The following is a 60948-nucleotide window of genomic DNA, read 5'->3' on the forward strand; positions in this document are numbered from 1 at the left end:
GCCTAGAGATTGGCTAAAAGCTGAAGGAAAGAGTAGAGAAAAGTCGCATAGGCACATTTACAAGGTCAGAGTCGTACAAGCTGCGTGATAAAAGGTAGCAACAGTTACGAGATTGGAAAGATTCCGACAACGAGTCGTAGTGTGCGAAAGAGGCCTAAAGGGGGGGAATGCCCTAGCCTTTGAATTTATTCACAGAACAGTTGCCTAGATGGCAAGGAGAGTACTAAAGTATTCACAAGAGCTATAGGTTATGATAATGATAAGTGCATCAGTCAACATTCGAGGACGAATGTTCCAAAATGGGGAATGATGTTACACCCCATATTTTCGTATGCGAAAGTACGCCATAAGTAAATTGATGAAATCTCGAAAATGAGATGTTACATCCCGCATTTTCGTACGTTAAAGTTTCGTCGTAAGTTAATCGACGTAAGTTCGGGAATGAGATTATTTTGGGATTATAAGTATTACGCTATTTCAAACAAGTGATAAGTAAGTTCGTGAAGGTGAGAGGGTAAGAGAATCAAAAAAATGAGTTTCGCTGAAGGTTGTCATTTTGATATAAAATACGGTCCAAGCTACAATACCCCGTATTTATGAACTAGTGCCATACAAAGGTATCACATGACCATGATAGTAAGATGTATAAAGTGTGTTAAAAGTGAGTAGTGTTTTAAGTAATTTGAGATAATTTTTAATTATATGGATAGTTGGGTAATTAATAATTTTTGATGGGAGATTAGTTAATTAATCACAATTTTTGGATAAGTCAACCCCCCCCCCCCCCCAAACGTGGCATCCCACCATTCGAGTTAGTGACTCTTCAATTAAATTGCAAGATGGCACATTTGGGATAGTTTGGTGGCTAGTCCATCACCTAGTGGGCCCCAAACCCACCAAGGTTTAAAAAAATCCCTCTAAATCAATTACGGAGATTTGATGTCTCTACAATATGAGGGATTAAAGCTTCAGTCAATTCATACAAGGATTCATATGGTTGTGACGTGATTCTCTTGAAACAAAAATTCAAAAAGATTTCTTAGCATTTTAGCAACGTGAGATTTTTACAATTTTAAGGGAGTACAGTATAATTTTTCTCAAGAATATCATACAGATTTTCCCCTACTTCGATCCACCATTACGTGTTGTCGCAATTGACGTGTGTTATAGGGATTGTCAAGAGAATCGGCTCAGGTATGTTAAGGCTATCCCTTCTTTCTTTTGGCATGATCCATATGATACAAACGAAACGAGTAAATGCACAACTTCCATAAATGATACTATTCATAGAAATGCTAGAGATGCCTATGTTCTTAATTCCCCGTGTGTCCTATTATTCTATCATATGTTCATGGGTCTCAGAAAATACGTAAGTTGATAAAGTTTACTTTATGACATTAATCAAAGACATAATGGTCTTATGACATTCCGAAAGATTTTATTGACGTACTTCTCAGGCATTGCATTCATTTATACATGTACATTAACCCGTGACCAGATGGCGTTATATACGCGTATATATGTATATATATATATATATATATATATATATATATATATATATATATAGGATATGAAAAAAGGTTACGGCATTATATATGCACCACCACCTGATTAGCTGGTATACGTTGATGATTTGCCCACAGTGGCCGAGATGATATGATGGGATGCCCTCAGAGGCATGATGATGTTATGAACGCATATACCTATGCATGATATGACATTTATACGCATATGCATGACATTATAAGTATTAAATGGTTCATAGAGCTATTCAGACTTACATGTCAAGTCTTTTACTACATGTTTCTCTCATGTCTTTTATTTACTGAATTTCATTCCTTACATACTCGATACATTATTTGTACTGACGTCCATTTTGCCTGGGGACGCTGCATTTCATGCCCGCATGTCTCGATAGACATGTTGAGAGTCCTCCAAGTAGGCTATCATCTCAATTGAAGGTGTTGGTGCGTTCCATTTGCCCCGAAGTTTCTTATTTGGTCAGTATAATTAGGACATATATTGATTAGTATGGCGGGGCCCAATCCCAACCTTTATGATACTTATATACTCTTAGAGGCTTGTAGACAGATGTCATGTATATGAATACTTGTATGGCCTTGTCGGCCTATGTTTTGAATTTACAAATGATCATGTTGGCCTTATAGGCCCGTATGCCAAGTTTCTATATCAGGTTGGGTCATTCTATGTCGAGTATTCTCTAATGTTTATTCTAGTTATCTCATGACAACCTTTCTGATTCATTTACCAATGATAGCATGATACGAAAAGATATGTAACGGTGGTACTCGATTGAGTAAAGCACCGGGTGCCCGTCGCGGCCCATTAGTTTAGGTCGTGACAGTCCCAGCTGATATGACTCTCTCAGATGATATTCCAGGCTGTAAAATACAATGAATTAGTAAAAACAGAACAATTTCAGCCCACAAAACTGCATTACCATAAATTATACACCCTTACATTAAGGATAGTAGTTCCAGTCATAGTGTTAGTAAAAATCTGAAAACCAGTATGCCTTGGCCTTTTATGTCCAATGGTTGTTGCATTAGTCGAGCCTCATCATAGTGTAGTTCCTCTTTATTTTCCCCTGCCTAGTCCAGGGCCTCCTGTAGATTGAGATGTTGAAGGTTGTGTGGTAGTAGAGCTTCCTGTAGCAGATGTGAATACACCCCTACCAATGCCAAGTTTAGTTCCTCTTCTTTTTCCTCTTCCGCTACCAAGTCCAGTTGATTGATTGTTGCTTTGTCTTTTTATAACACGTGTATCCTCACATATAGATGATGGAATGCTTTGTTGAGATGGTATATCCTGAGATGATCTTGGTGGAGGTGGTGGCATATTTTGACTTTGTTGAGTAGCACTTCTTGAAAAATGCTGACATAAGTAAAAGAAAAGAATATCTTAATTGTAAAAAAAAGAATGTAAAAGACAAAATTACAAAGATGAGAACTTACCATATTCTTGCATCCAGATTTGTTGTGGCCTGTTTGTTGGCAGTTTGAACAAAATATCTTTACCCATTTCTTTGATAGTTTACCATGCTTTTTCCTTGGGTTCATCCTTAGCTTTTCTCCTACATCTCTTTGGTCTACCTGGCATAGGTTTAGGTTCTGGAGGCTCTATACATGGATTTGTTGAATCTGGCCATATCTTCATGTTGAAAATTGGTTGAATGAAATGTTGGTAAGCTTTAAGGAAAGTTTTCTTCCTATACCGGTGGGAAACATAATCATCTGGGTCCATTTCTCTATCAAAGAATGCACATACTGCATGTTGACATGGAATGCCCCTCAACATCCATGATCTACAAGTACATGTCATGGTCTTAAAATCAACAATGAATATGTACACACCTTCATCAACTTCAAACCCATGTTCTGCATTCCACATAATCTTACACCTCCTAGAGAGGCCTTTGTTCTCTTCCAATATCATCCTAGCCATTGGTGCAATGTCAGTAACCCAAGTCTCAACAAACTTCCTCATTTCAATGGTCCTATTCATGATTTTGTGTCTAATTCCTTCCAACATAACTATAACAAACTTGTGCCTAGGACCTACTATCCAAGATCTGAATGTTTCACACATGTTATTCTCAATGACATCACACTTTGAATCTTCTCTAAAGTATGCCCTACACCAATACTCTTTATCATACTTCAACAAGTCTTCACATATCTTATAACCAAGCTTATTCATTACTTCAAGTTCTTCCTTGAATTTCACTTCATAAGATGATTTGGCACATCTCCAGAATTGTTTCCTCCTTTCTTCACCTCTCTAGTTCTTGGACTAGTTAGACCAAATGTGTCTAGCACACATTCTGTGTTCTACCATTGATAGTAATTCTCTTATAGTTGGTACTAGTCCCTACAAAAAATAGTAATAATTGTTAGTGGACATAACTGGAAAAAGAAAAATTAAAAGTTGATTGTAACTTTACCTTTTGCATATCTGACATAACAGTTAAGCCAACACCATCTCCTAACTATAAATTGGCAATCAAATATGTGATGAACCAGCTCCAAAAGTGTTTTGTCTCTTGATCAACTACAACTCATGCAATAGAAAATATTTGATTGTTCCCATTTCTACCAACTGCAACAAATAACTCACCCTTGCAGATTCCTTTTAGAAAACAACCATCAAATCCTATGATCCTTCTGCACCCTTCTAACCATCCTCTTTTCAAAGCATCTAAATATAGATAGAAATAGACAAACAGATTCTTTCCAGGAAGAGTCTCACTATCTGTTCTGATCCACCATGAACTCCCAGGATTTGTTTGCTTAATAATATCAGTATAATCAGCAAGTCTGTTAAATTCTATCCTCCAATCACCCATGAATTGACTTATCACCCTACACTTAGCCATGTAACAAACAGTCCTTCCAATATACGAACCTAACTTATCCTTGACCAAATCCCGAATCTCCCATAACTTAATATTTGGTTGGGAAATAATCCTATCTTTATACTTATTGGCGATGTACTTAGAAGTACATAATTTGTTCTTATTTTTGGTGTTGCACTTATGAGCTGGATGGTACTTCTTCACAGTAAAGTCACATGAATCCCCATAATTGCTTGCATACAATTTCCAGTTACACTTGGCTCCTTTACACTTAACTCTAACCCTATCCTTTTCATTAAGCCTAATTTTTAGTTGCACTTTGTTCTCCACATCATATGAGGTTACTGCTTTTTTAAACTCTATCGCATTTTTAAATACCATACCAAGCTCAAAAATAACAAGGTAACAGTCAAGGTCAAACCTTACCTTTTTACTTCTCCTTCTAGGAGGTAAGTCAATACCCCTTTCAGCTAAAACATCTAAGTCATTTGTGTTATCATCACTTTCAATATCAGAACTAGTATAGTAGTCTTCATCCCCTTCCTAATTTTCCAGTAAACCTGTCCTCCTTAGCTGGCCTACCAATATCCTCAAAGCCTTTATCTATTCCACCTTCTCCCAGAATAATCTCTTCAATTGGAGTAGGTTTTTTTCTCTGTTTCTTCTGTTTTTTCTTGTTTCTTATTTCATGCCTTAATGAAGTGATCTCTTCATTCACATCACTATCATTTTCATTAGGAATATTATCTAATTCAGACTCACTACTTGAAAGATCTGATGCCAAACCAACATCTATTTTGTTGTTTCTTTAGCCATAAATGTGTTATCTGCAGTACTTTCTTGGACATTTATATCCTCTGGAATAGTAGATGTTGCCCTACCCTCTTTATTTAATATATTTTCACTTGGTTCAATAACTTCTGGCCCATATAAAATGCCACATGGGACAGTCTCATCAACCAATAAAGGCTCACTAACTACATGCTTAATAAATAAATTTAAATAATCAAGATGATTAAGGTGACAAACTATATTATACAGTTGTTCATCATTTTTAATCAAGACAAATTTATTAGATTTCGGATTAATTATATAGAAATCCTCTACCTCGGCATACCTCATATCCTTTGTGTAGGACAGAAGCTCAAAAAGAGAAAAATGGTCTTTGTCTATCATGTGACCATCCTCACCCATCTCTCCTATATATCTCAGGTCAGGATCCTTGATAATATGTCCATCATGGTGAAAATCGACAAGAATATATTTGTCTGCAAACATGTCTAGATTTACCACTGTATTGAAAAACCAAAAAGTGAAACAGGGGATGTCAGTAGATTCCCCGACCCAAAATTATAAAAAAAAACCTAATTTTCCCAAACTCCAATCAAACTAAATTACAGGAACCAAAAACAACTATGTTTTCGGTAAATAAAAGCTTACCACAAAGGAAAACTTCGATTGAAATATCATAAACCGCGAAACTCCAGTCACGACTAGCTTCAGTTACGACCAACTCCACTCACCACCACGGTCGAAATAAGCAAATGATTACCCGTATTAGTAATATAACCGACCAAGATATTGACGGACAGTTGAATCTAACTCAAAATCGATGAAGATTCCACCGAGAATCGGTCTCAATGTAGTTCATTAGGGTTTATTAGGCTAAAGAACGGAAATTTTGGGTGGAAGATCAATTAACTGAGGCGAGGTAAAATGTGGGTAAGGTAAAAATAAAATAAAATAAAAAGGAGAGGGGGGGAGGGGGGTTATCCGACCTGGATAAATAAACACGTGTCAGACTATTCTTGGTATGTTATTTCACGTGGGAAGCATTTAAAAACACGAGCTTAAGTTTTTACAGCCCGGTCATGCGTTGTGTTTAAATGGTATAGACCAAAATAGAGTTAAAGTGTTCAATAGGAAACGCGCTAAGTTAAGGTGTCAAAATGGAAATTAGAGCCAAGTTTAGGAGACCGTACACCAATTTGGCCTTTATAATTGTGATGTCTGAAATATTTTGTATATTAACTCATTTGACACGGTATTTGTTATCTCTCATCGGTATAGATACCAAGTAACTCAATTCACTAAATCTTGGACAGATGAAAGAAATCACTAATTAGTAGTAGTTTTATTTTTGCTTTTTCTAAATTTTTTTATTTTTGATTAAATATTTACTTTTCATTGATCACTAATCACACACCCTTTGTAATTATGTTAATATTGAATTGGCATTTGTCGTGGTCGTGTGTGTGCCTGTATATATTTACGTAATCTGATGCCATACCAAATTGAGGATTTTAAATAAAAAAATGACTTATTTATATTTGGAATCTCCATCTAAATAAGAACAAATAAAAAAATGAATATTGGGAGTAGGCATATGTTGAACCGTGGTGACGTGTGTGTTTTGTTGGTAAGAAACGTTGCTTAAAAGGCTATTTCTGCCATATTCTCTTTTTGGTTTTCCATTCCTTAACTCTATTGGAAATCAACTAAATTTGAATTAGCGCAGGGAAATCCCATATTGAGGATAAAATGTTCCCTAACAAATACGACTTCATACCCAAGATTCGAACCCGAAACCTTTAATTAAGAATAGAGGAGCATTTAACACTTCATCACAATCCTTATCGGTATTTCTGGCATAATCTATTCTTTGCTTGTTACATTTTCGCCTTTCTTTTTGGTCTAATTAAGGGGTGAGATGAGGAACGATTTTGAATTATGACCGTATCTTTTATATAACGAAAAAGTTAATTTATTGGTCTTAGAGCTAGTTTTTTTCACACTTATTGGGATCATACTAGGTTTGTTGTTGTTGTTGTAAAGCTAGTTTTTATAGAACGCATATCTAAAATAGCCTTCTCCTTTTCCTAAATATGCTTTTAACCTTTTTGTTTGGCGTAAGGGTAGTTGGAAGGGGCTTCGGTAACATGAGTAGTACATTTCTCAATTCTGATACTTATCATTGAGTTTAAATTATGTGCATAGTGTATAAATTTTTATACATTAGGTTAAATTAACTAACAACAATATAAGTGAATTTTCGTAATAAATCTGATATAGTAAGCTTCTTATAACTGACTTGAAGTTACAGATTTCTCTCTGTACAACTAGTCGTTATTACTCAAACGGTAACTTCTTCCCCCATCCATTGGGCGCTTGGTGCTCACGCATTGTCTAATGGGACGCCGGCGGATCCCAATCCGGCGCGTATCTCAGAGAGAGACTATGCAGCCCACAACTGGGAAGATAACTTTGGAAGAAGAAATCCCCACCAATTCCAAATATGCGATGGCTTTGAAAGCTCCTTAACAGCAAACCCAAGTTCATCACCCTATGGTGACCCAACGGTTAAAGCTCGATTCTCGACTCATAATGGGATGCCAGCGATTATATTTAAAGGTAGCGATTACTATGGTGTTATGGCGGAAGAATGCAAACTGACAATCGCGGGCAAATTTCTCAGAACCAGGCCTCAAATTGAAAAAATTCGAACCAAATTTGCTGAGAAAATCTCTGTCAAAGGTAATGTAAAAATTGGAGTATATGATTATCGTACTATTTTTCTTGATTTCACCAACGAACATGACTTTAATCAGTATGGTATAGGAGATCTATTGAAATTGAGGGGCAAGTTATGAGGTTAGAAAAATGGACTCCCGACTTTAAGTCGGATGTAGTTTGTCACGCCCCGACCTCGGGGAGCGCAACCGGCGCTCAATCAAGATAACTCGGTCAAGCAAGCCTGCTAGATTCTCTTCTATCCAACTCACTCATAAATAAAGAGAATATAAACTTCATTTATTAACACCAAGAGGGTTCATGAACAACACTAATTCCATCACCATTAGTCACTTCATTTATAAAGTCTCAAAATACACACACTTTCATAGTTTAAAGTGGAAGATGTAACACACATACAACATTACTATCTTGACTTTTTCAATACCAATACACAATCCACCCATGTCTATGGAACCTTTAATAGATGTAAAAGAGTACAATGATAGTGTCGGCAACAAGGTTCCGACTATACTTCAAAACATAATACACACGGAACAAAAGATGCACAACCCCGGAAGGAAGTGGGGCTCGCCAAGTCAACTGGGAAGAGAGTGTACCGCTGTCACTGGTTAATGTCTTCGGCTGTGGAACCACCTGCATCCATTAAAGATGCAGCGCCCCCGGCAAAAGGGATGTTAGTACATGTCGAATAGTACTAGTATGAAACCAAACACCTATTCAAGGACTTGAAAATACAGCATGAATTATGATGAATTATGCTAACAATAAAAGGCTTAGTTGGCCGTTAAAACCACAGTAAATTTATTAAGAGCTTTCAATAACAATTATCAAGTCGGGGATCCTCTACAAGTATCTTTACACAAAGCGGTCTTGCCGCCTTACCCCAATGTATGCGGGTGGAAGTGCAATCATAATACCAGCAACTCTACATCAAGTGGCTTCGCTGCCTCACCCCAATGTATGCGAGTGGAGGTATGCTCACAATACCATAACACTACACAAACCGGCCCCACCGCCTCACTCCAATATATGCGGATGGAGGTGTATTCACAATACCACAACACTACACGAAACGGCCTCGCCTCATCCCAATATATGCGAGTGGAGATATATTCACAATACGACAATTTAGGGTCCCAAGACGATAATAGTTTGTACAAAAGAGTTCCCTTTCAAATCAACCATTTGGCACATTTGCCCTTAGCAGTGTAAGTTAATAAGGTTTCATCATATGAGGAATAAGTGTTTAATCACATTGATTTTATACAATACCTTCTTCCCACAAAGGGTATAACATAATTAAGTCGCAATAGACAACCTTTAACACATGAGGGTCTGAACACGTTATGCAATTTGAGAATCAATTTACTAGATTGAACACCCCACATCAATAGCGTTTCAAGTTCAACTACACATGATAGAATTTTACAAGGATTCGGGAATTCCGATACTAGAAGAACAGTTTAGCCTTCATACCTCGCTTTGAGCTTCCCTTAATTCACTACACAATTCCAAAAATTCTAGCAATTTCGATCTATTTAGAGACATAGCAAAATTGAATACAAATTAGGAATATATTCATAGTATCAGCTCATTGGAGCATTTTATCAAACACTAGGTGTGCAAATTTGATTACAAGGTTCTACCACAAGATTTCCTTCGCTCCACAACCCAATCTTTACCCATTTGAACTCAACAATCCTCCCACAAACCTTATGGTACATGCATGTATAAATTATAGCTCCCATACCCATAAATCATACTCCCAAATTATCCATTTTATACCCAAACTCGAATTGAAGACTAGGGTTTGAACCTTACCTCTTGGATGAATACCTTGTGAGTTTTCCTTATAAATTCTCCAAGTCTTGAGCAAGGATTGATGAACAATTAGCATAGGGCTCCCCCTCTCTCTACTCTCACTTCTCTCTAAAATATCAGATTTTTGTTTCAAAATAGTGCCTCTACTTAAATATATCGAAATAGGATCGGATCAAAAATTAAAAAAATTAAAGCTCTGACGCAGGTCTGCGGTCGCATATGCGACTGCATAATGCTTCTGCGGTTCGCAAAATGGACCGCACAATTGCCCTCCGAAACTGGGCGATTCTGCCTCATTCTGCGATTGGTTTGCGGTCCGCAGACCTATTATGCGATCGCATAATGGACCGCAGAACCTTCTTCGAAAATTTCTCATGTTGGTTCTGCGATGGGATTTGCAACCCGCAAAACGGTTATGCGGCCGCATAATGGACCGCACAATGGTCCTAAAATTTAACTCAAGTTTCTGCTTCACTTTGCGGCAGGTCTACGGCCCGCGGAGTGATTCTGCGGCCGCAAAAATGAATCACATAAAAGCCCTACACTTCCAAGATTTTCTTTAACTCCCTAACGCACTGTTCAACCCAAAAAATCCAAGCCGCAGCGAGCTTGCGAGCCGCAAAAAATTTCTACAATCGTCAGCACATAAGTCTACTTCGGCACCACGAAACCCTGGGTTTTCGGTAAGATTTTACGGGGCCTTACATCTTCCCCCACTTAGGATCATTCGTTCTCGAATGAAAGTCAAAGTTCATCATTAGCACCCAATGTGGCTCAAATGCTATAACACACAAACTTCAATGGAGACAGTATTGTTGGTCCAAATGGATACAATGGGACCTTTTTTCTATAGTTGTTGGGATATCATAAAAGAGGATATAATATCCTTTGTTGAGGAGTTTTTCAAAGGGAAAAACCTTACAAAATTTTATTCTCATATATGTTTAGTTTTCATACCTAAAATTGAAATTCCTTCTTGTTTTTAAGATTTTAGACTTATAAGTTTGTCAAATTTTACAAACAAAATTATTTCAAAAATTATTTCAATGAGACTCAACCCCTACTCCCTTTTATTATCTCGGAAAATCAAAGTAGCTTTGTTAAAGATAGACTAATAACTAAAAATGTTCAATTGGCATAGGAGATTATTCAATCTATCTCACATATCAATAAAGGAGGAAATATCATTATGAAATTAGATATGGTAAAGGCCTATGATAGAATGTCATGGACCTTTGTTACTGTTGTTTAAAAAAATAGTTTTTCAGACCTATGGACTGACATGGTGTTTAGACTAATTTCAGGAGTCTGGTATTCAGTCATCATTAATGGCTCTAGAAGTAGTTTCTTCACCTCTTTACAAAGACTCAAACGGGGAGACCCTTTGTCGTCAACTCTTTTTATTATTGCAGCAGAAGTGCTAACAAGATCTCTAAATAATTTGCATGCTAACAAAAATTTATATCTTTCTCTATGCCTACTAATGGTCCACTAATTAATCACTTGGCTTATGCAGATGATATTCTCATTTTCAGCAGTGGCAATAATAGATCCATGAGGTTGATCATAAAACAAATAAGAAGATATGAGCAAAGCTTTGGACAACAAATCAATAGCAACAAGAGTTACTTTCTCACTGCTCCAAAGACTGCAGCTACAAGAATCAATAGAATGATGGCTTGTACCGGATTCATAGAGAAGGAATTCTCATTCACATACTTGGGATGTCCAGTCTATGTAGGAAGAAAAAAGATAGAATATTTTGACAATATGGTAAGCAATGCGATGCAAAGGCTAAATAGTTGGCAAGGTAGAATGTTGTCATATGGAGAAAGGATAGTGCTCATAAAAAATATTTTGCAAGCACTATCTACATACAACCTTAGTGCATTAGTACCCCCAAAGGAACCTTTAAATTACTAGAAAAATATTTTGAAAACTTCTTTTGGGGTTCTAATGGTGACACCAACAAATATCACTGGAGTTCGTGGAGAAAGTTGTGTTATCCAACTTAAGAAGGAGGAATAGGAACAAGAAGAATGGAAGAAATCAGCGATACCCTTGCAATTAAGAGATGGTGAAGGTTTATTTCGAAGTCATCCCTCTTAGCTATTTTTCTGAAAAATAAGTATTGTGTAAGAGCTCACCCTACAACTAAGCAATGGGCTTCTGGAGACTCTCACCTTTGGAAAAGCATGACTCGGGCTAGAAAGAAGGTTGAAGACCATATGATCTGGCATGTTAATTCAGGAAGTTGTAGTTTTTGGTGGGATAACTGGGCAGGGAAAGGTCCACTAGCTGTTGAAGTTCGAGCCACTACCGAGGTACCACCTCGTAGGCCCAAATCACAAAAGTAACTCGCAATCTTTCCTTATATCACCGCGGGAGCCTTTACATTTAGTTTTAAAAATTATTTTTCATGAAATAGAATCTCGCGTTTTAGCCCACCTTATCACACCGTGTGGCTTCTAGTTGTTTCCTAACTAGGCACGTATATCAAGCCCACCTTATCTCACTGCATGCATTTCAATACCCGGACCTTACATCACCGCACGCCTATCAATATCACAATATATCATAATTCGTACCTCAAGTGCCCAATATCACAACTTGCCAGAAAAGCCAAACAATAATAGAATTTCGTAATAAGGAGCTCACGGCTCAACCACAATGTACACAAACTCTCAACAATAAAAACCGGAGAGTAATTCAATAAAATAATATTTCACAACCTACACTTTGCCTCAATAGGAACCACGGCCTTTGCAACTTAATACCAAATTCAACAATAAGATATTCCAATAATAGTAATTTCAAGTAAAGAATTCAACAGTTAAATAATGAATATGGAATAAAGGAAGCACGTACTTCAACTAAACATGTAGGACAATTTGAAAATAAGAGATAAGACAAGTAGACATGTGAAATTAGACTAAACATGATGACTATAACATGTTAAAGTAACTCAACTAAAGCATGAAAGGAACTACATAGCTAAAAACCAGGAATTTCAATATTGAGTCCGTGTACACACTCGTCACCTTGCGTACACAACTTTCACATATCACAATTATCACAACAATACCAAATCCTAAGGGGTAATTCCCCCACACAAGGTTAGATAAGTCACTTACCTCAAACCACGCTAAATCAATCAACTAAAAGTCCTTTTCCTCGATTTTCCAACTCTGAACTGCTCGAATCTAGCCAAAATAATTTCATACTATAAATATAACTATAGGAAACTAATACAAACAATAAAATTACGATCTTTGCAAAGAATTGCAAAATCGACCCAAAAAATCAACCCAGGATCACGTCTCGAAACTCGACCAAAATTATAAAAATCGAACACTCATTCAATATCGAGTCCAACCATATAAGAATTATTCAAATCCGACCTCATTTCGCCTTTCAAAACTCAAAAATTTAGCCTAAAGAGTTTCTACCATTTTCCCCCAATTTTTCCAACTCAAATCCTTAATTACATGATAAGAACAATGATAGATTCGAGTAATTTAACCAAAATCGAGTTAGGAATCCTTACCCCAATGATCTCTCTGAAAATCCCTCGAAATTTTGCCTCAAACCGAGCTCTCTATGTCCAAATGTGAAATATGGAATAAGCCTTCGATTTTGAAACTTAAGTTTGTTGCCCAGTGATTTACACATCGCGATCGCGGAATTTCCTTCACGGTCTCGAAGAACAAAAATTCCATCAGCTCAAAACCTTATACGCGAATGCGAGATTTTCTATGCGAACGCAAAGCACTGCCTCGTTAAGCTATGTGATCGCGGTTCCCCGCACGCAATCGCAATGTACAAAGCGTGTGGACCTGCTGCCCCCAAATTTCTCTACGCGAACACGATCTTCTCCACGCGTTTGCGATTCACTGGGAACCAGTCTTCCGCGATCGTGTCCCTCTCTTCGCGAACGCGAAGAGTAAAACCCAACGGTTCACAAAAATCCATTCGCGATCGCGGACCAAACCTCAAAAATTCTATGGAGGATGAATGAATTGAATAAGTAAGATATGAGGAGGGTAGCAGCTTCATGTAAGGTTCATGGACAGTTAGATGTTTGGTGTGTGCCATAAGGGGTATAACGTGTCTATCTTTCTAATTCTAATTAATTGATTTAACAGAAAACTGTTTTGGGTACTTCAACTCCAATGATTAGGCACACATGTGATTGGGAGTACCGATGTTTGATCGTTGGCATGTGTCTTATAGTTGCTCGCTCTTTCTTCTTAAAATAAAATGTTGGCATGATACGCAAATGGAGGTCGCAAGAAATTTGATATAATATTGAAGAGGAAATTTCACACAATAAAGAGGAAATTACAGGCTCTCTTATCTTCGCTGATTTCTTTTGATGTTTTTGTTGTTTATTTAAATTATATTAGTTTTAGGATACGCGAGTTGCACGTATACCGTATATTGATGAGAATAATTTTAAAAATATATATAAATAACATTCAAAGCATAATTTTAGTCACAAAATAAATATTAAGTAAAAATTTGAGTTCTTGAAAATAATAAATATTGATCATAAAATTGACACACATATAATGAATTATATTCATTTATTCATGATCGTGTCTCATAATATTTATTTAAGTAACAAATTAAATTAACGTATACAAAAGAAAATCTATTAGTAATTTGAAAATGGAATATCTTATGAATATTGCTTTTCTCTTACTAACCATGTATATTATGATTCGTTATGTAGTAATCAATAAAAATGGACAATTAAGTTAATACTTTAATCATAATATTTTAATTGATTTCAAAGTTATAAATATTGAGAAAAATATTTAAATGTTAATTTTATCCTATTTGAAATTTATTTTTAAATGCTAAAAAGGTTTACTAATATTTTGCTCTGAGACATTATGCTTTTATAATAGTTCGTATATATTTTTATTGACTAAATAAATATAACAACATGTACTTTGCGCGCAATAAAGAAAGAAGATTGTCTTCTGTCTATTAAAATGAACTTGAAAATCGCTTTTCATTTTTTTTTTAAAAAGCTCTTAGATCTTCAAAAACTATGTATTGTTGCTAAAACTGAAAAGTTAAGTTAAACTAAGGCTGGCAAGTGGGTCGGTCCAATCCCGGAATCGCGGGCCAAACGAGCCAGGACCGTTTGGACCGATTTTAGTGGGCCTGGGTCGGTCCTATGCTTTGGGCCCGCCAGGCCTGGGACCATTTGGCCCGCTAGGGTCCGGTCGGACCGGTCCCTTAGCGGGCCAAACGGTCCTAACGGCTATATTTAAAAATAAAAAATAAAAATTATTTTGGCCGTTGGGCTGTCAAAAATAGTCGTTGGCTATTTATAAAATAGCCATTTAACCCCCTCCCCTCCCTTCCCCTCCCCAACTTTGTTTTAATCCCAAACTTTTTATAATTATACTTTTTCCCTATTTTCAACTATAAATACCCCCTCATTCTTTCATTTTTCTTACAAAATTATCAATCTATCACAATCTCTCTCTAATTTTCTTCTATAATTGCTACTATTGCTTACTTTATTGTTACAATTCGTGAAACAATTGTGAAGTTGGTGAATTGAAGTATTCAACGATAATCAATTTTCAACAAGTTGTTCGTTAATTCGGTAAACTCGTTTCAACTCTTAAGTTTTAATATTATAGTTTTGTTTGTTTTATTTATTTTCTATTACTTTATTAATTAAGATGGCTTCCTTAAAAATAAATTGGTAAAAATTAGGGAAAATCCAAGAGTGACGAATCTAGTGCTCAATCTGTTCCTCCTCCACTGCCCCGGGATCCCCGAACCAAACTCCATATCCGTCCTACACCTGCTATTCTTGATAGCGATAATAGTTTATTATAATTTACTGAAAGTCAATTTTGCCATAATATTAGAGCTGGTGAACAATTAGACCATGAATTAATGAATGCTCTTTATTCTAATCCAACTATTGATGAAAATGATGACGAGAAAATAGATTCTGATGACCCTGCTAATCCAAATGATGCCACATCTGATACTCCTATTACTACCCCTACTTTTTCTAGACAACCAAGCAAACAGACGGAAATATCTCCCGTTTGGCCATTTTTTACTCAACTAATTCCAGAAAATAAGGCTAAGTGTAAAACTTGTGGCACGAAGTTAGTTTTTAAATATTTTGGATCGCGGGGGGAGGGGGAGGGACGGGAACTTTGGCTAGACACATATTGAAACACCCTCAAGATAGAGTGAAATATCTTCGTCTGAAAGCTTTGGCCGAGGGGAAAAGTCTACCTACTCTTAGTCAGGTTGACCCTAGTACCGGTTCAAATCAATTTCAACCGGGAATTAACACTGTTACCAGTGGTATTTTATATTATGATCCAAAAAAAGATCGGGAAGAATTGGCAAAAATGGTAATTGTTATGTGTTTACCCTATAGTTTTCCTTCTGACCCTAACTTTGTGCATTATAGTAGAAAAAATTTTAATCCTACTTATAAAGGTTTTCCTCGCACAACCGTAAAGAGTGATATTTATAAATATAAACATGAATATGAACAATATTTGCGTTATTTATTTACTCATATAAATTGTCGTGTTACTATTACAACTGATATTGGTAGAAGTGGTAACGACTGTGATTATCTTACTGTTACCAGTCATTGGATTGATGAGGATTGGATAATGCAAAAGCGCATTATTTCTTATAGAATAATTAATTCACGTCACACATGGCAGTTTATTGCTAGCACAGTTACAGATATTTGTAGATATTTTTGCATTAGTGATAAAATAATGTCAATTTCAATAGATAATGCTACTAGTAACACAAATGTTATAGCTTTGCTTACCACAACGCTAAATCCTACATTTAGTGACATTTTTCATGTTAGATGTATTTGTCATATTTACCATTTAATTGTGGGTGATGGTATGAGAATTTTAAATATTGAAATTGAAAAGGTTAAAATGGATCTTAACTAGCTTTTTTATTCAAACCGTAGAAGTAGACTTAGAGAATATTTTAAAAGATGCGATGAATTTGGCCTAAGAGAAAGAAAGGTTCCTAAACCTTGTCCAACTAGATGGAATTACATGTATGAAAGTTTGGTTATTGCATATGAATATAGAAACCCCATAAACTCAACATTTAATGCACATGTAAGTGATGATGATGAGCACCTTACAAATGGGGATTGGGCTAATGTTAAAATACTTGTAGATTTTTTAGAAAAATTTTATATTGCTACAAATGAATTTTCTGGGCAATATTATCCTACTATTTCTAACTGTTTAGTTTATATTGCAGAACTTGCAAATTTGTTTGCTCATTTTTCAGAGGGTAGGAAAATTTATAAACTTGCTATTAATTCTATGAGAAAAAAGTATTAAAAATATTTTTTCCTTATTCCCCTTATTTATGGTGTTTCTGCTTTGTTAAATCCTTGTATGAAATTAGGAGGTCCTCATTTTTGGTATGAAACTGTTTATAATGGTTTAGCACTTGAAGATGAGGAATTGTCTCAACTTCCGGAAGCAATAGCCACAATTAGAATAAATGCTCAAACTATTTTTAATACTTATAAAGTTGCATTAAATCATGCTAGACCAAATGTTCCAACTCCTTCTTCTTCTGTTTCTCAATCATCTAAAAGAACTGCGAGAGTAAGAGCACTTAGTACTTGGGCGGGATTTAGGGGTTCTCAAGATTCTAGTAGTAGTGATTTTTCACAACTAAATGAGCTTGAAGTTTATTTGTCGCAAGGAATTAAGAAAGTGAATCCCGACGGCTACTTTAATTTTTTGGAATGGTGGAAGGACAAAGAAAAATACTTTCCGGTTCTTTCAAGGATGGCCCGAGACAGTGTAACTATTCAAGTTTCAACAGTGGCATTAGAGAGCGCTTTCAGTCAAGCAAGATTTCAACTCGATGATTATAGAGTGTCTATGAGGTAGAGCTTGAAAAAATCAGTACTTTTTAGAGATTGAATCCGGTCGGAAAGAAGAAATTTTGGACTTGCTGAATCACAACCAGATGAAGACGAAACTTACGAAGAAATGCTAGTTGAACTTGCGGAGGATATTGCTTCACCCGGAAGTGGCGATGACCAAGCTACTTTTTCCCCACCACCAACGAAAATTCCTCTGAACCTTGATAGATTTATGAAGTTTGTAAGAGATACCATGTAACTTGTATGAACAAAAATTAGTATGTATTATGTAACTTATATTTTGGCACATCTTGATTAATTTCTTTTTCTTCTCAATGGTGGCATTAGCACCTCGTTGTGCTCATTCCATAGGGGGGATGAAGACTAAGAAAGATATTGCCATATTTTTTAATGTTATAATAAAATTACAAGGCATTGCTTTGAAGATCTCTTTACAATATTTTTGTCTTTAGACTTTAAATTTGAATTAAAAAATATTTAAAAATTTAGGTCACAATTCTATAATAAATTTTACAAGGCATTGCCTTATATATTATTTTTAACATCCTTTTGTCTCTAATTTTTATTTAATTTTAAAAAAAAACGTTGGGCCCATTTAGCCTGGGACCAAACGGTCCCGGTCCCGGGTCGGTCCCTACAAAAAGATCGTTTAGCTCGGGACCATTTGGCCCGTTTAATTTGGGACCGGGACCGTTTGGATTGGACCACTTAGCATGTTTAGGCCCGGGATCGGCCCACTTGCCACCCTTAAGTTAAACATATAGAATTGGAACTAAGTTTAATTTGAACATATTGAATGATGGTTGGAGAACTTTATGGGGTACAATTTCTTCCTTATTGAGTTAGCTATATATATGATCAACATTCATCAAATTCAAAAACTTAAACCTTTTATTTTATAATCAAATATAATTTGTAGTAAGTATATTTACATATTGAGATTAGATACACGTGTAACACGAGTGTTGTGAATTTTATCAAATAATAAAGACTCCTAACCTAAAAGAAAAAGAAAATGTGTGTGAGATTTAAGCAATAAAATTTAACTACAAGATAATCTCATAAACCTAAAAGGTATTAACTACAAATAAAGTCATTTAATAATCCAACATAAGGAGTTGAACAGGAGGCGAAAATTTAGGTTAGGTAAAACAAAATTAACTACAAAAAAAGGTCTCCTAAACCTAAAAGGTATTAACTACAAAATAAACACATTTAATACTCCAACATAGGGAGTTGAACGTAGAGGCGAAAATTTAGGCTAGGCGGAATTTTTTTAACTACAGAAATGGTCTCCAAAAACCTAAAGTTATTAACTACTCCACCGTAGGGAGTAGAACGAATGGGCAAAAATTTATTAACTTTCCTAGACCGTTAATAATTGGAGAATAATTAAATAATTATTCCTAAATTGTAGGAGAATTAATTAAATAAGTATTTTTAAATATTAATTAAATACTCAAATTACTATTTTGTCTAATGTGAACTCTATATTTTAAAGGGTAAAAATGACGAACTATATTTCGCTAGGGGCTTTCGTGCTTTTAATATAGTATAAATAGATATAGATATAGATATAGACATAGATATAGATTAAGATATCTTTTTTCATATGAGAAAATTACGCACTTGGTAGAGTGTTTTGTGAATACAACTAATATCCTTTTAGAGTGTTTTGTGATCTGAATATCTCTTTTTATAATCATTCGGTATCCGAAAATTCACTGATCAAACTAATATAAATTCAATTTGCGTCACACAGGCTTATTAAAGAGCCAAACACTTTTTACCGAGATTGTTTTCCCATTCTTATAATTCTTATAGTTCGAATTAGTGACTTCTAATTAAAAGTGAAAAGATCATATTCATCTCACCATAATACTTAGTGGTGCACAACACATATATTTAGGTGGGCAAAAGGAATTTAAATGCACATTGTTTCTCATCCCTTATCATGAACGAGTTAAATACGTCACTTCTTAGAGCATTAATGATACATACATATTTTCTCCTAAATTCATTGGGAGAATGGAACTCAATGAATAATGATGTTGCTGGAAATTATATACAGAAAATATAATCTATATAATTTGAGCTTCAATTTCTTGTCAAAACATTACCGACATGGATTACCTTATGAAAACCATCCAGTCAAAATTAAAAAATAAAAAATAAAAAATTTAAGAAAAATCCAACATGTGATTTATCGCTTTTGAAACCTCTTACCATTTCTGATCTTTAACTCTTTTTTTAATATGAATTAAGCATGTTTAAGATATGTAAGATTCATGTATTCTAGTGAACATTTAAGTTAAAAATTTAGCTGAGATGTCAAATTGTCAAATGTGAAATGTGAAATATGAATGCCATAATATGAAAGCTCAAATTGCAGAGTTTAAAAAATGAATTAACGGAATAAAAGAAAAAACAGAAAATCAAGCAATGGAGGTATGGAAGGCATGAATCGATAATAAAATATGAAGGGAGCAATTTCGTGTAAGGTTCATCAACTATTTGATAATTTGAATTGTGCAATTAATTAGGCAAATCACATGTGTACCATGTTAATTATTGAGGGACAGGATTTCATTTCATACATCGACACCTATGACTTAGAAATTCATATGATATTTATTTAGTTGACGTCTTTGAAGTCCATTATTATTTTTATTTATCTTAACATGTAGCTCAGAAGAAACGTTAAACAGGAAATTCAATAGAAAAATAAGGTAGGTATTTCTCATTGGTCTACATATTGTGACTTGTTATAAGCCATACACGTACACACTGCAATTAATAATTGATCAATTCCTGATGAATGATATATGTGAAATAAAATGGTACCTTAATATGTTGTGCGTTCAATTTTCCAAGTCAAAATAGTTTGTCTATAACCAAAACCCTTTATTATTCTTAGTCTTTGGTCTTTGTTATTACTGTAATTAACTAAACAGCTTACCAGGCCATTTCCCTATTTGTTTTGCCACCTAGTAAGAGAATAGTCATAAAAAGGTGGCTCCTTATTGTATTATTTTTACTTAATTATGTCACAAGCAAAGATTAATTAAGTGCCTTGTCGAGAAACACCGGTATCAAGAATAAGCAAGCAACATCGAAGAGATATCACGCTAATAATTATTTAAGGAAAAACAATATAGAGGATCAAATTAACTGTGTAAAGGAGAAAAGAAAGTGCAATACTCTTGTCACGACCTCTAAAATCATGTGACTTGATATATTTATGCAAACCCTCATATTTTTTTTTCAATTACATATATAAATTTCAAAGTGCTTTTAACATGTTTGGCCGACCAAAAATAAATACATGCAGCTACTAGCCAAACATATACATTGATTATATATAAAATATGTATGTTATAATATATATATATATATATATATTGTGGGACTAGCCATGTATGATTTTTGTCTAAGATAACTAGTGGCAAGGTTATGGCTTACTATTTCGCTTTTTAGTGCATGTCTTATTTACTAGCTATCGCTTTTGCTTTGCATCTTTTCTCTAGATTTCATGGTGTTCCTATTTTTCTTATGATTGTTGTGGTGATACTAATATTTACTAATATTGTCTCTCTTTGCTTTGCATCTTTCTTCTGAATTTTATGGTGTTCCTATTTATTCTATGATTGTTGTTGTGATACTAATATTGTCTCCTTTTTGTCCTTTTGTCCTTTTGTCTTTTTATTTTTTTTTTAGCCGAGGGTCTTTCGGAAACAGCATCTCTACTCCTTCGGGGTAGGGGTAAGGTCTGCGTACACACTACCCTCCTCAGACCGCATTAGTGAGATTTTACTGGGTTGTTGTTGTTTGTATATATCGGTTATTATTTTGGGGCAGTATGGTGTAGATTTCATAATTTCAAATGTTGTTCAACCGGTACAAGCACAAAAGTGCGTGCTGGGGAACTGCATGCTTAAAGCATCCCCAAAGAAGATCTGGAGAGCTATTCCTCTTAGCATAGCTTAAGAATGTGACATGTTCAGCTTATGTTATGCTTATTACTTCAATAAAGGTTCAGATTTCAAATGGTTCACATGATGATCAGCTCAGATTAAAGGTATTTATAAACCCTTTTTATTTTGAAAATATTAAAAGTTTTCAAAGACTTAATTTTATGTCGACTTCGTACAAACAAAATAGGACATCTCAACGTTCAAATAAAAACAGCAAATTCCTAGGAAGCTGGAAATTGAATGAGAAACAGTACAGAGTTGGCCAGTAGACTAACTTAAATTGACATGCACTAATGAAATTTGAAAATGAAGAAAAAGCTAAAAAGAAATAAAGAAAGCATACCATAGAGTAAAGAGAAAATAATGAATGCGAAACAGAAGAAACTTTTCTATGCACAAAACATGGTATTGAAATGGAGAAGCATAGAGGGGCGGGCTCACCATCCCCGCATTTCAATGACTAGAGGGGTGAACCCATCATCTCCAACTAGAGGGGCGAGCCCTTTGACTAGTGTGATTGGTCCTAAGGATTGGCCCTAGACGAATTTCTCAGTTATCAAAAAGAATTGTCACTGGACCTGGACACTTCATCTGGGCAAATGGCTAAGTTGAAACGGAAAGAGATTTCTTCAAAGGCACGGAAAAGCATCGAATAACAAGAATGAAAAATATAAAGAAACCAAGTAGAAAAGCAAAAAGAAACAGAGAGCAGTTTGGTGGTTTACATTTCTCAAACAAAAGTTTTCTTATTGCATCCAAAAGAACTCAAAAGAAAGCTTAGCCAAAAACCTTTTAGTGTCATTACAGTTCTGCTAACAAAATTTCCTTAATAAATAACAGTGTAAAATTTGTATTGGTTGAGCTAACTATTTCTTTTTCCTTGTGTAAGTAATAATGAAAAAGGGGATTAATATGACAACCAAGCATTACAGAAGCTGAATTGTATAAAACTTCTACACCTTGCGAGCCAAAGTCCTCTGCTTTGTTGCATGCTGTACTACTTTTTCCTCTACCGGAAGACCCTTCCTCCGTCTCACAGAATCCATGAGTTTTCTTGCTATACTGTGCGGCACACTGGCACCATCTCCAAATTCTTCCTTCTCCTCCTCGGTCCTAGGTACAAAGAAAGGGTCCTGTGGAAGGGCTTCCCAGTGGCTGAGAACTAGTAACGCACTTGCAGCTCCAGAAGTCTTTCTTCTCAACTCATCAGCAAATCCAAAACTTTCTGCAACTGGCACATACGCATGCACAGTGAACAAGGAAGAACCTTCCTGCATTTCTTCGTTCACCACATGGGCACGCCTCCGATTAAGAACTGAGTAAGTGTTGCCCAACTGGTCATGTGGGGTGTTCAGCTCACAAAAGTACCTGGCTTCCACCAGACGCGGTTTTCTCTGGAGAACAGCAGCCCTGCACGCGTCTTTCACAACAGTCATAACCTGTCCAGGGAACATCCCATACTGTTCCGGCTGTGGAATAGGCGGCGCATCACTATCATTTGGTGGCATAGCCAATGGAGATATGTAGGCCTCAATAACAAATGCCAAACCCCACATTGGCTCATCACACAAAGGGCCAGCTGCCATAGCTAACTGGAATCCAGATAAAATACTGCTTTCAAGATTCTCAGCTTCTTGTAGAAGGGTCTGATCCACACTGGTTGATGATTCAGGTGATGCACCGCTGTCATCAGAGTCGCCCATAAAGCCCAATTTTTCTGATACATGAGGCGAACCCTTAATAAGAACAGATGCATCGTCACTCTTTCCTTTCACGTCTGGAGTGAGGAGAATGTTGGGACCCATCTGTCTAGGCCCTAAAGCCCAGATCCTCTTTAAGAATTTTTGCCACATCTTCTTACATTTATCAATCCTATCCTTTTCGGTCTCAGCAAATCCAGTTGAAGAGTCGCTCTCCACAGCATCTATTAGACGTTTCTTGAGTGCCTCAATTGGATTCTCGTCTTCTGCAATGTTACCTCTAAGAGTTTCCAAGCTTCTACAAGCCTGCAAAGATTTACCTCCAATGATGTCTCCGAGCAGATCAGAACTTTCATCAAGCAGCTTCGTCAATGCTGTTGGAAGCTTCATAACACGCACTCGAACAACACATCTTCCATTTGGTGTAGCTTTCTCCAAAAACTCAGAGCTGCGGCTCAGTAACTTCAAGTTTTCTAAGGGATTAGTGGCATCTCCTTCAATAGTCTCTTTAAAAGATACAAGGGGCGGAGAGACTTCCAAGTTTATTTTTGCAAATCTCTCCTTTAAATCTTTAATGCATCTCTCCAGGTGCACCTCACCTGCTGCAGAAAGAACATGCTCACCCCTGGCAGAAACAGAAACCTCAACAAAAGGGTCCGCTCGGTTTAGAAGCCTCAATCCTTTGATAAGTGCACCCATGTCAGCGGGATCAGAAGGTTCAATTGCAACTTTAAGCATGGGTGAAACTTGGAAAACCATACTTGATAAAGGCCAACAATTTAATGTGGATGAAAGAGTGGCACTCTTCAATATATGCTGGGCAAGCCCTCGGATAGCTATGACGTTACCAGCCTTTGCTGATGCCACCGGCGTTAATCCTTGACCCATCATCAAATACAAAGATTGCACCTCGGCTTCCTGCACATGCTTCTGCAGTGATTCTTCCTTCAATGGATCATACAATGCTGAGAGCACAAAAACCTTCTGTCCGGATTGAAGAACCCCACTAAAGACCCGAGCAAATGCAAGGAAACATTCATCAGAGTCACCATTTCCACTGTCATCTAGCATCTCTCCGCGCGGAAGCATTTTTGATGGAATAGCAAACATCTTAGAAACAAAGACAACACAAGGTGCATCGGGGCTAGAATTACAGGACTCCACAGATTTCCTCACAAGTTCCGCTTCAGAAAGCAAATCAGGGTTGGCGCCATTATCCAAGAATTCTCTCTTTGGAAGCAACCGAGATATACGGAAAGACTGAGCAGATATAGGATCAGGCATGTATTTAACAACCATAGACAATATTGTATCAGACAGTGGAAGCCAGCGACTCAACACAGATTGAAGCACAGCTTTAGGATCCTTGTTTAAAAGTTCACGGGGAGGTATAGACAAATTGAAAGACTTTATAACTTTCTCAAGCATCTCCCTGGCCCCATCAGCTTCCAGTGCAGCTTGATAAACCTGCCAAAGTGGCTCAAGAACAAATTGCACAAACATGGGCCTAGCCTTACTTCCACTACTAAGTCCCTTTTTACCTACAATCATCTTTGTCTTGGCATTAAAATACCGAGGCCCCCATAATGCCTTCTGCAAGGCAGCCGAACTTGCACCCAGTTTTGAAGCATAAAACTCGGAAAAATCACTAATGGTAAAGCCCCATCCATCTAGGGCACACACGAATGCAACATTCCCCTTCTGGGGTTGGAAAGTATCCTCTTCGTCATCCTCTATGAGCTCCGGATTTTCATCTTCCACAAGTTCTGACGGGGCAGAGAGTAGAGAATCCACGTCCGACAAGTATTTTTCAGACTTATACGCACTCACTATACTATTCACCTCGTGAACAATCCTCTGCAGCCGATTATATGCCTCGAGTGGAGTCAATCTTAATTCAACAATCAACCTATCAATCTTATTCAAAACAAGACACGGGGTAAGCTTCTCAATCCATGCCTGTCGCAAAACAGCATGGGTCTGAATGTGAACACCCTCGACAGCATCCACTAATACCAAAGCGCCATCACTCAAACGGGCTGCAGTTGAAACTTCACTACAAAAATCCATATGACCAGGAGAGTCTATAAGATTAATTGAATGTCCCTTGTACTTAAGACCAATCGAAGAGCTCTTCATAGTAATTGCCCGCCTCTGCTCCTCATCTAAATAATCCATAAACCTAAGCTTACCCGCCTGCTTTGGATGAAGCACACCACCACCAGATGAAGCAATCAGATGGTCAGCCAATGTGGTCTTGCCATGATCCACATGAGCAAGTATACATATATTCCTGATCTTTTCACCATCAAAATCCCCCATTTTCAATTTCCAATGAAACACTATTATAAATCGCTAATAGTAATAAATTAATTTCCAGCAAAAATTGAGGGAAAGACAAAAAAAATTCCCAAGACCACCCAAAAAGTATACACCCAAATAGCAATAAATTAATTTCCAGCAACCCTTTTTTAGAGTCTTGATAAAATCTAGACAAAACCCAGATATGATTTTGGCTAAAATAAGCTAAAGTTCTTAACCTTTTTTCCAAATTTAACGAAGTATGCAAAATTTGGACTCACCGAGACAAACCCAGTTGGGAAAAGACAAAATTTTGAGGAAAAGAGATAGGATTTCTGTTGGGTTCTTTCCTATGAAGGATTGGAGAAAGCCGAGATATAATAGTTGTGACGTTAGAGATACTGTGATTATTCTCTGCAGCTCCAATAAACATGTCTAATTGGTATGACAAAGTAAAGGCAACAGTATTTGTGAATCGTGGAAAATAATTGAAAATCGGTAGAATTTTGTAGGGGTTATATGGTGTCGTCGGCGATGGTGAGAATTGAGGGAATTAGGGTTTCAAGGTAAGGTTGACAAAGGGAGATGTTTCAGGGTATTTTCAAAGCCTTTGTATTTTATGCCTTGCGAAAAATAGTCCCCAACATTTACCTAAGTTGTGATTCAAATAATTTTTTTATTTGTAGTGATCTTTTTTCATTCTAAGGTGTGTTTGAAAATTATTATGTAATTATTAGAGTAGTATAATCAAACTTCTCTATAATAATTTATTGGTTTCGTTGTAGTGAAGCATTATAGTGAAGTATTGTTTAGAGAATATATATTATAACATAATATGAAAAATTGGTTCGGAAAAAATTTAGTCGTTATAGTGAAATGTTGTTATAAAAGACGGTTGCTATATAGAGTTCTGACTGTAATTAGTAATTACATTACTTAATAATTACATAATACAATAATTACAAAATATGTTTGTTTTTGACATAACTAATTACATACAGTTTATTAAATTTACTTAATACATTATTAAATTTTCAAATATGTGTGTTTGAAAATCATACTAATTATACAGATAATTTATTAAATTTTAAAATAGAAGTTTACAATAAGAAATAAACTTCTTCTATGAACAAGGAAACGAATTTTTATAACAAGGAATCCGCACCCGCTATCATTCGGATGCGCACAGGGTAAACCTCGCTCCTAATAATAGCTCGTACACTCGGTGGCGGCCAGAGTATGAAGCCATTATAGCGGGTGCTTTGGACCCCAGAATTTTAGGTGCTCCAATTTTATTTTATTTTCAATTCCTACTCGATATTTTAATTTGGGGCCTTGACTAATTCGAATTTGTACCGTGTAAAGTCCATTAAAGTTGAAAACGGTCTCTAGAAAGAATTTTTCTTATGCCCAAGACTCGAATCGAATGCCTCCGGTTAGGGAAGGAAATATCTTATCCATCCCACTACAACTCTTTTGGTGAGGCCCAATTTTTTCTTAGAAAATATTACTTATTTCAAAGTAGAAAAGTAAAATGTTTTATATAAAGAAATGAGTACACTTATCATTAGAAAATAAGTAATACATTTTTTATTTGTTTTTATTTTTTCTAGGGTTTCCATCACCGCAACAAATATATTGAAATATCAAAAATTTATTATGATATAGTTATCAACTTTTTGAATCGGGTTCTATTACCTAAGTTCAATAATGTCACATGAGATATTAAATGGTTTATGCAAAAACAAATATTAAAATTTTTATTCTCAAAAAGCTAGAAAAGTCTATTTCGAATAAAAATATATAGGATTTTTTTTTAATGTCTCCCATTAAAGTTTGGCTTTATGCCACCAAATTTATTGAGTCGCCCTTGCGTAAACCGTACAGGAAAGTAAATTGCACTAAGCAGGCGTCTTGCGACAAGCTCAACCAAGGAGGTATGCAAGTGAATTTCAAACCCGAGACCTTCCATTTGGGAAATTCTTTGCTCAGCCAACTCGATCACCCCGAAGGGTCAAGTAAATAAACTTTTATGGGTGATATATATATATATATATATATATATATATATATAGTTTTGATATATAGGTTGTAGACATGGGTTTAGCATTGTTTTCACTTTTAAATTTACTAAAATACTCCTTTCACCTCACTAAAATAACAACTTTCAGCGACGTTTTTGGTCTTTCACCTAAATTCCTCAATTTCCTTCCATGCAATTCCAAAGGTCCATCTACGATTCCCCTCTCCTGCTCTCCCTTGTAGCACGAAGACACCTCTCTAATTGGATTATTTTCCTATTCCTGCATTCTTTTTCAACAGACAAACCTAGAAATTAATGGGCATAAACAAAGAGATTCCAGGTAAGCATTTTCATAAGAAAAAAGAGCATGAAGAAAAGGTCATGGAAACTTTAATGGAAACAACCTCAATTTTTCAGAAAATAAAAATGAATAACTTTAACGGAAGCTAGGCCAAAATGCTATACTTTTAGGGGTTGTTTGGTAGCCGATTAGAGAGGAGTTATCCATGTATTAAAATTAGGATAACTTTATACATTGTTTGGTTAAAAGAATGGGAAAAAATAATCTCCACATAGAAGTTAGCATAAGTTATACAATGTTTGGTTGTTTTTTCCTCTTTTTCATATAAAATGTAGCATTGCTAATACAATATTTTGTTCATGTTTTTCTTTTCTGCATAACTAATACATGTATAAGCTATGAGGGAATCTATGTATTATTTATGCAGGGTAGAAGGTGGAATAACTTATACATGTATTAGTAATACTTGTATTAAAACATAAAATGACAAGAAGACCCTTTATTCAAACTTGTATTTTTTTGTTTAAAAATATATATTTAAACTATATTAACAATTTTAATAAAATAAAGTAAGCTAATAATAAATAACACTCAAATTACATTTATATTGCTAATCCTTATATAACTATCGCATAACTAATCTCCGCATAACTAATCCATGCATAACTAATCTCAACATAACTCAACCTTGCATAACTTATCCCTGCATAACTAATTTGTGCATTACTTGTTCATGCATAACTAATACATACATAACTAATACTTGCATAACCAATACATGTATAACTAATACATGCATAACTCTAACCGGCAACCAAACGACCCCTTAGCACATTACTCACCCTTTATTTTTGTTGGTTTAGTGAGTTGTTGTGCGACATTTGAGCTAAATAATGTTATTTTATGTGTAGGAACATAGAAAGAAATCGTCGAATGAAAGTTGCAAAAAAAGAGGATAAAAATACAAGAAAATAGCGCAAAAAGCATAAAGTACCCAAATCGTGCTACAGACCAGGCTTTGCGAGGTTTATAGTGTAACACCCCGAAAAATTTCGAAGTATTTAAGTGTAAAGCCCCGTAAAATTTCGCAAATGAATTTAAGGTTTCGTGGTGCCGGAGTAGGTATACGTGTTTGAGGATTTTTTGGGTTGAACAATGCACCAGAAAGTAAAAGAAACTTTTTGGCGGAAAAACGCGTTTCTGCGGTCCGCCATGCGACCGCATAACCACTCTACGGGCCGCATAATGGCCGCAGAAGTGAAGCAAGAGAGGGTCGGTCTGGAAGCAATTATGTGGTCGACTATGCGACCACATAACTGTTCTGCGGTGCATTATGCGGACTGCATAGTGACCACAGACACAAACAGATTTTTGGTCGTTTTGGTCAGTAATTATGTGACCGATATGCGGTCCGCATAATCAATATGCGATCGCATAAACTATTTCAGAACTTCATTTTTGGGTTTTTACAACCCGACACAATTTCGTTAAATACACACAAAGGGTCATTTTTGAGTATTCTAATATTTTAGAGAGAAGAGAGAGTGCTTTAGAGAGAGAGAGAGAGAGAGAGAGAGAGAGAGAGAGAGAGAGAGAGAGAGGAAACCCTAGGCTAATAATCCATCAAGTCTTGCTCAAGTCTTGGAAGATTAACAAGGAAATCTCACAAGTTCTTCATCTAAGATGTAAGGTTTCATACCCTAGTTTTCAATTCCGAGTTTGGAAAGAAGATGGTTGATTATGAGTGTGATTCTTGGGTATGAGAGTATTATTTATACATGCATGTATCAATAAGATTTGTTGAAATATTGTTGAGCTTAAATAAGTACGGATTGTGCTGTGGAGTGAAGGAAATCTTGTAGAAGAACCTTGTGGTTAAATTTGCACACCTAGTGTTTGATAAAATGCTCAAACGAGCTGAGATCATGAATATCTTCCTAATTATGGTTCAATTTTGTTATGTCTCAAAATAGATCGGGATTGCTAGAATTTCTGAAATGTTGTAGTAATTTAAGGAAAGCTCAATTGAGGTATGTTGGCTAAACTTTCTCTCTTGAAATAGATATCCATATTGTTTCCGTAATATCAAGTATGACTGGCTCAAGATTCCTAACTTCTATATTCCGGATTACTCCGTATAAACTTGTTTATTCCGAATGAGCCTTATGTCAAAAGATAGATGTTCAAAGTATGGTTTGCGTATTAAAATAATGTGGCTTTGAGTCGTGTTTTAAATGAAAACTAGTATACCAATTGGGTGAGAAAAACTCGATATGCTTAAGACTCACAATTGGTCATATGTGTACCTAAAGTCTGGATTGGAAATGTATTATTGTTGATAACCTATAAAGGTGGATGGAAATGAAATAATTGAATTGAGGGATATAAGACCCGTTTGCCCATAGATTTTGCCAAAATAAACTTGGGTTTTATTTGGCAAACACATGTTTAGCCATAGATTTTGCCTATATTTTGGCAAAATCCCAAATCTCAAAACCAGCTCAATAGCTGGTTTGGGGACAAATCCCTAATAATACACATGTTTTTCCAAAATAAATTTGGGAAATATATTTTGAAAACGTATGTCCAAACACATTTTCATCTTCAAACCAAACGCTAGCATAGTGTGTGGCCAACGTGCCAAGGATTTAAGTTACGACTGTGGCTAGTAGTGCAAATGATTTGAGAGAATGAAATAAAGAATATGAAATGAGCCTCGACTCGATTGTTTGAAAACTATTTCGAAAATAGAATTGCCTAAAGGCTTTTGTATTCAATTCATGCCCATAAGTGGCTGCTTTAACTAATGCCTTATTTTATAAATATATTCAGTGTGATTCGAGTTCTATATACTTATGTGTTGAAATTGTACATTGTCATTTTTGGGGAAAAGTATGTCAAGAATAAATGGGGTATCACTTGTTGATGATTTGAACTTGCGCATCAATTGCCAATTATTTTACTCCATTTTTCGGAAAGAAATCTATTGTGCTTAAATTGTTCATTTTCTAGTGAACTTGAAGTTGTGATTTCTGGATATTCTATATCTTGATATTTGATGGTGATCTTGAAATTGAAAGAAGTGAAAGTGTGGAATATGAAATACGGCTATCGTGCCAGGAATAAAGAATCTTGTGAATGACCAAATGAGACAAGGAAACATTGTCGTTGTGAATGTCTGGAAATACTAATGAGAATTTATACAATGTGAAAGATGTTGAGGTGAGTACAATTGTATTATGATATTTCTGTTTTGCAAATCAAATCAAAAATATTTTGGGAGCATCATTAGCAAAACAGAGGAAGAGTGGGTCATAAGGCCTACACCTGAAACTACACCTGCCAGTGTAGGAGTGGATTGTGATTATTACTCTTATTTGGGCAATGGAACCAGGTTGACTGCGCTATAGACCAAACTTCGCGAGTTCTATAGCCAGGTTAACCGCGCTATAGACCAGGCTTTGCGAGGTCTATAGCCAGGTTGACCGCGCTACAGACCAGGCTTCGCGAGGTCTATAGCCAGGTTGGCCGCACTACAGACCAGGCTTGAGGAGGTTTAAAGCACGGTAATGAAAAATTGAGGGTTAAAAGACCCCAACCCGGATTTGGACTGAGTGATCTCGGCCTTACATATAAATATTCCCCAAACGAATTATTCTAGTGTTGGATAGGATTTTGGAGGAGAAAAAGACTGCAAGGCACTGTGAAGCAAGAATCAAATGACTTTTCCATTCATTTATCTATTTACTTTGTAGTTTAATGTCGTTGAACATTATGTTAATTGTTATTGTATTTATGAGTAGCTAAACTCTCTTATCTAAGGGTTGATGGGACATATTGGAGGATGATTTTCTACTGCGTTTAATATAGATTCGCCTTTGATTTTTCTTTACTTGTTCAACTATATTTTCATTGTTATTAATTGAAGAGCTCTCAATTAACTGGGCATATTTAGTGTGTATATTGCTCGAGAGAATACACATTTAGGTAGTTGTTAAACAACACAACTCCTAACGTAGTTGAGAGATCGATACAGAAGGTTTAAAGGCGGAATTAGAGATAACGAAGCCTTGGCGCGATCGTAGTGAGGGGTAAATAGTGCCAGTTTAGCGTAGTTCGAGAGAATACATCTAGTAAATTGTGATAGTTGCTCAAGAGAGAGCTATGACAATCAAAGTACTCACGATTGGTGGAAAATATTTAGGCAAATCCATAAAAAACGTAGCGGGAAAGATTCCAACAATAGGAAAAATCATAACCTTAGACTTTTCCAAATCTTATCTACAATAATTGCTTTGTTATTTATAAATTAATATATTTTTAATTACTTTGATCTTAGTTAGTAAACTCTCAAATCGTTATATAATATTTTTGAAGGTTGATTACTTGAATTCGTGCAAAAAAAAAAAATTATTGGTTGTAATTAGTATATTATTTCCCCTGTGGGATTCGACTCCGTACTTGTAAACACGATTATATTTGTAACGACCGCTAGACCTTTTCGGAGACATAGTTCTCATGCATTCCAAAAGATAATGCAAAATTAATGAAGCACCAAATTTGGTTATGGGCGTAAACCTTCACAAATTAAAAGTTGAGGGGCGAAGGCTTCCTTCTTCTGCCCTTTCCCCTTCCTCTTCGATAAAAAATTAACAACAACAACAACAATCCAATATAATTTTACTAGTGAGGTCTGAGTAGTTTAGTGTATACGCATAACTTACTCTGAAATAAAGAGTCTGTTTACAATAGACCCTTCCTTCGATAACTACCATCCTTACTCTTAGGTACATCCTTACTCTTAGGTGACTTGAAGTCACAATGTATTTGTTAGTCGGAATTAGAGGTTACTTGGTACTATAGCAACCCATCAAAACATTAAGCATAATAGCATTCCACATTTCCCTTAATTTTCGTCCTTTTCAGGTAGGCATCTAATCATTACAATTAAGACCAATTTTCCTCCTGTACCATAGATCAGTATTACTATAGTATTATTTTTACCTATAAATATATCTAAGATTTAATAATTTTTTGGCACAGATTCTAACTATTCTTGGAATCACATAAATAGCCTTTTAATCAAATTCTGCATATATTGTCTGTGGCTGAACCATCAAATTTTCACCCATCTTGAAATTTAATAAAGATTCAAACTTTTGGCTTTTGGGTTTTGAGAAATGAGAATGTTCAACGGCATGATGGATCCTGAATTGATCAGAATTGCTCAAGAGAAGATGAATCGAATGTCCCCAGCTGAGTTAGCTCGGATTCAGCAACAGGTTCCTTATATTTAGATACCTTTTTGCTGAAATTTTCAATCTTTATTATTAACTTTGTGAATTGTGATTGTTCATATAAAAGGCGTAGTTGAATTTGGTTGTAATTGTTAAATGATAAAGTTATGATTTTTAAGATACAATGGGCCTTCTTGTAAAATTTTAACCATAGGGGTCTAATTAAAAAAGTTGAAGAGTGGAGTTAATGAATATTGCGGTAGGTCACTGTTCTTGAATCCCCTTTTACTAAAATTCTCAAAGTTTTCATCTTTGTGATTGTTCTGTGTGAAGGGCATAGTTGAATGTTATGTTAATTGCTTTGCACGGTTTAAGTTTAGTTATTCAGAAAAAAACATTTTTTTTTTTTTTTTTTGATAAGTTTGATCATAAGGTTCTGAGGAAATGTTCCTTTTTTTTTGACTTAGTGAATTTGCAGCAGGTCCCTTTATTTGGCAGAGAGTGTTTTTATAGCAGGATCTAGCTGTTATTTATGGTTTGAGTTTGTAAAGTGTGTACGTCTCACCTTATTTAAGGAGCAAATTAAATATCTAAGGTGAAGAGCTGCCTGTAAAACAAAATAAAAAAAACCTTTTAGGATAAACAACAACAACAACAACCCAGTAAAATCCCATAAGTGGGGTCTTACTATATAAGTACCTTCAACAGAAAATCAAGAAATAATGACAGCATCGTAAGGACCAGAAAATAGATTTTAAAAAAAAAACCTTTTAGGATATTTTGGTATATTTAAGCTCTTGGTTTTGCAAGTTCAAATCTAAGGGGTGGCTGCTGAACTTAAAAAATGCTTTTGGCAGGTTTTGTCAACTGCGTGACATTATCATGAGTGGCATAGTTGTGTGTTACTCTGAATAAACTAAGTCGAGAGTAGTTAACTTATGGCATGTTTGCTTCTGATCATCATTAAATGGTCAGATTCTTTCCTGTTTCTTTTTATTATTTTTGCTCTCCAAGGTGGGGTAGATTGCAATTTGGACTTTATTTGACTGCTGGTCTGTGGTTAATAATCCTGATCATGCAGATGATATCTAATCCTGAATTAATTAAGATGGCTTCGGAAGGCATAAAAAACATGAAGCCAGAGGACTTGAAGGTTGCCGCAGAACAGTTGAAGCATACCCGCCCAGAGGAGATGGCTGAAATTGGTGAGAAGATGGCTAATGCATCACCTGAAGAAATAGCAGCAATGCGTGCCCACATGGATGCACAAGTTTCTTATGAATTAAGTGGAGCTCAGTTGCTGAAGAAGCAGGTAAAATGCCTGCAGCACAGATATGGGGTTATGCTTGTTAAAGCTGTATCTGAGTTGTTCTGGTCCAGATTTGTTAATTGCATCTTTTCCCTTTTAAAGAATGACTTCTCTTTTAATACCACTTCTCTATATTAGGAAGTTGCAGTTTTTTCAAAGCTTAGTCCCTTAAACGATAGACTGAATACAAAAGATTACCATTAAAGAAGACCAATTACTTAATGAGAATAACTTTCTAAGAGCATGAGAGCTGGATTTAAATCTCATATCAATATAAGTTTCATATGAAACCATCTTAAACTATCTAATATGCTAAAAGTTTCTTTAAGTGCATTGTACTTCCTGCAACATATGATATTCACAGTTTATCTGCTAGCTTTTCTACTTCTTGCCATCTTTAATTGAAAATTTCTCTCTTCTGTGTGTTACATGAACACTTTTAACTTGTAAACTACAGGTATATTTTGGTTTACAACTTTTAACGTAAACTTAACTAAGCAATAATTCTGACGTATGTGCACAATTAGATCCAGTGACTGAGGACTTACTCTTGTACGTGATATTACAATCGAGAAATAGTCCAAAAATATTGGCTTTTATGCCTTTAAACTTTGATTTTAGTAGTTTTACAGCCTTTATTCTGAAATAATGACTATATAGTACTTGACGGAAGCTTTGGTTTATGTCCTAATCTAGTGTATTAAGTATTCCGATGTTTAATGGCAGGGAACTGAACTTCACAGTCAAGGAAGATTTAAGGATGCCCTGCAAAAGTATTCGCTTGTAAGTCTTCAGCATTTGTTTGTATCTCCAGTTCTACACACATCAGCTTCTGTCTGTTCTTTATATTTCTTTTCCTTTGATTACCAGGCAAAGAAAAATCAGAAGTCTTCTATTGGCTTGTTCCCTGAATATGATGTCATGTTACTTAAAAACTAGGAAGTACGATGAGTGCATAAAAGAAGGTACTGAGGTATGAAATGAAACATAATGCTTGACATTTTGCTCATTATAAGATTAAATGTATTATGATTGACGTCATTTTCAGTTAATTTTGTATAGTGGTGTCCTACATCTGCTTTGTCTTCAAGTGTCTTTCTCTTTACATGCCTGCTGATTTTCTATTGGTTCCTCCTCTACTCTCTTTGTTTTCCCCCTTCCTTTTTATTTTGGGGTTGGGTGTGGGTGTGGGTGGGTGGGTGCTCATCTGCAGTCTTCTCACCTTTGGATGGCGGAATTCGATTCACCCTTTTGGTTATTAATTGCATCCCAATCTTAATGTCCATTTTCCTCAATCCCAAAATAGTATTACTGTCTTGAACTCCCATCTTAAACTGAATGTCCACTTTATAACATTTACTTTCTTAAAAAGATGCTTAAAACATATTGTAAAATTGGAAAGGTTGCAGTGAGTTCACCTTTTTCTCCTTTTTAATACAAATTTTACTTTTACTCCTTTTTTAAAAAACAAAATAATAACTTAAAGTCCTCAAAATTTCTCATTTCTAAAAGAAACCATAAACTTTTCTACTCTGTTCCAAAATCCCAAGCTCTGTTATAACTTTCAAATGTCAACTCGCCTTTGATGACTGATGAGTAGGATTCTTATGGAGTGCACATAAAAATGTGAGTAACATGGTGGTTAAAGTGATATATGGCTGGTGCAGGTTTTGGTGTATGATGAGAAGAATGTCAAAGCCCTTTACCGTAGGGGTCACGCTTATAAAGAACCTGGACAGTTAGAAGTGAGCATTCACTGACCATTATAAGATTTCTTGTGATTCATTTCTTCCTTCTAATGTCGTCCTTTACAATTTGGAGATATCTGTGAAATGTCTTATCTTTATTTGGCAAAACTTAAGCAGGATGCAATGTCCGACTTAAGTAAAACACATGAAGTATCACCTGATGATGAAACTATTGCGGATGTTTTAAGGTATTGTTAATTACAACTTTAAATTAAATGGTTAATATACATGTTTGGCGTGTTTTCCTCTCCTCTTTCTTGTATATGTGAAATATACTTAACATCTAGATATGCATTGTTTCTTTTTATTAATTTTTTTCTTCATAAAACAAACATATGCTTTATGTAAAAGAATGGGTTTTTACTGGTACAAGGATGCGAAAGAAAGATTGGTGAAAGAAGGTGGACAACGTACTTCTAGAGGTATTTTCATTCTATGTGTGCAACCTAAATTTCTTCCTATCGGCCAGGAGGAATCGGATAAGATATTTTATCTAAAGCCCATCAACCATCATCGTTTTTGAGATCTACTTTTTTTCCCAATGTTCATGGGCCATTGTGCATGCTAGACCATACTTAGGTCCATGGAACAATATTTTAGCAATAAAATATGAAAGAATATCAATCTTAAATTAAAAGACTATGTATGGGTGGTCTGAATTGTCTAAACAAGAATTCTTGAACAATGAACAACGAGGAACAACCAGTTCAGATATTCACGACCAAGAAATAATGGATTCTCTTTCGGATACGAAGACTGTAATGCCAACAGACGTCTATTATTGAACTCACCCGACCCCTGCCTCATTGTACTAGTTACTGCTATAGCTAGTGCTAGTTCTATATTGGTGTATTGCTAGTGAACTTACAGAGCGAGCTGTAAAGGTAGGAAAAAAACAGATCAATCAAGAGATAGCGGTTCGGTTCTCTCCTAAGCAAGGACGGACAACTAAGGATTGGCCGGGGAGAGTCGTCTCAAATGCTGATACCATTTTATAAATAAGCCAATAAAAATTAACAAGTAGAAGCCAGTAAAAATGAAAGAGGAATAAGTAGGGTATGACGAAGTCCCAGGCCTAAGGGGTAGTACGTAAACAAGTACAGATCACATGGTTTTGTACTGATCCGCTTTCGAGCTATCAAGTGACGATTGGCTGATGGCCCCTTTTTTCTTTTATAAGGGAAAAGATTGTAGCTGGGTACAAATAATCCGGTGAAAGACGAATATTCAAGCACGCAGGTTGTACCGGTCATCTTTGAGGTATCGAGCGACGATGTGCGCTATATTATTATGTCTTATTCCTTAAGGAGTGATCCGGGATTAAGTCATGTGGCAATACCCGCCAAAAGAAAGGGGACCTTTCGTACGGATTGGAACGAAGATAATTATTCAGCGCACTAAAATCTAGTGGAGGGGGTTCCATAATCATGAAAAGCCGGGGTTGAAACATGTTATGAAACTAATACAACAATTATTTCTAACAATAAGAAAGAGTTAAACGCCTCCAAGGCTTATAAATAGAAACTTCTTGAAGTCTATATGTTCAAAGAGGGACGTAGAAGTCAAAAAGAAATATTTTCAGTAACACTTATTCCAACTACTCTGAATGGATATCGTCGGAAGACTTGCAACAATTCAAGAATCAATTCAAGCTGTCGAAAACGAAAAAGAACAAAGGCAGCAAACCCTAGCTCCCTTTTGGGAGCACCTGCCTCCCATCGATCCTGCACTTGTGGCTGCAACCATGCAACGGATCCGGGATTGCATTAGCGTCCTGGAAGACGGGAAACGGGCCCTCCTCCAAGAACAAGAAGACCTAATTGTGGGTGATGTCATCCGTGGTCACCAGGGAGACTAGAATAGAAGAGTCCGTGGACTCTTTTTAGTCTTATAAGGACACTTATTTAACCCTAACCACTAGACTTTAGGGGTCAACAAGCATTTATTTAAACCTTCTAAAACTAAAACGAGTCGACGAACTCTTTTATTCTCCCTGGCGACCACGGATGACAACACCCACAATTAGGTCTTCATGTTCTTAGAGGAGGGCCCGTTTCTTGTCTTCCAGGACACTAATGCGATCCCGGATCCGCTGCAGCCACTAGTGCAGGATCGATGGGAGGCAGGTGCTCCCAAAAGGAAGCCAGGGTTTGCCGCCTTTGTTCCTTTTCGTTTTCGGCGGCTTGAATTGATTCTTGAATTGTTGCAAGTCTTCCGACGATATCTATTTGAGTGTTGTTGGAATAACTTTTACTGAAAGTATTTCTTTTTGACTTGTACGTCTCTCTTTGAAAATGTAGACTTCAAGAAGCTTCTATTTATAGGTCTTGGGGGCACTTAACTCTTCTTTATTATTAATAAATAATTGTTGTCTTAGTTTTATAACATGTTTCAACCCCGACTTTTCATGAATATGGAACTCCATCCACTAGATTTTAGTGTGCTGAATAATTATCTTCGTACTCCAATCCGTACGAAAGGCCCCATTTCTTTTGGCGGGTATCGCTTCGTGGCTTAATCCCGGATCACTCTTTAAGGAATATGACACAATAATGTAGCGCATATCAGAGAAGGGAGTACCCTTTATTATAAGACAGGCACCCCGCGTCCTTTCTTAAGAGATGGAGCAATGGTCACTCGACAACTCAAAGTTGACCGGTCGCGTGCTTGCCTACTCGTCTTTCACCGGCCTATTTGTACCCAACTACAATCTCTTCCCTTATAAAAGAAAAAAAGGGCCCCTAGGCAAATCGTCACTCGAAAGCGGATCAATATAAAACCATGTGATCTGTACTTGTTTACGTACTGCCCCTTAAGCCTAGGGCTGCGTCGTACCCTGCTTACTCCACTTTCACTTTCACTGGCTTCTACTTGTCTTTTTTTATTGGCTTATTTATAAAATGGTATCACCATTTGAGACGACTCTCCCCAGCCAATCCTCAGTCGTTCGTCCTTGCTTAGGAGAAAATCGAACTACTATCTCTTGATTGATCTGTTTTTTTCTACCTTTACAATTCGTTCTGTTCACTAGCAATACACTAATATAGCACTAGCGATGGCAATAACTAGTACAATGAGTCAGGGGTTGGGTGAATTCAGTAATAGACGTCTGTTGGCATTCCAGCCTTCCTATCCGTAAGAGAATCCATTATTTCTTGGTCGTCAATATCTAAATTGGTCGTTCACTGTTCAAGAATTCTTGATTAGACAATTCAGACCATCCATACATAATCTTTTAATCTAAGATTGAAATTATTCCATATTTTATCGATAAAATCTTGTTCCATGGACCTAAGGTCCAAAATATGGAAGAAAGAAGTGTTTTCACGACTCTCCAATCAATTTTGTTCCACTTAATCCCTCTTTCATGGCAACATCTCTTTCTGGCTAATGAATGAGAAATTTTTCTCCTATTACATGAATCAAGTTTTCATTTCATCCGGAAAAGCCCCTTTCCAGCTGACGATGCTAGTCCACTAACAACGGTATACAGTAAGTCAGTACAAGAAGGGCACGCGAAATAGACAACTACTTACTAAGGTAGTAGCTTTTTCATCTTCCCTTTATTTTATTTTACCCTAGTGGAAATTTATTTTTAAAAGTTACTAGGTAATTAGTGAAGAGGTTAGTGACAAGCTTAGTGGAAAGCTCTTATCTTAGGAGGAAAAACTAAGTATGCCCGAGTAGTCGTGATATTTGTTGGTTTGAGGTTTCATTAGTTTTATACTAATAAGCAAGCTTCGGCGACCGCTCGACCTAGCGCGTTAGCCCCGGTACTATAGGGAAGGCCTATGTGAAGAAAAGGCCTGCCCATCATCAAAGCAAGTCAATGCAAGAAGGCCCTCCAAATTTGTCCAAATTCAAAAACCGTCAAAGGCATATGAAATTATGCAAATGATGTTCAGCGCGCTAAACCCAAGTAGCTCTGGCCCATGATCCAAGTCACTTGATAACCATGCTATCCTTACTTTCTAACCAATTGGCCAATCACGCTATCCTTACCTTTCAACCAACCCCTTCGATTCAGTTTCTACAGTAGTATATAATCTCGAACCCATGGATGCCTACAGAAAAATTTGTTTTCCAGCAGTGATGGTAAGAATCCGCGAAATAATGTTCTTTCTCCTTTTTGTGTTCTTTTTGAATGGAGCTACGCGAGGAAAAACTCAACTTTCTACTCTGCCGCAAAAGTATAATTCTTTTCCAAAGCTTCGTTTCATTCCAGAAACAGTAGTCTGTGGTTCGAAGCGTCGTGTTCTATCCGGCGCGAATCCTCTCCATAACTAGTATATAGTGGAGGTCTTACTTGTATTGCAATAATGAAAAAATATACGAACACAAATAATGAGCAAACGAGCCCACTTTTATATGTGGGTTCATTTCAGAATGTTTTTTTGTTTTGAATAAAGAAGCGCGTGAACTTTTCGGTGGATGGATAGGATAATGCCTATATTGCTTTATAATGTTATTGTTATGTTGATATTATATTTAAGAATGAAATCTAAAAAAGTTGCTTAGTCCCATTATTTATAATTGTCTTTCTCATACTCCTCCCTGGTGATGGACGCGTTAACACATCATATTCAAGGGGATGTGCCATGGTGCATGCTATTCGCCGATGATATAGTTCTGATTGATGAGTCGCGAGCCGGTGTTAACGAGAGGCTGGAGGTTTGGAGACAGACTCTTGAATCTAAGGGTTTCAAGCTGAGCAGGACGAAGACAGAATACCTGGAGTGTAAGTTCAGCGCTGAGCCAGGGGAAGTGGGCGTGGATGTGAGGCTTGATTCGCAGGTCATCCCGAGTAGAGGTAGCTTCAAGTACCTTGGTTCGGTTATCCAGGGGGAAGGGAGATCGACGATGATGTTACACACCGTATTGGGGTAGGATGGATGAAGTGGAGGTTAGCATCTGGAGTTCTGTGTGACAAGAGAGTGCCACTGATACTTAACGGTAAGTTCTATAAAGCGGTGGTTAGACCGGCTATGATGTATGGGGCTGAGTGTTGGCCCGTTAAGAACTCACATATCCAGAAGATGAAAGTAGCAGAAATGAGGATGTTGCGGTGAATGTGCGGCCACACTAGGATAAATAAGATTAGGAATGATGATATTCGAGAGAAGGTGCACGTGGCTCCCATTGGTTCGGACATGTTCAGAGGAGAAGCCCAGATGCTCCGGTACGGAGGTGTTAGCGGTTGGTTGTGGAGGGCACAAGAAGAGGTAGAGGGCGGCCTAAGAAGTATTGGGGAGAGGTGATCAGGCAGGATATGGCGAGGCTCCAGATTTCCGAGGACATGACACTTGATAGGAAGATGTGGAGGTCGAGTATTAGGGTTGTAGGTTAGGAGGTAGTTGAGTTGTGCCTTACTTCGTACCATTATGGGACTAGCCATGTAGGGTTTTTGTCTAAGATAGCTAGTGGCAATGTTGTGTCTCACTATTTCGCTTTTCAGTGCAGGTCCTATTTACTAGCTATCGCTTTTGCTTTGCATCTTTCTTCTAGATTTCACGGTGTTCCTATTTTCTTATGACTGATGTGGTGATACTAATATTGTCTCCCTTTGCTTTGCATCTTTCTTCTGGATTTCATGGTGTTCCTATTTTTCCTATGATTGCTGTGGTGATACTAATATTGTCTCCTTTTTTGTCCTTTTGTCTTTTTGTTTTCTTGAGCCGAGGGTCTTTCGGAAATAACCCCTCTACTCCTTCGGGGTAGGGATAAGGTCTGCGTACACACTACCCTCCCCAGACCCCATTAGTGGGATTTTACTGGGTTGTTGTTGTTGTTGTCGTTCTCATACTGTGTAAACGAACTTCAAGTTTGAATTGTGTACTGTACTCAACAAGAAGCGTCACAGCCACCCCGATGTCGATTTGCAGTATCAGTTTGAGAAAGTCGTTTGTTTTTTAACCTAGAGTGATTGGTTTACCTATATCAAGCAAATGTCCAACACTTGGGTGCTTCCTAAGATCATCCTATATGAAAGATGTATGACATGTGTGGATAATGAATGACTTGCATGGTATGCAATATCTTAAGTACAAAAGGTAAGACCTAAAAGGAGAAATGAGCTTAACACAACACATGATACAAACCTAATCCTAAAAGGAGAAAATCCACCACTCAACAATCATAGGAATAGAATAATTGGGTTCAGGCCAAGTGACAAAACTCTCTATGAGTTGGGCTACATAAAAGATCCTTTTCTACTAAAATGGATATTGGCTTAACTAAAGCCCAAAGCAGGTTGAACTCTATGGAATCTAAGCCTCCCTATCCTTACCCTCTTAGAGGGTGACAAGGAATTTTTGGCCGGCCCCATATAGATTCAGCTTAGGGGTTTATGAGACATTAATTCACGGACCTAACCTAAACAACTAAGATTGAACCTAAACTTAAACCTATAGACTGAATTAGGAGAGCAGAGGTTTAATTCAAAACCAAGAAATCAAATTATATCGAAGCCCAATGCCAAGCAAAGCCCTAGACTACCAGTGAAGAAATTGGGTTCAACTAAGCATTCGTAGGAAAGTTATCTCTATTTGGCAGATTCGCATTCGTAGGAAAGTTATGTTCTTTTGTCTCTTTCCCTCAAACGAAGGAACCTATTAATAAGATAATGATGTCTCTCTGCATCCTAGATAGATAAATAAGAAAAGGCTTAGCATATCCTATATAGATAGAAATCAGAAGCATGTGCTCAATCAGTATTCTCTCCTACCAAAAGTCCAATCCATCTACGAACACCGTTCTGTCTTTCAAAACTTCCAATCCTCCTTCCCTTCTCGGTTAGCTCCTCTGGTATCTATATTTCCACCTGTCGGAAACGGGAGTCGGGAAGTTAGCTCTTGTATGATGAGTTGATCACCTTATACATACGACTTTCTTTCTCTTTAAGCTTCAGGCATTAGATCAGATACAAACAAAAAGTCTTGTATGAGTCCCTTCTTTAATAGAAGAAGATCTATTGACTTATCGACCAGAAAGCCTTGCCATTATATAGTCATCCGCTCTTTTTCATAGGACTCGTGTAGTCTACCCCCAGAAGGAGCTCCACTTTTAGCAGATTGATTGCTCGAAAGAGCCGTACCTAGCTAAGCGAAGAAGCTATCTCTATTTTCCGGACAAAGAGGGGTATTGTAGTTATGGGGATTCCTCCTACCACCGAAACCCAGACGCCAAATGGATGTATCTTATCTTCTATTCTAAGCGCAATAGACGAGCATCCCGATCAAGCTCGGTTGAAAGTTCAACGAATCCAAGATAGGGCGAAGGGTTTTATAATATTTAACTGAAGGTAAGGCTTCACTAGTGATATTCTTGATAAGAGGGAGATGTAGCTCAGGGCTTCCTATTAAAGAAGCTGCATGAGAGCACCTTCAAACGACAAATTATTTCCTGCTTGGCTAGGTTATCAAGCAGCTTCCTCTGGGTTGCACTTGAGACCGAGATTCTAAACCTTGTCTTCCCCGCTTCCAGGTATGAATCCCATCTCTAAAGAGCGCTACGCATCTTTTATGGGGAGATCCTCTTTGGTAGGGGTGGGACTAAAGAGCTATAACAGAAGAGGGGCAACAGCTTATCTGAGACCTGTTCTTTTATCGCTTTGCCTAGACCAACCAAGGGTTCTAGAGACAATTCATTCTTCCTAGTCCAAGCTAGTTGCATGACTTTATTGTTGATGGATCCCCTCGCGGGATTGAGCTACCTTGTGAGCTAACCCCAACTCTTACTGCTGCAGAAACCATACCATCCTATAACCTTACTAAAAGAAATTATATCAGCAGGCTTGTCCCGATTTCATTGGCTAAAGAACGCTTTCAAGTAGGTTGAACTCAGACTCTTGTTCCCCAGTACCAGGGTCTGTAATGCTTACTGTCCTTACCAAGATCTACTCTCTAATCAGTCGAGCTTCAAGACCTTCTCCTTAATCGGTAATGCCAAGTCGTTAATCTTCGTCTGGAGCTATAGTTCTTCCCGCAATTCCAACTCTGCCAGAGAATCAAAGGACAGATGGTATGTCTTTCTATCCATCCTGATTGTTGGATTGAGATAGAAATAAGACTTTATGCTAGCAAGGTTCACAACAAATTATCCGTCTTTCTGTCCTTCGAGAAAAGAAGCAAGCTAAAGCTTCACTATGGAAAGGGGATGAATTCCATCTGCAAAAATGCTTCAGTAAAAAAGAGGAATGGAAGTAGGGAGAGGAAATCTAAATCCTATGCATGGTCTAGCATGCACAATGGCCCATGAACATGGGGAGAAGAAGGCCTTTTAGTAGCAGATCTCAAAAACGATAATGGTTGATGGGCTTTAGATAAAATATCTTATCCGATTCCTAGCTGCCGGGAGGTATTTTCATTCTGTGTGTGCATCCTTTTCTTTTCCTAAAAATTATATTCATTGAACTTGAATTTCCTTTTTTGAGCAGGATTGGTTATTGAAGAAATAACTGAGGAAGAAGCAGAGTTGTCATCGGGAAGCAAAAAAAGCACAATATGCTGTATCACAACGACAAAAAGTGGTTAGCCCTCCCAAGAGTCAATCTGAGATCCCTCGTGTGCCTTGTTCAGAATCTTTGGAGGCTTTGAAAGATGATCCAAAATCCATTAGGTTTGTCTCAGTGTTGGAGTGTGATTCCTCTTTTTTAATATTCTGAGAAGTTGCTGTGTTCTCTCTTCACATTTTCTTACTTGTACCGGAACCTAAAGTTAGTCCTTCACTGCTGCTACATTTTCTTTGTTTGAAATCATCTGCTAGTGATCCTGGTCATTTAGTTGAAGAATGAGTGGTTAATGAGTCATGACCATGATGCAGCAAAAATCACATCTTAGGAGCACATACACCAGATATCCAGCTGCTTTTTAAATTTTTAATAACGGTGGTGTCCGAGATAGTTTGACACTATTCCACTATCCCACCTGCTACTTGTTACTTTCCACCAGCATAGCCAGCATAGGTACGGGGTAACTCTTCTCAATTAAGGCTTAAGTGGATTTACAGCTGCTTTTAGTTTCAAAACCTTGAAGCGGCTAGACTCTTGATCGCATATTTGCATGCTTGTTTTATTCTGGTGACATTGCTATGAAGACCAGAGAATAGTGTAGTTGTCCAATACCAGATGTTGCTTGCTTTTTTCACACTGCAAAAGAGAATTTATTTATGCTAAATCTCCTGTCCACTATCTAATCTTGACATTATCACTTCTTCTCTTTCTTAGTGCTTGTCATTTTCTTACGATAAATTTCTCATGCTTATGGAAACACTGTCCTGTAATAACTAGTGCCCTTTCTCGTCGCCATGATTCTAATTGTGTTTATCCTATTAGCAGTCAGAATTTTAAACCTAACTCCAACAATCACGACGGACTTTTCCTTCTGTTGCATGGATGTAGGTCCTTCCAAAATTTTATCTCTCACACTGATCCAGACACCCTAGCTGCATTCAGTGGTGGAAAAGCTGATGGCTTACGTACTGAAATGGTAAAGACTGCATCCAATGTTATAGGCAAGATGTCACCTGAAGAACTACAAAAAATGATCCAAATGGCTTCCTCCTTTCAAGGAGAAAATTCCTTTCTAAACAAAGGCTCCTCGGATAACTTTGGCCCTGGGTCAGTTCCTCCGAATGTGACACCTGACATGCTGAAAATGGCAACAGATATTATGGGTAAGATGTATCCTGAAGAAATGCTTTGAAATGGCATCTGCTTTGAAAGAAAAAGCTCCAGTATCAGCTGCGGCAGCTGTAGGTTCTAATGGATCAAGGCCAAATAAGGAGTCGAAACCTAGTGACACTCTAGAGAATTTCCAAGTTGATGATAGTATTAGGGCCAGTATTTCCTCACAAGCCTCTTTGAGTTCGACAAATGGTCCTCAATCAAGTTTTCCCACCTCAAATACCGATTTGCAAGAAGAGATGAGAAGGCAAATGAATGATCCAGCCATGAGACAGGTATATATTAGCTCTGATCCTTTCATGTGCAATACTTATTGTCTTCTTTATTCCCATAAAGTTTTCTTGATGCATTTATAGCTCATTTTCTTGAAGGTACTATAAGCTCTTTCAAAAGTGTTGATATTTTTCTTGATCTATAACATTATCATGTCAGTTTAGTTGCTAGCACCTGGAACTGGGTTAAGTTAGTCAATCTTGCTCATTCTTTTAAAAAAAATGCTTTCTTACATGATTAAATGATGTAAGCTTACTCTTTTCACCTGTTGTAAATCGCTTTCTTTGGTAGCAGATACCCAACTATGGGGATTGGCGTTCTAGTCCTTCTCCATCATCATTCATTCCTAGTCATTTGGTGCTTTAGCATCACCATGCCTTTTGATTTCCTTTTGTGCATCATACATGCCTATAATCCATATTTGTTTCTTATGCTGGAATTACTTAGGGTCATTGATATTAAAATCTCGGTGATTCTTGGATTTTGGCAGATGTTCTCATCGATGATAAAAAACATGAGTCCAGAAATGATGGCCAACATGAGTGAACAATTTGGAATGAAGCTCAGTCGGGAGGATGCAGAGAAAGCTCGACAGGCCATGTCATCTTTGTCGCCTGATGACTTGGAAAGAATGGTAATTGTTTTTCTTTTATAAGGAAGAATGGTAATTGTTTAAAGTATGATGCTGCGGTTCTCACCCTTCCTTTCTGGTGGGTGTACCCGTTCGTGATTTGTCTAAGCATTTAAGTCTTTTTCTTGGGGTTCTTTTCTAGTAGCAGATATATGTGCTTATCCTTGCAGTAACTAAAGCATTGCCCTAAGCACACATGTTCATCCTTGCTGTAATGAAGTACTCCCTCTGTTCCATTTTATGTGGAATTATTTCCTATTTAGTCTCATTCCAAAAATTTGGAATTTGGAACGAGAGCTTTCTATATTTATAAAACAGTTTAACTTTGAACTTGTCATTTTATCTTAATGACATGCTTTTATAGCCACAGAAATGTTATGGCATGTTTAAAACCCTACGTTCTAAAAGTCTTTCTTTCTTTCTTGCTTAAACTCAATGCCACTCAAATACCGCCACATATATAAAAATTGAATTAGAGGGAGTATTTAATCTTCTGATGTTGTCCTTTATCTTAAAACACCCTTCTGATTCCTTCAGTTGTTGCATTTGCATGCATTTTTCCTTTCAAGTACGTTTAGCATATTTTTTTGCTAGAATATGTGCAAATTGTTAATCAGCCTTGGTTAAAAATAAAAAATAAAAAATTGTCAGTGTATATTTTGGAAGTCTTGGAAGAAGGATCATACAAATATGTAGAAGGCATGAGAAAATAGTGGTGAATTTTAGAGCTCTAGATGAAAACATGCTAAGCATCACAGTATTTTAATTAGTATCATTAACTTTTCTGTATCAGTTGCATCACAATATTTTCTTATGTTATGGTCAAAGATACTCATCAATTTCGTTTAGCTGTTACGGGATTGTAAGTGGATATACATATCCTGGACTTTTATTACAATGTTACTCCACTTTCAACCAAGAGGTTGTGAGTTCGAGTCACTCCAAGAGCAAGGTAGGGAGTTCTTGGAGGGAGGGAGCCGAGGGTCTATCAGAAACAGCCTCTCTACCCCAGGGTAGGGGTAAGGTCTGCCTACACACTACCCTCCCCAGACCCACTAGTGAGATTATACTGGGTTGTTGTTGTTGTTGTTGTTATTAGAATGTATAACCATGAGAAACCCTTCACTTCTATATTCGAGGATGTGCCATATTTTGGTGTTTGAACAGTCATATAAGCTCTTAAATTTTCATACTTTGGTTGGTGGGATGTAGCTGACCGCGCAACTTGTCAGATTGTTTAATTCATTCATTGTTAGAAGGGAAAATAGAACCAATATTTCAAATTATGTAGTGCTTGTTGTCGTAGAAAATCTTCAAACAACCACCACAACAAGAACTAAGTCTCAATCTCAAGCTAGTTTGATTGGGCTATAGGAATCTTCACTATCCATTTCGCTTCCATTCGTCTCGTTTCAATATTCAATAAATTAGCTTAAAAAATCTTAGAAGTTCTTTACATTTTCACAAACATACAAATCTGGAACAAAGTTAAAAACATTCCTTGCAAATATTGGACTATTGACAATATGCCAAGAAGGCTAGTTCAGATATTCTAGGTAAATTTTGAACTGATTTTTTCTATGGTAATTCTTTTAGTTATGGAATCATTTTTCTTTTGTCCTCCTTTTGTTCTGATAAGTTTTGTCTCATCAAATATTCGCAAAGATGTGATTCATTGACACATGAGACTCAAGCGGATATATGGAACGTGGAATTTAATCCGAACCTTTATTGTTCAGGATACAATGCAAGTGTTTAATATGCGCATATTATAGGCATTACAAAGGAAAATTGAGCGACATATAGGATAGGGACAAGTTTTGTTTTGCTGATTCCTATGTTGTGTAGAAATCCGATTGGCAGTGAAATTGATTTAACATATATTAATGTACACGTGCTCTACCTATTAAGGAGACAACCAAATTGTACGAAGATAATGTTTCATTTCTTTTTGTTTTTTTCCCGTATTCCGTACTCGTTTTGGACCCAACTAATCTGGATTCCCGTTGCTTAAGGTCTATTGAGGGAAAGTTCTCCCTATTAGAATATTTTTTCCATATACAAGTTCAAATCTAAAATTTCTGATTAAAAATAAAGGATCTTATCTATCTCATCACAATTCTTAGTGATGAAGATATTGTTTTATGCATAAATTAGTTGAAAAAATAGTTTATCAAAGGAGATTAAAAAAACATATTTCACCAAAAAAGAAATTACTCATGATGTTCAGAAAAATTGACATAATCAGTGATGATTGCATAAGATATTTTAGTGATTGTAAAAGGCATGGTAGAAAGGATAGAATATGAGTCCAATCATTCTTATCGAACCGCTCCATTATGATTTGGGGGTGGAGAAAATGTAACACGATAAAAAAGTCGATCCACCGTGTAAGATTCTCGAATCAACCACGGTTGCCATCGGCAATCCATTTTCGTTCTCATATATGCATGGGAAGGAGATCCAACGAGAAAAAACATAATATCAAAGTTAAGGTAGAGTAACTTAATAAATTTAATTTAGGGATAAGGTCCGGATTTGCCCTTCTACCATAGTATATTATTTATATTTGTCAACTGTTATACTTTTCGTTCATTTCAGCCCCTACTGTTGACAAACTTTTCAGATTTGCCCTTAAACCTAACGGACCTACATTGTGGCAGTCAACCCCTCCATTTTTTCTCCATGTCAGCGGCCAAGTCACGTGACGCTACCAAATTAACAAGTTAAAAAAAACCTAAGGCGAAAAGCCGATGGTAATTCAAGAAAACTTAAAGTGCCCTAAAATGTTCCAACACTAAAATTGAAGAAATAATTTGGCTCATGGAGTTGATCTTTCATTAATCAACTACCCCTTATCTAAATTATATCAGCTCGGGGAATGAAACTAAACAAGAATTAGCAAGAAAATCAAAGAAGGTCAAAATAATTCTTTTTTTTCGTTATCTGCTCTCTCAGTCAGAGTTTACTGCCATTTCTACAAATCTTGACTTCACATCCATATATAACAAATATTTATATATAGAGTGAGAGAAATAGAAAAAAATAGAGAAATAGAAAAAAACAGAGAAATAGAAAATTCATTGGGTGCTGGGCGTCCGACGAACGGCTAGTATCGGCAGCGAGAGTCGGTGATTATGTGGAAGCAAAGATGTTGCTTGATTGCAATCTATGCCTCTCCAAATACTCTACTTTTGGTGGCCTCAATTCCCCTCTTCATTTTGCTGCTGCCAAAGGCCACAATGACGTATTTTCTTTTCCCTTGTCTCTTTCCTTTTTCTTCTCTAATTTCCTTTGTACGATATGTTTTGAAACAATTTTCAGATTGTTGTAATAGGGAAAAGGTGCTAATATATACCTCTACTTTAGTTAATAGTTTAAAATTGTCCCCCGTCATACTCTCAGCCCAATTAAAGGCCTACCGTTATCAAACCTGTTTAAATTACCCCTTTTTTGGATGGCTGTCCATCGTATCAATTTGACTTTATTTAAAAATGACAAGGTGGCAATTATTAACCCAATCCATTACTAAATAACCCGCGACCCGTTACCCAGACCCATTTTTTAAATTAATATATAAACCCTCAACCCGATTATCATAGAAAGAGTGTCATAATTCTCGATTGTTCTGAGAGCTAAATGGATAAGCGATATTGGGCGTGAAGTTCTACTACCGACTTGGCTGTAAAATTCTTCAAAGGTACAACTTTTCTACTGCTATTAAACTTTGATTTCATTTTCTTTTTTTATTTTTTCTTTATTTCTTGTATTTATCTTGATTTATGTTCTAGGGTCTGTGTTACTACTGTTAGGGTTTCTGTTTGTACTTTGACGATTATCGATTCCATGTAGATTTTAGAATGTAAATGTTTGTGTTGATTCCGGTGTTATGTCAGTGTAGTTGCAATTTTTTTGTTTCCATGTTTGTTTTTATTCCACTTCTCATCTGTTTTTGAGTTTTTGTTGTTTCTGATTTGTGGGTTAGGATTTATTTAGGGTATTGTTGTTTCTGATTTGTGGGTTAGGGTTTATTTAGGGTATTATTGTTTCTGATTTGTGGGTTAGGGTTTCATGAGATCTAAAGCTAAATTTCCTTAGTTTATGATTTTTAGTGGTTGTTTGTTATATATATTTTGGGGAAAGGGGTATTTTCAGTAGTTATTATTGTTGTTTGTAGTAGAAATGAGGGCATATGGTCCCCCAATTTGGCATGCATGTGTCTTTAAGAAGGTGCGACATTATTGATTTCTTAATTTTAAAATATGGTCCCCCATATACTTTGTTTATTAAGGATCAGACAACTATCTCCTTCAATGTGTGGGACTTCACAAATCTTTATGCATTAGTATTCTACTTTATCTGAATCATGTGCCTGCCTTTATCATTTTCTACTGGTTTCTAGATGGTCCCCTTTATTGTCAACCATTGTTCTATTTAGTTATGTTTCTGTACTTTATTTAATTTTTTGTTTCTTATCCTTTTGTATTATTTGTTCTGCAGATTACAGAGATGGTTAATGTGGACCTTTTATTCCAATATAGAGGTGACTGGATTAGGGAGCCACAAGTGGTATATTCAAGAAAATTGGTATACAACTGGAAACAACATGATTCTAACCTTCTGTCTTTTATGGACATAATAGATGAGTATGCTTCCAAGTTAGGATATGTTGGTGTTCAACAACTACTAGTATATTTTCTTTATGGTAAATATTATGAAGTGGATGGGGATGTGGGTATTAGGACTTTACAATCTTTTATTTCTGATCAATTCAACCTCATTAATCTGTTTGCTGTTGAGGATAGTGAAATGGGTGTTAATGTTCCTAATATTGTCGACCACACTGAATCATCCACAGTAGATAATCAGGCTGTCACTTATTGTAGTTCAAATGAAAGTGAAGATGATAGTTGCCGGCCAGATTATGATTCTGAAGACTTAGAGACACTTGCACTACAAAAAAAAAAAGAAATTTGTGATAGGTTGGCTGACTACAAGGAACTGTATAAGGGAATGTCATTCAAGGATATACCTGAGGCTAGAAAAGTGATAAATCTTTATTGCTTAGCCAATTGCTATGGTTTAACACAACTTAAAAGTTGTACTAAGAGGCTAAGGTATAGGTGTGAGGTAGGTTTCCCCTTTGTTTGTCACATTTCTAAAGATAAAAATGGTGCTGGAGTTAGTATTAGAACACTAAAGGCAAAGCATAAATGTAACCCTTCATTTGATAACCCAAGGGTTGATTATAATACCATAGCGCAGTATTTTAAGACCAAAATACAGGACAATCCCAAAATAAAGGTTAAGGAGATGAAAGCAGCTCTGAAAACTACATTCAACATCAATATTAGTCATTCAAAATGTAAGAGAGCCAAGAGAATGATCCTGAAAAGTCTAGATGGTAGTTTTGTTGATGAGTATAATAAACTAGAGGCATATGTTAATGAATTGAGGATAAGTAATCCAGGAAGTGACGTCATAATTAACATATCCAAGGATGCACTTGCTGAAGGTAATGGCAGATTTTCTAGGATGTATATATGTTTCCATGCTCTAAAGATGGGGTTTAAAAGTGGTCTAAGACCCTTTATTGGCTTGGATAGAACATTCTTGAAAGGAAAAGTGAAAGGCCAACTCTTAGTTGTTGTTGCTCTTGACTCAATGAAGCACTTTTATCCTATAGCTTGGGCTATAGAAAAAGAAACAAAAGTTACCTGGAACTGGTTCTTGACTTTGCTGAAGCATTCATTAGACCTCAAGTTGGGAGATGGATTCACATTTATGTCAGACATGGAGAAGGTACTACATTTTTCTTTTTTCAGAATATTAAATTTTGTTGTTAATTATTACTTTCAGTTTTAAATCTATCTTAAATGTTATTTTTTATCAACTAATATGTAGGGCTTGGTTGAGGCAATGCAAGATATCCTTCCTGATGCACACCACAGATACTGTGTGAGGCAAATAAAGGCTAACTGGTGCAAAAGATGGGGTGCTGGGGAGTTGAAAAAATACCTTTGGTGGTGTTCATGGAGCAGTTATAATGAAGATTTTAAAGATCAATTAAAGAACTTGGGGGAGTTGAATAAATAAGCTGCTGAATACTTGTTGAGGTATCCTCCCAAGTCATGGTGTAGAGCATACTTTGACACAGTATGCAAGAATCAACAAGTTGACAATAACTTAACAAAGTCCTTTAATTCTTAGATATTGGATGTTGGGCACAAGCCTATTATAAAGATGCTTGAAGGCATAAGGGTTAAAGTGATGAATATGTTGAAAGAACATGGAAGTGATGTGATGACACGGGCACGAGACTTTAGTCCTCAAACTATGAAGTTGTATAACCAGTTCTTGAAGAATCCACAAAAAATGTAGTGTTAACTTCAATGAAGAATTTGGTTATGAGGTGGATGAAGGACCTGAAAAGCACATAGTGATCCTGGAGTTGAAAAAATGTACTTGCAGGACATGGGACCTCACTGGAATCCCATGTCCTCATGCTATTAGGGCACTGCTATATAAGAAGTTAGATCCTTAGAGTGGGATTCATTGGTGGTACACTAAGGAGGCTTTTCTCTTTACTTATTCACATATGTTACAACCAATTAGAGGAGAGAAATTCTGGAATATAGATCCAGCTCATGCAATGGAGCTACCAGTGATGGTGAATATGGCTGGTAGACCTAAAGTAAAGAGAACTAGAGAAAAGAATGAGGCAACCAATAGGCAAGGGGAGTGGTCTCAATCTAGAAAAGGAAGGGTAATGACTTGTTCTACATGTGGACAGCCTGGGCACAATTCAAGGTGATGTCAAAAGGTAATCTAATTCTACTACAATAGTACTTTAACCTAATTATTTTTTTACTTCATCCCTTGTTTTTACTTTATTATTATTTTTTTACTTTGATAGTCTGTTAAAGGAAAACAACCAAAGGGTGGTGGTAAGACAAAGAAGAGGCCAAGATCATTGATTGATGAAGACAGTGATGGAAGCATGGCCAGATCTACACCTTCTGCAAGGCTAACAATTGAAGAAGAGTTGCACTTAACATCACCCCAACCCAGTCAATTGAGTCAAGCAAGTCAATCCAGTAGCAATGTAGGACCCCAATACAGGTTTATGCCAACACCTTCTGTGCCAAGGAAGCAATTAATCAACAGTGCATCCATATTTTCAGATTTTGATTATCTAGAATTTGACAATCCAGACACCCCTCTAATTCCAAGGAGTGTGTCAGAGGCAACAACTAGACTCCAAATTAGGGAGCAAGTTGGGGCACCAACTGGAACAAGGACTATTAACTTTGTTGGTGATGCCAATGGTGTGAGTGAGCCAACACAACTTCAATACTCACCAAAGAACCTCACATGGAAAGGGAAAGCTGCTATAACAAGAAACCAACTGGAGAGACAAAGATTGACCAAGTTGATGGCAAGAAAAGGAAATGGCAATTCACAAATCTAAACATGTAAATGTCGTGATAGTTTTTGGTATCTTATGTAATCTAATTACTGCATGACAGTACCGTTAACTTAATTTTAGGTACATTGACTGTTGCGGTGGATATCATATTATTACCTAGGTGGTGACAAGTTTGGGGTTATAATGTGACATCTTTTTTGTCCATGTAACTGCACTTGACAATTTTTGGCAGTCCTTAATGAATGTTGTTGAATTATGTTGCTGATACAGTTATGTGTTTGGCTTTTTTAGTTAAAATTGTTGTTGACAGTGGATGCCATGTGTTAGCACATGTTGAAACCAGCAGTAACATTGCTGAAATTATGTCCAGATACGCGACTAGAAAATAGCAGTTACATGATATTTACAAACCAACATTCATTGCACTAAAAGTTGAAACCAGCAGTAACATTAAACATTGACACAAACAATTTGATTCCAGAAATAATGGACATTAGCAGTAACATGAAACATTGACACAAACCATTACACACATCGAATCAACACCAACAAGTTGCTAGCATAATAAAACAACTAACAACATAAGAAAACGACTCCTAAGACAATCACTTCGTCATTGAAGCTGCAATGAAACCTATAAAAAGTGCCGATGAAATCAGGAGAAGGAGCGACATCTTTGATACTTTTTCTTCCAAGGTTGAAACTTTAACCACTTGAGAATGGTTTGTAACTTCCATGGCAGCTACTTCTTGCTTCAATTTCTCATTGTCTAATTTAACAACACCCAATTCTTGGATTACATTTATAGGTAAATTTGGGTAAACTTCATCTTCCCACTCCGAATACCCACATGAATAAATCTGTCAATAGTATAGAATCACACTTAAGACTTGACAAAAAGCTTATTTCATATATAATTTAAACTTTACAACATCAAGAACAAACCTTAGGCTTAGGGCATTTATATAACTTCCTTCTAGGATTAGAAACAATTGTGGAAGTTATCCGGCTGGCTATCATACCACAGTGACATCTAATCTGAGACGAAGAACATCCTTGCGACATTTTACAGGAACCAAAAGCAAGGCATACGAGAGAGCAGAAATTTTTAATTTTTTAACTAAACTCTAGATGTTACAGATATGGAAGTTTTAGGAGGAAGAAGACATTAACATGGAGGTGGCTTTCCAACGTGGCTTTCCAGCTGGCTTTTTAATTGACACGATGGACAACCGTCCAAAAAAAGAGTAATTTAAACAGGTTTGGTAACGGTAGGCCTTTAATTGGGCTGAGAGTATGACATGGGACAATTTTAAACTATTAACTAAAGTAGAGGGATATATTAGCACATTTTTCCTTGTTGCTTGAGAACGGTGTTAACGTCAAGTTTATGGGTCTAGTTGATTTTAATTTTAATTTGGTGGAACCATGTGACTTGGCAGCTGATATAGACAAAAATTGAAAGGGTTGGCTGCCACGGTAAGGTTAGGGGCAAATCTGAAATGTTCATTAACGATAGGGGCTGAAATGAACGAAAAGTATAACGAATGACAAAAGTAAACAATATACTATAATAGAGGGGCAAATCCGGACCCTTTCCCTTAAATTATTAAAAACTGTGAAAGTTCTATAAAAAAAAAAAGATGTTGTCAAATAGTTTAGAACATCTCAAGATGAGAAGAGTCGCATATAGAATTGAGACAAATGAAGTAATCAAGTGAAGGAAGATCCAAGTGTCAACTATAAAAATACACTTTCTCAGTAGTAACATCACTTTAAAACTTAAAACAAAAGAAAACAAACGATTTTTTGGGAAACTAGTAAAAACACCCCATCTGCAATGCCAATCTTAAACATTTACTGATTAATTAAAATTAAAATGCATTCACTAATTAAAAGGCCAGTCTTACACATTTTCTGAACTAAAAAAATTCTAATTAAACACTTGCTTCACACATATCATTGTATATTCCAAAATGAAATTTTCTCGGCACGAATTTAAATTAATTGAACCACGAAACAAAAAGATACATACATCATTGAAAATAATTTTCACCAAAAAAAAAGGGTGGGAAAGATCAATGACGTCAAGTTCCCCTTTTTGGGCAAAAATGCATTACAATTAATAGATACATCATCAATGCTATGCCATAAAAACACTCATCTCTAACTTTTTTTCTACTTTACTGAAGAATGAATAAGGACTGTACTTCTGTACCCTGGATCTGAACTACAGTGAATTCAAGTGTAGATATCGTAGTATTTGATTAGTGACAACTTTTTTTTTCTTTTGCTCCCAGTCCTCGAATTCATTGCTATTTCCATTTCTCACCCTTTTAATCTTCTTCCCTTTGAGATGAGCTCCTCCCAAATCCAGCACCATAGTAAAACCGGTCCCACATCTCCGTTTCAAAATCCGCCGTTTCCGATGATCCTCCGTCATGATCATCGCCGACGTTATCTCTGCCGCCATCGGAATCCTTCTCATCGTCAGTGTAGTAAACGCCGAGAGAATCATTCGTCATCATTTTTTTACTCTTTTTCAAAAGCTTCTTCTGCTTCTTATTCCTCCACGCTCTCCGGCAAAGTCCCGCCGGAATTTTGTATAAGGCCAGGAGGAGGATGTGCAACACCGCGCATGGGCAACAGCAACATACCATCGCACACTCCGCCGCCGTCCCTCCCGCCACTTCTCCTATCCTTTTCTGCTGTCTTCCGCTTATTCGCTTTTCCTCTTCCTTAGCCATCGCCGTCGCCGTTCTCAATAGTTGTCTCCCACTCGCCGCCGATGACTCTATCACGATTTTCCCAGTCATCGGCGTTAACTCCGACGAATCACGAAAAACAGCTCTCGCCAGTCACCGTCAACCGGCGAACATCACGAGAAGTGCCGTGTTCACACTTAAAATGCTCTGTTCTATAACTTTGAAGGAAAAAATTTCACGAAAAGTTTGATTTGACTTGAAAATCGCAGCTTTTTGTGATCAAATTAACTGAGAAAATCACTAATATAAATCAGAATGCTGAGAAGAGACGTGAAGAAGAGGGAGAGAAATTGGTATTTGAAGGAGATTTTTTGAGATTATCTGCATTTGAAATATATTAATTTAATTACTCCTAAATTTTTATGGTGTAAATTAGAGTACAGGCCAGACACAGAAAATGATTGAATAACTTACCTATTATTTTATTTTATTTTTTGGGCTGAGATATATAGAATTAGATTTTGTTAATATTGGACGTGAATTATTGGAGTAAAAAAAAAGGATCATATTTAAGTAAGTTGAAAAAAGGATCATATTTAAATAAGTTGACTATAAATAGAAGGGCAGGGAAAAACAAAGAAATAAAGAAATGAAGATGAGAATGAATGAATCTTAGCCGCGTCAGCATAAGGAAGGGAAGATAACAGCTCCAAACTGTGGTCTGATTGAGACAGTTTCAAAATGAATTTCTATATCCTTCTTATTTTGACTGCCCATGTTTTGTTATTTTACAAAAACAAAAAATAAAAAGTTTATTCGTGGTAACGTCCGAGTTGCGAAATTCAATTCCAAAACTTTAAAAATCATTAAGTGTTCAATTTATTACGAAATTTGATGCACTCGTTTCAACTCTTTCTCTTATTTAATATTTTTTTTGTATATTTAATTTTTATTAGTAGTTAAATTTTCACAATATGTTTAATATTGCAAAACGAGTTTGTAATAAGGTTGCTAATTGAGGTAATCGAGAAAATAGAAATGGATGTGCTAATTCAACTTCTGGCAATAATTTAAATGAGTTTACACATGTTTCCGAAACGTCACCTGATAATAATATAGATTATGAACAATTACAGGAAAATTACGGTATAGAAGATAATGAATTAAAAATTGAAGATGAGACACCACCTACACCTAGTAGTGTTGGAGTTGGTAGCAGGGGTGGTGGTCGTGGCACTAGTAGTAGACCGACCGCATGTGGCCCCGACTACTAGTCATCGGAGAGGAGAAGTAAAGTTTGAAAATATTTTGAGGAAATAGAGAATTCTGATAAAGTTAAATGCAAAAATTATAAAGATGATTTTAAACATAAGACTAGAGAAAGTTTAGGGGGGGACTAGACACTTAGTAGACATATGAGAATTACTCATCCTATAGAATGGGTTCTGATTTAGATGAAAATCAAGGAACTCCAAACCCTAGTACTAGAGGACTTATGAAATATGATAAAATAAAGAATCACGAGGAGTTAGCAAAAATGATTGCTTTGGGTTGTCTACCTTTTTCTTTTCCTTCTTCATCATATCTTATTATGTATATTCAAAGGATTTATAATCCTTTATTTAAAGGTATCCCTAGAAGTACTTGTAGATGTCACGACCCAAAATTCAAAAAGGTCGTGATGGCGCCGGACACCACTATCAGGCAAGCCAACCATAATTAATTAACTTAATTACCCATTTTAGTATTTTTGAAATAAAAATTTCTTCAATGAAATTGTAAAGATAAAACTCATAGAGTAAATGATAAATATTTTTAACAACAAAATTTTTAAACAATTCACAACCATTCCCAAAACCTGGTGTCACAAGTGCATGAGCATTTACCAGGAAATTTAAAAATAAAATACAGCATCTGTCTAGAATACAAATTAGACAGAAAAAAATATAATAATCCTGAAGGAGACTCTGTTAGCTGCGGATCGTAATATAAAATGCAGCTCACCTATGTCCCCACAATTATTAACCACACCTCTGCGCCCACAAGGCCGCTATACATATATGTACATGCACAATAAAATGTGCAGCAAGTGCAGTATGAGTACGAAAACAACGTGTACCCAGTAAGTATAAAGCCTAATCTCGAAGTGGTAGAGACGAGATAGCCGACTTTGACACTCACTATGGGTCAATAATAATAATTGGAATAAATTATAATTATTCAAATCAGCATGGTTCACAGAGTTAACAATAATTTTATTCAATTAGCAGAAATAATAAGAATCCTTCAAATGCAACAATTTTCCAATTTATTAATTAAATCATGCAATTTCAATAAAACTTCCAATTTATCAAATAGTTTTACAAGCTGCAATTCAATTTCAATAAATTTTTAATTTATCAATTATTCTCATTTACAGGAATAACCATAATTCCTTAACAAGAAGGAATAATAATTCATTAAATTCCAAAGATTTTCAATTTATTAATTAGCTTCGCAAGCTGAAATAAACTATTAAGGTATCGTGTAATTTTTATTATTAAGCATGATTTCTGCCGAGGACGTACTGCCCGATCCAGAGTGTCGTGTACACTGCCGAGAGACGTTCAGCACGATCCATAGATGCATCTATCCTGGCGAGGCGTTTGGCCCGCTCCACAAGAAAAGAGGACATTTTTTTATGTACCTCCGGAAGGAGAGTATATTTATTATGAGATAAATTCGGGAGGAGAAAATTTTCTTTTAACAATTAATTAATTTAAACAGAAAATCAAGCATATGAGATTTTCATCCTTTAATATCTTTATCTAACAATTCACAATATATATATATATATATATATCAATTAATATTAATTAATCAAGGAATACAATTTACACAAGTATTCCATGCTTTGAGTCTTAAACTACCCGGACTTTAGTATTTATAGTGGCTACGCACGGACTCTCGTCACCTCGTGCGTGCGTAGCCCCCGTAATTAGCAACAATTATTCAATTTAATCCCTATGGGGTAATTTCTCCCTCACAAGATTAGACAAGAGACTTACCCCATCTCAAATTCCACTTTTCGATTACCACGTCGCGTTGAATTCTCGATTCGATGCCGAAAATCCAAAACTATCCAAATATTATACAAAATAATTAATATATGCTAAATGATTCGAATTTTTTCTATTAAATAAATTACCTTATCCAAAATGGTAAAATTCCTAAAATTCACCCTAGGCCCACGTGGTCGGATTCTGGAAATTTTTGAATGAAAACGTTACCCATAATCTCAAGAACTTAAATATATAATTTCTACCCAATTTCATAACTATTTTTGTGGTTAAAATCTCATTTTTATAAAAATCTAGGTTTTTCATCTAATCCTTTGATTTCTATGATTTACTAGTTATAATCTAGCTATAATCTATGTATTTAACTCAAGGAGTGTGGAATTAACTTACTTTTCAATTGCTAGTTGAAACCCCCTTCTCAAAAGCTCTGAAATTGCCCAACAATGGATGAAAAATAGAAAGAAATGGACTGAGTTTTCATCCGTTTTAAGGTTCTGCCCAGACAGATTTTCCGCACCTGCGGAAGGAGTACCATACATGCGGCTTTTTCACCAGCGGAAATTTCTCGCAGGTGCACATTTTCCTTCTTTTCCTGGTTCCGCACCTGCGGAAGAAATGCTCGCTTCTTCGCAAGCGCAGGTGCTCCCATCCCTTCGCACCTGCGCATTTTTCCACTTCTCCGCACAAGGCCATCGCACTTGCGTGTTCGCAGGTGCGCCAAATGCTTCACATCTACGATGAATGGGCATGCTTCTCTTGTTCACACATGCGATTGGTGGCTCGCACCTGAGGCTGTCCAAGCACATGTGCGATTATGACAGTAGCTGGGAGCTTTAGTCCTTGCTCAACTTCCCAAAATTGGTCTGAGCCTCGTCCGGTTAACACTCGGGACCCTCAGGGCCTC

The 60948-nt window shown here is 36.4% G+C and overlaps 3 protein-coding genes, 2 long non-coding RNA genes and 1 pseudogene across 5 annotated transcripts; 1 reads left to right on the forward strand and 5 right to left on the reverse strand.

The window, feature by feature from the left end:
- Positions 1–3057: 3057 nt before the first annotated feature.
- LOC138901894 (uncharacterized) lies at positions 3058–3723 on the reverse strand. The gene has a single exon (XM_070189692.1). It carries the CDS (start codon positions 3721–3723, stop codon positions 3058–3060), a length of 666 nt encoding a protein of 221 aa, XP_070045793.1.
- A 4493-nt stretch (positions 3724–8216) lies between these two features.
- Positions 8217–13766, reverse strand: LOC138900915 (uncharacterized). The gene is made up of 3 exons (XR_011412258.1): positions 13281–13766; positions 12868–12936; positions 8217–8545 (listed from the first exon to the last, which is right to left on the reverse strand). It is a non-coding gene; the product is annotated as an uncharacterized lncRNA (long non-coding RNA).
- Positions 13767–22374: 8608 nt separating this feature from the next.
- Positions 22375–26271, reverse strand: LOC104115678 (uncharacterized). Its single transcript, XM_009626357.4, has one exon. It carries the CDS (start codon positions 25666–25668, stop codon positions 22600–22602), a length of 3069 nt encoding a protein of 1022 aa, XP_009624652.1. The 5' UTR covers positions 25669–26271; the 3' UTR covers positions 22375–22599.
- Positions 26272–32915: 6644 nt separating this feature from the next.
- LOC104115677 (uncharacterized) lies at positions 32916–54547 on the forward strand (annotated as a pseudogene).
- A 135-nt stretch (positions 54548–54682) lies between these two features.
- LOC104091252 (uncharacterized) lies at positions 54683–55464 on the reverse strand. Its single transcript, XR_011412015.1, has 2 exons — positions 55226–55464; positions 54683–55140 (listed from the first exon to the last, which is right to left on the reverse strand). It is a non-coding gene; the product is annotated as an uncharacterized lncRNA (long non-coding RNA).
- Positions 55465–56616: 1152 nt separating this feature from the next.
- Positions 56617–57096, reverse strand: LOC104091253 (uncharacterized). Its single transcript, XM_009596536.1, has one exon. The coding sequence runs from the start codon at positions 57094–57096 to the stop codon at positions 56617–56619; it is 480 nt and encodes a 159-aa protein (XP_009594831.1).
- Positions 57097–60948: the final 3852 nt, after the last annotated feature.

Source organism: Nicotiana tomentosiformis, chromosome 11 (genome assembly GCF_000390325.3).
Source record: "Nicotiana tomentosiformis chromosome 11, ASM39032v3, whole genome shotgun sequence".
In the NCBI taxonomy this organism is placed as follows: domain Eukaryota; kingdom Viridiplantae; phylum Streptophyta; class Magnoliopsida; order Solanales; family Solanaceae; genus Nicotiana; species Nicotiana tomentosiformis.

Bases quoted from the DNA above. Each gene is read 5' to 3' on its own strand.
- LOC104115678 (XM_009626357.4), bottom strand. From the start codon at position 25,668: ATGGGGGATTTTGATGGTGAAAAGATCAGGAATATATGTATACTTGCT.
- LOC138901894 (XM_070189692.1), bottom strand. From the start codon at position 3,723: ATGAATAAGCTTGGTTATAAGATATGTGAAGACTTGTTGAAGTATGAT.
- LOC104091253 (XM_009596536.1), bottom strand. From the start codon at position 57,096: ATGACTGGGAAAATCGTGATAGAGTCATCGGCGGCGAGTGGGAGACAA.